At 41.1% G+C, this 55,358-nt stretch overlaps 1 protein-coding gene and 2 long non-coding RNA genes across 4 annotated transcripts; 2 read left to right on the plus strand and 1 right to left on the minus strand.

Moving 5' to 3' along the window:
• The first annotated feature begins 14,078 nt into the window (after window positions 1–14,078).
• On the plus strand, window positions 14,079–41,972 carry LOC148803760 (uncharacterized). Of its 2 annotated transcripts, none has more exons than XR_016080062.1 (3): window positions 14,079–15,734; window positions 16,764–16,961; window positions 40,865–41,972. It is a non-coding gene; the product is annotated as an uncharacterized LOC148803760 (long non-coding RNA). The 2 variants fall into 2 exon arrangements; XR_016080061.1 differs by lacking the exon at window positions 40,865–41,972 and adding an exon at window positions 35,091–36,092.
• LOC104611661 (uncharacterized) lies at window positions 38,236–40,087 on the minus strand. The gene has a single exon (XM_010278829.3). It carries the CDS (start codon window positions 39,825–39,827, stop codon window positions 38,868–38,870), a length of 960 nt encoding a protein of 319 aa, XP_010277131.1. The 5' UTR covers window positions 39,828–40,087; the 3' UTR covers window positions 38,236–38,867.
• A 2,358-nt stretch (window positions 41,973–44,330) lies between the features above and the next one.
• On the plus strand, window positions 44,331–46,521 carry LOC148803761 (uncharacterized). Its single transcript, XR_016081373.1, has 2 exons — window positions 44,331–45,811; window positions 45,879–46,521. It is a non-coding gene; the product is annotated as an uncharacterized LOC148803761 (long non-coding RNA).
• The last annotated feature ends 8,837 nt before the right edge of the window (window positions 46,522–55,358 follow it).

The raw sequence follows: 55,358 nt of genomic DNA on the forward strand, positions 1-55,358 counted from the left end.
AGGATCGATGCCTTTATATAGTTGAATAGCCGTGATCCTTACGAAAAGGCTCTGGGATCCCCGGGTTGCATAGATAAGATCTTTTTCTCTTTCGAAGGAGAGCAATGTGTCAGTTGATAAGGTTTATCACTTTCCTCCGATTCGGACGGGGTGAGGATGAGCCCTATTATTAGGCATCGTGATCTCGGGTGATTCAGAATCCGTTGGGGAAGCTTTTGGAGTCGAATACGTGGCGTTTCGGCTCTATGGTCCTTAACTGGCACCTCGGTTCTTTGGCTTTGAACTGGAACCTCGATTCTTTGGCCCTGAACTGAATTAGGTGCCGAGGTGCCTTTATGGCGAAGTGCTCAAGGCCCCAAGCTCTTGAGCTGCTGGTAAGGCTCCCTTGTTGAGTTGTCACCCTAGTGGCTGATCGCATCCACGTGTACCTCGGTTGCTAGATCGGGCCAAATTACCCCTCATCAACCACCATAATTGACAATGAACAGGTACTTGCCTCTATCCATTTTCTACATCATGGAAACAGAAAAATCATCCATGTATATATAGAAGTATTTACATACCAAAACCCATTAAAGAGAAGTATTCACATATTAGAAAATTTAGCCATTTGAAAGTTAATTTAACACTTAAATACATCAAAACCCATTAAAGACAAGTATCAGAAAATTTAGCCATTTGAAAGCTAAATTATCACTTAAACACATCAAAACCCATTAAAGAGAAGTATTAACATATTAGAAAAATAAGTTGTTTGAAAACTAAATTATCACTTAAGCATTGGCGGTTCAAAGGCTACATGGTGTGGTGTAGGTATATAGTGTCCGCTCAGACCTACATTGGTGGTTCCATCAAGCTGGCCAATCACCAATTTAGCGTCACCAATCACCTTTATCTTCTTTGTGCCAGCTTCTATTGCTTTGATTAGACCTAGGACTAGGGCTTTATATTCAACTATGTTGTGAAAGAAAGGGAAATGGAGTTTGAAGGAGTAGGCGGACATTTGTCCGTCAGGTGAGGTTAGGGTAACCCTAGCACTGGCCGAGATGCTAGTGCTACAACCGTCGAAGATCAGGACCCACTCACTAATTTTGGCCACAACAATCATGGGTATGTCTCTGAGTACTTCATTTGATAGAGGGAAGTCACCACTTGAGGGGAACGTGACCAACAGAACTGCTGTTGCTTGACACTTGATAGCCCTTGGCTGGGGTGTACTCTATTCTATACTCACTGAGCTGCATCATCCACTTGATAGGTCTACCAGAGAGGGAGGTCTGTCCATGAAGAACTTGATGGGGTCGTTCCGTGCGATGAGCCTGACTTTTTGGCCTAGGATGTAGTGCCTAAACTTTTGTGTAGCGAAAACCAGCACTAGACACTGTTGTGCCATGTGGGAGTAATTTTTCTCGGCTGGTTTGAGAGTCCTACTGGCATAGTATATTGGGAGTTCCACTTTGTCATCGTCCTCCTGCACCAATAAGCATCCTATGGCCTCTGAGTCTATTGCGATGTATATCCTAAATTATCACCCTTCCTTGGTCGGTGACATGGTTGGGGCCCTAGCAAGGGTTGCTTTCAGTTGTTCAAAGGTCTGCCTATGCTCCTAGGTCCACTTAAACTTGACAGACTTCTTGACTAACTTCATTAGTGGCAGTGCTGCATCCACGAGGCCAAGGATGAACCTCCTTAGGTATGAAACCTTTCCTAAGAAAGTTTTTAGTTGAGACTCGTTGGTTGAAGGCGGGAGATCTAAGATGGCTTTGACCTTGCTCTCATCCGGGTCCTATCTGGTCCACTCTGTAGCCTAAGAACTTGCCTGATTGCACTCCAAATGCACATTTTAATGGGTTTAACCTTAGCTTGAAATCCCTACATCGGGTGAAGACTTTCCTTAAGACTTCGGAGTGGTCCTCTTTCTTCTTAGCTTTGACTACTACGTCATCCACATAGCATTTGATTTCTTTGTGTATCAAGTTGTGGAAGACATTGGTCATCGCTCTCTGGTATGTTGCCCCAACATTCTTTAGGCCGAAAGGCATCATCTTGTAGTAAAAATTCCCTATCAGTGTCCTAAAGGCTGTGTGGGGTGCGTCAACAGGATCTATAAATATTTGGTTGTACTCACTGTAGGCGTCTAGGAAAGAGAAGAGCTCATGTCCCACAATCAAATCTATCAACACCTCCATATTGGATAGAGGGAACTCATCCTTTGGGCATGCCTTATTTAAGTCTCTAAAGTCAACACAACACATGCGATAAGGTGAGGTTAGTATGCGATAAGGTATACTATTGCTAAGGGACTAGGTGGGGAACATTAACCTGAGTTATCCAGTCTTCTTCTTTACTAGTACTATATTGGCTAGCCACTAGGGGTGTGCTATAGGTTTGATGAAACCTACTTTCAGGAGCCGCTCTACTTCATCTTTGATCTTTAAGGTTATTTCCGACTTGAAAATCCTCTGTGGGTGCTTCACTGGCCGGAACTTGGGGTCTATGCATAGGGAGTGTCTAATGAGGTCTAGATCTAATCCCGACATTTGGTTGTATGACCAGGCGAGCACATCCTAAAACTCTATGAAGGTACACAGATTAAGCTAGTTTACAGTGTTTAGAGCTATAAGATAAGGAGAGATCTTTACCTCTCAGTAGTGTGATACGTTTTCCTTTGTCTTCATCTGCTAGTTTGGCTGATATGTATAGCGGTCTTTTTTTTGTTCCTTCGCCCGCTAAGTTGATTTCTTTTAATGGCTCTTCTACCGTGTCAACGGAATCCGTCATGCACCTAGGAGGTGCTCTGACTTCACCGCAGTATTCTAAAATGCCCTCTTTCAACTCCTGTCATCACTCGCGTTACTATTTGTCTCATAGTTTTTGGGTTTTTCTATTTGGTATAATTGTGGTTAAATGTCGCACCTTTGTGTCATGCTCAGAGATTAGTTCATTGTCCGCTGGCACTACTACAGCAACATCGGTTTGCGAGGATGGTGCGATGAAATAATGCTGATTGAAACATTACTTTGAGTTTTTTGTTAGATGATTATGATGACTTTCTTGGCAAAAAAAGATAGCATGTATATGTATTAGTAGAGAATTACAAAGATATACTTTGGAGGAAATTGTAGTTCATAATGTATTTTCTTGGATGATGATATTGCAAGCAATCAGAAATCGAGGAAAAACTAAAGGGGATCATACATCAGGGGTGGATTTTTTGGAAGAGAAGCATTCGGCAATGGTTATAAATCGCAATAAGGTTACCTTTTCATTCTTAGTAGATAGGATAAATCATAATTTATAAAGTCATACCTCAAGAATGGCCTTCTTGGTCATGGGTGGTTCACTATCCTCATAATCCATGGTGATGGTTAAGTAGTCCTTTCCATTGCTTCCCGTCATCCGGACGCATCTGCTTCTCTTCTTTCATTCAGCGGTCTCCACAGGCTTGCTCTCTGTGGGGTTAGGCAGCTTCATCCCCTCGGCCTTGGCTATTCTCGTCTCCCCTTCGTTTGCCAGCTCTGTGAAGTAGATAGCATCTTGTAGGTGCGTTTCTGATTTATCAAAGGGGGCCCTGGTGGTTGGGATCCTAATTGATCATCCTTGATGTTTGGCTTTGACACGTTGGTAATATGTCAAAGGGACGAGGGCCAAGGCATGTATTAGTGGGTGCCCCAAGAGGGCATGGTAATAGGTCCTCCCTGGGGTCACTTGGAACTCCTATGTGATGCTAAATGGGCCAATCACTATTTGCAGTTTGATGGACCCCTCTGTTACCGATGCGTTCCCATTGAAGTTTGTTACCTCTAATGGCAATCCTTTGATGTCTTCCTTCCGTACGTTCATCAGCTCCAACGTGTGGATGGAGATGAGGTTGACAGAGCTTCCTGGGTCAACCATCAACCTTCTCATTTCAAAACCGCCTATTTTCACCAAGATGTATAGTGATCTGTTGTGGTGGGGTTTAGTAGCCAACATTTCATCCATTGTGAACTCTACACTATTGTGGTCATGACTGTAGGGCTGTAGTGGATGCCTGAAGACTTTCGCTAGTGCTCTGATGGCCAGTTTCTGCGTTATCGTGTTGGCCCCCTGCTTGGTGAAGAATTGCTGTAGCTCCTAGCTCAGCTCCAGCTTTTCTATTAGGGCATCGGACTGGTATTGGTTGGCTGCTCCTACCACATTGATGCTGCCTCCCTGGGTACGGGCTGGGAGGGGACCAGTTTCTACATGTGTTGGGTCTCTTTTGACGAACTGATCCAACTTTTCTTTTTGTACAAATAATCTTCTCAAAGTGAAACAATCCATCAGGTTATGGTGCAACGATTGGTGGAAGTTGCACCATCTCCCGCCGTGCTTGTCCTTCTCCGGACTCATGCTAGTGGTGGTGGTAGGTTGATGTCCCTATCCTCGACTAACTTATTCATTATCATGATCACCTCCTCCCTTGTGCAGGAAAAGGGGGGAGGGACACTTCTTTTTCCTAGGGCATTATTGCATTGGTACGGCCCCTGTCTAACTCCTCCGTTGTTTCTGGGCTTCTTGTTAACTGCACATGCCTCATTCCTGTTGTATGGGGAGGTGTCCTTGACAATGTGTTGTCCTCTCCGCACACCTCCAGAGTTGGCTAAAGGTTTCAACCTCAACGTTCTCAATGCTGATTCTGTAAGTGGGGCGCATGACTTGTACGCACTGTTCAACAAAACTCTTCTCCATAGCGTGTTCGTCAAAGATGAAGTGTGTTAGCTTTCGGAACCTCATAATGTAGGCTAAGAGGTCCTCTCCCGGTCCTTGCTCCACATTTCTCAGATCAACCATCATTAGTTTCCTCTCCAAGGTGAACCATTTCGATAGGAACTTTTTGGCCAACTCACTGGTGTGTCCAATAGCGCGTCGTTAAACACTTTGGAACACTAGTTTAAACATTTATAATTTTTATTCCAATTCTCAAACAACTACTAACGTAGTAAATGGGTGAGAACGGGTCGTATCCACAGGGAAGCAAGAGAAAAATAATTACGTACTTAGATCCGGGAGAAAGAACACAAAGGGGAGTTGCAAAAATATAAAATTAATTAATTAAAAAAATGGAATTCATTAAAACCAAATTCGAACATTACTGTGAATAACAAGTGCATAAAAATAAGTAAATAACAGAAACAAATAAATAGAAGGAACGAAATAAAAATGTCTGAGAATCTAATCAAAGGTGTTAGTCTCTGGATCTCTCCTTCGACCCTTGAACTTCTCGAGCTAGGCCTTCCGTCATACCTGGCCGAATTCTAGATCTGTAGAAAAGAAATAAAGTACAAATTAAATCTAATAAAAGTAAAATTTGCAAGAAGGAAAAATAAACTAGAAATTAAAGAACATAAAGTAATTCTAAAGCTGAAGAAAAAATGGTTGGAATTCAAATCCAGAGGTGGCAATAGTGGTGTTGGCGAACTGCAAGTAGGAACCCCTCCTCTTGCTTGGGTGTCCTCCTCTTCCTCTACCCTTGAACTTCTCAAGATCAGCCTTCATTTTTACCTGGGGCAGAATCCAACCCCAGCCTTCTCAAGATCAGCCTTCATCTTGGGTCCTTTTTATAGAGAAGGGTGGATACAATTGTGATTAGAGAGAAAAAGGGGGCGGCAGTTGGGCTTTAGCAAAAATATGGGTGCCCTAGGATTTAGAATGAAGGGTTAGGATGGTTCTAGGGTGATCCTAAGGCTGAGAAAAAATGAGAAAGTACCCAATATTATGTAAGGCTGAGATTTAATGGCTAAAGGCTGAATGGTGAAGATTAGAAGTTAGGTGGCTCCTAGGGTTAGAATGCTAAAAAGAGAGTGCCCTAGAATGGATGGTGGAGATTAGAAGGGATGGAAAGTGAGGATTTAGCAGTTAGGGGCGGCTAGGGTTTGTTAAGAGTGAAAAGAATCGGTTAAAAGGCGCCCTAGGGTTTTCTAAGGCTTGGGGAGCATTGTAATACAGTAGGAGGGGCGCCAAACTGGGTTTAGCTGCTAGGAGGCACCCTCCTAGTTTTAATTTTTCACAAAAAGACCCCTCTCTCAGCTGGACCTCACAGCAGCTTCCAAAAATCTGCATTTCAGCCATGAAAACTTCCTAGTTTTCCCCAGAATTTGTACAGAGACCCTCAAAGGTCACAACAATGAATTTAACTAGAAAAGGGCATACTTTGACTATTCTAAGGCTGAAAATACCCCTAAAATGATGCCCTTAAGGCATCAAAATGCAGAGTTATCACTCACCCCATGAATGAATGCTTCCCGGGGTAAGACTTATGAACCAGGTGTATGCTAGGCCGGTCAAAGACTTTGAGAACTCACGTACTTTGAGGTCCCCGTCAAGAATGAAGGAACCGAAGGTGTCTTCGAACTTTCCGATGTGCTCCTAAGGGCTACCCCGCTGCCCATCGTACTACGACCATTGCTGAGGAGGAGTATACCCAACAAGGTAGGGCTTGTACAGAATATGATTAGAATACTTTTGTAGGATAGCCGAATCCTGGGATTGGTTATGGCTTTCAACTACTAACCCCTGGACGTATTCCCTCAACTCGTCTCAACTGAGGGGGGTTTCTGCTATTGGGTCAGTGCAGGGGAAGGCATGAGACTGGTGGACAAGTTGGTGGCCTATCTTGGTTGGGGTTGGGTTGGTCCTATTGGGCTGTTCTGGGATGGTGGGGATTTGGTTAGAAGCGTGGTGGCTAGGGTTGGGGACACCGGTAAGATTGGCAGCAGGGGTTTGTTCGGCTTAGGCTGAATGATTGAGTAGGATATGGAAGGCACTCCTTGTTTCCTCCTGGCTCTGCTCAAGCTTCCTGATTCTGCTCTTGAAGAGCACCTCGTACTCGTATACTTTGTTCGAGAGTATCTCGATGTTAGCCTGGATAGGGGTTTCCATCTCGGGTTGGTTTTCTACTCCTGGATTGGTGTTCTCTAGGATGTTGTTCTACTCTTCGGGGATGGAGGTAAGGTTGATTCTTCGTAAGGCCATTCTCTGTGATCAAAGATGAACCAGAGATTCTACTGTAGGTAGGGTAACGCTTGGATGGGAAACAGTCTCTTTGAAAGACAGAGAGAGGCCAGGAAGAAGGGAGATTGGCTTTCGAGTTAAGGGTTCTAGGGTGAGGAGTCAAAGCAAAAGGGTGCTCAAGTGCTAGAAGTTGAATGAATTTCAATACGAGGGGGATCTCTATTTATGGGGGAGATCCCGAGATCCTAAAAGGTGGAGATAAAAGTGCTTGTCTCCTATCGATAAAGGGAATATTGGATTTGTTGTCAATCATTAAGTGTGCCACTAGGGTTTCGCCACGTGTCTCATGAGGATCTTCTGAGGATCGACTTTCCTTCCACTTAGGATCCCTCATTACTCACGTTTGCTACTATCTTTCGTGTGCTTCATTTAATTGATGTGGTGCTTAGTGACATCACTGCTTGGTGGGCGGTGTCTTGTTAGCCCTACGTGGCGTTCTGCCATGTCTTTTGATGGGTTGTGGGTTTATTGTGGATTTGGGCACGCGTAGGCCTCGCCATGGGCTCAGCCCGAGTTTCTCTTGGCTCGGGTCGCGAATGGGTTTGTAGGCGTGCGGTGAACCATGGGTTTATCGCAGTTATGCGATGCACTCTTTGAGTTCATCGTAGAACCTGTGGTGCGTTGCGGGTTCATCGCAACAGGAAAGTTAACCTAGGTTATTCGCATGCAATCTCGTGGTGTTAATTTAGTGTTTGATATTCTCCGAGGGTCTGAGTGGACACTATATACCTACAGGTGGGTCAGGCATTAAACCAAAGAACTAGTTTCAAAATTAGTTGTTTGAAAGCTAAATTATCACTTAAGCGTTGGTGGTTCAAAGGCCATTGGTGGTTCAAGCATTAAACCGAAGAACTGGTTTTATTCCCAAGAGGCCAAGTATGCTAGCACTACAACCTTGGTGATTGAGGCATTAAACACCTGGTACTGTGTAACACTGTGAACCCATGTGTTTCTTTGAGCTACACACGTGTGGAATCCATGTGCGCATTGTAGCAAATACATGGGTTGCCACATGTAATAACCCTATGAAACACTGATGAGCTGGTCGGTCCCTATAAGCCTAGCCTCTTTACTCGAACCAAAAAGGGAGGGTTGAAAGGATCAATGATAGCTACCCATGTCTGCGAAATATTCCCCCCAACACTGAACGATAGAACCAAACGCGTCAGAAAAAGGATCTACAAGAATCTCTATACATACCTTACTGTTCGAGAATTATGGGAAGAAATATATATGATTTTTGGCTTCCGTTGATCCCACTACAAGAAAAATATAAAAAGAAAATCCATGTAAGATAAAGAAAAGAGACAAAACTCATATTTAACCAAGCTGGTTTTAGGGTTTAGCACCATTGAAACTTGTTTTAGGGTTAAAATAACATCACATAAACTAGTTTTAGGGTTTCTCACCATCAAACCACCAGACGAAAGTTGCAGCGATGTCCGTTGCAGGTGACGATGAACTTCTCTACTCCAGTAGGTGATGATAATGTTCTTTGCTTGGGGTTTTCCTCTATGCATCTTGTTTTAAGTATGTGGGCAAAATAGTAATTTACTATTTGGCACTTGTCCGTAACATAGGAGCAAAATGGACTTTTCATACGCCTCCATTATGATTTAATGACTATGGCAATTGTCATGAACAATAGGGGTACTTTATAACAATACTAAAACAATAGGGGTAGTGTTAGTCAATCTCCTAAACCATAGGGGTAGTTTAAGAATTTTGCCCTAAAATTTAAATGCCTCATCAATTTTTGAAACAATAAAGGGGTGTTGGCCAATATATATGTATAACTATTTTTCAAAAGAAAAACAACTGCTATATTGACAAAAAACAATATATTTTGATGACGCGGCAATCATTTTATTGTAGAAAATAAAATCATACATATTGACACAGATACCCCCTAATTGATTTAAGAAAATTCTATAGTGCATTTTGAATATTGCTTAAACAAAATTTAAATTTGAATAAACCAATGATAAAGAAGCACATCATAGTGGCATCTTTAATGTTGTTATAGTGTTTAGGGTAAAATATAAAAACCTCCCCTGTAGTTTTGAAAAATCTTGTAGTTACCTCCCTTCCATCGTTGTCGCAGTTCATTATCAAGAAAAAAACATTATTATCTCTATAATAGAGACTTTGAAGTTACAAAATTTCTAGTTTTTCCCTTTCAGATTTCACTCAATCATAATGAGTTTACAAAATTAAATTATTTTACTCTTTAATCAAACCTAAGGAATTTTTTTAGTTAAAAACTAAAAGTTTTTTTGGAGTATTTTAGTAAATCTCTATCTAAATTGATAGTCATAAAGGGTAAAATGGGTATTTTTAAAATATTAATGCATTAGGCCAACATTTTCTGGTTAGGATAATGATGGAAGAGATGTAACTACAAGAGTTTTTTTAAAACTAAATGGAAGGTTTTTGTTAAAATGAAACTTCATGGGAGGTTTTTGTATTTTACCCTAATGTTTAATGGTAAGTACACTTTGTGATACATGAATCATGCATTGTGTAAGGTGAACCAATAAAAATGTATATAGAATATGTGACATGTTTAATGTGATTGGTTGAAGTTTTGATTTAAGTGTAGCAAATATTCGAAATGTTGATTTGTCCATTTATCACCCAAATTGAAAACTGTTAGTCTAAATATTCCCCAACTACCTATTTGGCATAGCGTGTGTTTTGTTCCGTGTGCGTTTCGTGATAGGAATTTATCAAAATGCTGCCATGTCATCACTAAATCAGAATTTTTTCCATTATATTCATCCATACGCATTGATATTCACAAAAGTGGGTTTTGATTTATGTGCGCACCAACCGTTGGGGTAAGCTTCATTTTAACACTTCCTCCAATGGTTGAGTATTCATTGTTCCACTGATGTGGCGCCTAGTGGTGCCTAGTTGTCCATAAATAGTTTATCAAGTACTTTTTTCAGTTTTAAAGACAAATCAAGTACAAACATTTATTTAATAAATGGAAGCTATACCAAACACAACATCTTTTAAGTTAGGTATTTTTGAAAATCCATTGGCATACAAGCAGCTAGCTCCTTAGTCTCTTTACTTAATTGTGCCTCAGCACTTGATATTTTGTATTCATTATCATAGTCACATTGGAATAAATTTCTATAGCCACAGGGACTGGATCTACTACCCACAAGCTATTCTCACATCCCTATACATAGGACATTACAACTGTGCATTAGAAATATCTTCCTTGTTGTTCATGGGAGATGTTTCCAATACACATACATGAAAGTAGTGTATTGGAAAGGGGATATTGTACTTACTATCAATCATTAAGTGCACTACTAGGGTTTTGCCATGTGTCTCATAGGGATCTTCTTGAGGGTCGGCTTTCCTTTAACTTAGGAGCCCTCATTACTCACATGTGCTACCACCTCTCGTGTGCCTTACTTAATCAACGTGGCACTACTAACGTCACTACCTAGCGTGTGATGCCTTGTTAGTCCTACATGGTCTTTTGTCGCGTCCCTTAACAAGCCATGGGTTTATCGCAGGTCTGAGCATGTGCAGTCTTCGCTGCGAGTTTAGCCCAGGTTTCCCTTGGCTCGGGCTGCGAGTAGGCTCGTCGAGGGCGTGCGATGAACCGCAGGTTTATCGTGGTTCTACGATGCATGCTATGGGTTCATCACAATAGGAAACTTGGCGGTAGGTTGTTTGTATGCAGCTACATGGTATCAATTCAGTGGTTAATGTTCTCTGAGGGTCTAAGTGGACACTATATACCTACAATGGGTAACAAATCCAAAGTCATAACCACAAGGTCCAGAACCCTAATTGGTAGGGTTAGCTCCACCTATCCACATACCTAGTCAAGTTATCTTGGACAAATGTTAGTGTGTAAAAGTCTTATGCTATGGGAATTGGTGATGCGCAATCTGTTCGCTCCCTCGTGTCTGATAACTGGGCTCGAACTAGGATCTGATTTGGCAATGCGAAACTATGCTTCCAAGCTAAGAAACTGTAAGTCTGAGCTGAAAAGAGCTATGAACAAAGAAAGATTAGAATGCCTAGGTAGGTTTTACCCAAGAGAACACTGCGATGCTTAAGTCAAAATGGGGATTTCATGAGAGTGTGTGTGAGAGCTTGAGTGCTTCAGTGTGCATACCTTTCAGAGTGGTTCTGCGGTCTTTTTATAGCTATCTAGGGTTCAGGTGCCATCAAGCAACGTCTTTGAGGCTTTTGCAGAGCTGTTTTCGCAGTTTGAGGCATATTGGACCATCAGTTGCTTGAATCTTCTCGGGATTAGTCTTTATGCTATGCTGGCTAACAATGTAACCTAGGAACTTACCTAAGGTCACACCGAAGGTGCACTTGTTTGGGTTTAATTTTCAAATATGTTTTATCAAAACATTGAACACAAGATTTAAATCGGAAACCAAATTCTTTGAAAAAAGTGTCTTTATAACCATATCGTCTACGTAAAACTCTACTTTATCACCAATTAAATAAAAAAAATAGAATTGACTAGATGCTGAAAGGTCGCCCTAGCATTTTTTAAACCAAAAGGCATGACTTTGTGACAGTATAGGCCTGTTTCAATAATAAAAGCGATCTTCTCTTGGCCTTCCGGATCCATCAAGATCTGGTTATAGCCTGAGTAGGCATCCATAAAACATAGTAGCTCGAATCCTGAGGTCGCATCCACTAGGCGATCTATGCTAGGTAAGAGAAAGCTGTCCTTTGGGCAAGCTCGATTCAGGTCTGTAAAGTCTATGCACATTTGCCACTTGTCGTTCACCTTCTTTACCAGGACTGGATTTGCTATCCAACTCGGGTATTGAACTTCTTTTATGAAGTCTACTGCTAGTAGCTTCCCCACTTCCTCATCCACTATGTTCCGCCTTTCCAGGGAAAGGTTTCTCTTCCTCTGCCAGGCGGGTCTAACTGTAGGGTCAATGTTGAGCTTATGAGTTATTAAACTAGGGTCTATGCCAGGCATTTCAGCTATTGACCAGGCGAAAACATCTAAATTATTTAACAAGAAGCTTACCAGTTCAGATCATAAGGGTTCTTTTAGGCGAGCTTCGATCAGGAGCGTTTTCTCAAGTTCAGTTCTAGAGACTTGTATTGCAACGGTTTCTACAGTCGGGCGAGGTCTTTCTTCTATTTTTTCTGGCAGTGGCTCCAAGTCGATCTCTGTGGCAATCTTGCCCTTTTCTTTCAGGGATGCTACATAACATTTTCTAGATTCTAGTTGGTCTCTGCATAGCACCCCTATACCTGTGTCTGTTGGAAACTTTAGCGCGAGGTGATATGTTGATACAACTTCTCGTAGTGCGTGCAGGATAGGTCATCCCAAGATTGCGTTGTAAGGCGATGAGGAGGCAACCACTAGGAAATCATGTTCAAATCGCACCGTGTGGGGTGGCAAGCCTGCCTCAATCGACACTTTTACCCTGCTAATCGGGCGAACTACCTCACCACTGAATCCCACTAGTGTTATGTCAGCGTGGCTGCAGATTAGTTTTACTAAGTTCCATTCTCTTGAAGGATTCTACGAACAAAATGTTTGTCGAGATGCATGAATCCACTAAAATCCTCTTCACTCTAAAGTCATTTATCAGTAGATTTACTACTAGGGCGTTGTCGTGGGGGTACTGGACCCCCCCGCATATTATCCTCTATGAAATAAATTACCTCCTCCTTCCGAGGGCGCTTGCACGGTTGGTAATCCTATTGCTCTAATTCTCTTACTGCATTCTTTCTCGTTGATGTGGTACAACCTGCTACTATCGAGCCTCCGGTGATTACATTTATGGTCCCTCAGACCTGCATCTCTTGTGATTGCTGGTTTTGGGAAGCTGGCTCCTATTGTTTGCTGCTCTAGGGTGCCTCCCTGCTAGTTCCTACTTCGGGTTACCGTTCATCTTTGATAAAGCATCTCAGATAGCCTCTTTTGACGAAGTCTTCAATTTCATTCTTCAAATTCCAACAGTGCTCAGTATCATGTCCGACATCTTTGTGAAAATGGCAATATTTATTTGGGTTCTAGTAGTAGGATCCCCCCTCATCTTGGATGGCCATTTCACGTAATCGTTGGACTGGATTTGCATCAAGATCTCCTTCCTCTTAGTATTCAATGGAGTAAACATTCGGGTGTACGCCGGCGGCGTTGCTGATCGTCGGTCTGATCCTCTAACTGGCGACCTACTCTTGCGGTGTGGCAAGCTGTTGCGCCTTCTCCTTGGCGATCTACTCCTCTTTGGTGACTTACTCCTTCGCTTGGTTCTACTTGTACTCACTTTTTCTTCAGTGCGATTTCTCTTTCCTATCGTGTTAGACTCGGTCCCCACTGCTTCCTTTGCCTTGATGAAGCAGTGTGCTACGTCAAGAAATTTTTCCATGGAGGAGCATGCTGGCGTCATTTACTCAAGGAGGAGCATGAGGGCTTGGAAGCTGTTTGCATGCTCCATTGGGTCTGTCTTACTCCTATAGGACTCTAAGATTGGAGCCCGAAAGTTCTTTGGTCACGGGGCTTTTAGGATTTTTGGGGACAGTGGGGTCTTACATGTCAGGCTGGGTGGTTCTGAAAGAGAAATTATTCTGCTGGTTCCGACGTTGTTTTCCCCATGTTGAACCTCACTGCTTGCACGGACGAGCTGAACCTTTCTTCCTGCACGGTGCGTACGCTTCTTCTGCTTCTTCTTAGTGCATTTGATTGAACTGGTGACATCCGTCCCAGCGGGTACCTCAGCTCTGCTCTTTGCTGGGACCTGATCATTTCGAGCTGTAGCATCGACATGATCTCGGGGATCAACTCTGTATAGGACCTGAACCTGGCTACGGACTCGTGGGCGAGGTGGGTCTTCACGGTTCAGGCTGTTGCATTGAGGAGGCAACTGTTGGCTATTCTTGGGTGCTTCTTGGTTATTGCATGGTATTTGCTGGTCGTTGGTCGGTACTCATTGGTTGTTAAGTGGTTATTGCTGACTGTCACGCGACACCTGTTGACCATCCCGTGGCATTTACTGACTGTTCCATGGCATTTCCTGGTTGTTGTGTGGTATTTGTTGCTGCAGGTGCTGTTGTCCAGAAATGAAGGCGAACCTGTTCTCCCAGGACCTGATTTGTTCAGTCATGGTCTGCACACATCTCACTAAGTCATTGAATTATTGTACATTGACTGCCGCGGGGGCTGCTGCCGGGTCGATAGGCAAGGGAGGGGAGGGCACATTCATGTTGTCTTGAGCTTCAATGGGAGGTAAAGGGACATCAATATGGCCTATCATGATGGTGGGGATCTGGCCGTTGATGTTATTATTAGCAGAAGGATTGTTCGAAGATGCTATTGAGGAAATTTTGGGAAAGAATGAAAGAATGAAAGAATGAAAGAAACACAAGCCTTATGCTGTGTACCCCACAGATGGCGCCAATTGGTGATGCGCAATTTTCTCACTCCCTCATGTCTGATGACTAGGCTCAAACTAGGATCTGATCTGGCAATGCCGAGCTATGCTTCTAAGCTGAAAACTGTAAGTCCGAGTTGAAAAGAGCTGTGAACAAAGAAAGGTTTTAGAGTGCCTATGATCTGGCCGTTGATGTTATTATTAGCAGAATTTTGGGAAATTCTGGCTTCAATGGGAGGTAAAGGGACAACCAATGCTCTCTCTCTCTCTCTCTCTCTCTTCAGTGTTTGATTTCCTTCTACCATTTTACTTCGATTAAGATATAACCTATTTTTTCTTGAAAAAACAGAGCTCTTTTCTTCTCTTCAACTCTCCATCTCTTACTCTATGTTATGTCCCCTGTCTACTACATGGATATTACTGTTATTCTAATACAATGATTTCCACCAAATGTTTCCAAACACCACTATCGTTCCTTCGATTAAAATTGTGATTTTCATAAATTATTTCCAAATGCACTCAACTCATTCTGATAATTAATTACTTTCAGAATTTATCCAACTATATAGAACAAACAGATGCCCTTCAATTGTAACAGATACAATGTTCAAAGCCAGAAACCAATAAACGAATACCAACTTTGGCAAGCCAGTAGTGTTGAAGCCCACCTTTAAATCTCCTCTAAACCTGAAAAACTGCAATCACCCACCATATGCTCGACCAAATTCCCTGTCAAACACCTTCGCTTGGAAAAGCTTCATCCAAGCCCATCTCACCAGTCGTGATCCCTGCCCTCTAATTTGGAGCCTATGGGCACTTGAAATCACTACAGGAAGAAAAAGAATTTATGAATCATGATACTACAGGACAAAGTGGGTTAAAGTGTCTTCTCACAAATGCCATTTCATGGATAGCAATGGTCCGTTGTTATGTGAAAAATTATGAATTCAATGAGAGTTTGGAACTTTTTAGAGGGACAATTGATTTATGGAGCTAAATAGTTTTATTTTCAACTCTGATTTATGTCATGTTTTCTCTCAATAATTTTCTCATAAACCAAATGATGGAAATTGAAGACTTGACACTTTCTCATCTCATTCCATCAATCCCATCCCATTCCACCCAAATCATCCCATAAGGCAAACAGAGCCTAAAGATTTTCCTACCTTTTCCTTTCTTTCCCTGCATTTTCCTTCAAACCAAACGTAGCCTATTAAGTTAACTCTTCGCTCTCATCACGCTTGGACACACACTCTCCGCTGCTCAATTCCACTGAACTCCACCGATCGACTATTCTGATCTGCTAACCAGGTATGTTACTTTGTTTTTCATTTATTTTTTCTCCACTTATTTGAAACTTTACTGTTATTTCACCTATTTATTCGTTTAGGTGGGGTAGAAACTAGTTCATTTTTTTGGTTTCGATCAACCCTAATATGTTGTCATTTGTCGCTTTATCGAGCAAACAGTGTGAATCACTTCGAGTTAAGAATTTGCCCAACTCGGGTCAGGTCATTTTAGCGGGCGGGTTTAAATAGTACATATTTTTGTTGTCTATAGAACCCGGTTCGATGTCTAATTGAACCCGCATGATTTCATTGCTTCTAAGTTCTAACTTGTTTACCACATACCATTAAATACCACCAATCGTTATAGACCAAAACAGGGGAGGATTTTTACCTTGGAGCATTAAATTCAACTAACCATTCAAGTCCAGAAGGATCAGCTTTGCCAAAAAATTGGTTACAGGAGTTGTTCTGGCGACCTAGCACTCCTACCTCATTGTAAATAGGGCCTTGTTCATCATTATAGACCAAAACAGGGGAGTTTTTTGGAGGGATTTTTAGACTGCACTCCACCTCAGAATTCTGATTTAAACTGCAGTAAAACCTTTTTTTTTACCTCAAAACGTTAAAGACAACCGGCCATTCAAGTTCAAAAGGGTCTGCTTTGCTAGAAATATTAGTTGTAACGACCTACCACTCCTTTCAAGCATTTCTACCGCCCCTAATATGTTGTCGTCACCCTGTCGAGTGAACGACGGGATAGTGTGCGTGTTTCTAACAGAATCCGGTTCAGTTGTGCTGCCGGTTTGCTTTCCAACTGAACCTGGTTTTATTTAATAATTATTGTTTTGGTAAATTACTTAAACTATTCTCTTCTAGTTTGAAAATTGACTAATTTGACTAATTTTCAAAAATACTCAACTTACCCTTGTGATACGGCAATCGACGAACTCATTTTCATTCTCTTCTAGTTTTCTTCTTCGTTCTCTGATCCTTTGGTAAATCCCTCGATTTCGATTGTTCTTTGTTTTATATTATTTCTATTCGCTTTTAGGTTTCGGTTTTCGGAGGCATAGAGAATTCTAGGGAAGGTTGCGATGGAGCAAAGAAGAATGAAGAAAGCCCTAATTCTGTAACAGAAGATGAGCCCGAATCAAATTTGTCTCCATCTCGGCAGACTTCAAGGACGCCGTTCACGAACCTCAGCCAGGTCGATGTAGACCTCGCACTCTCTAGGACCCTACAAGAACAGGTACGGTCGACTCTTATTTATTTATTTTATCTACATCAGGATCCGATTTTTTTTTTTTTTTTGGGTGGGGGTTTATTTATATTCATCGCCTCTCTTCATTCTTTTAGTGGTTTAATTGCAAATTATCTTTCAATTAATGGTTATTTGTTTTGGTTTGTTGTCGATTGTCTCTGAAACTCATTCTATTTACGGTGGATTGACTTGCATTTTCAATTGACTGGTGGTGGTTGGATATGATATAGGAACGAACATATATGATGCTGAGAATGAATAGTTTAAGAAATATTATTGTTAACAAATATTAAGGGGCATCAAAAGTAACAAATGGTAGGGGTAGCGTTAGCTAATTTTTAAATAGTAAGGGTACACTTAGTCAATTAGGTAAACCGTAAGGGTAGTTTAAGAAATTTTCCCTTACTATTTTTAGGAAAATTTTCCAATTAGTAGCCTATACTTTGGGCCTAGTGCCACTTTGGTCCCCAAATTTTAAAATGCGACAATCCAATACCTGAACTTTCAAAACATGACAATCTATTACTTACTTTTAACTAGTTGTTAACCAGTTATTAAGTGGCATTTGAAAAAGACACAAATGCCCTTCAAGTGTTATTTAATTTTCTTTATTAACCATCTAAACGTTGACAAAAAGTTAATAGTCCTAAATCCTTGCCTTTTCCATTCAAGAAAGTTGGGGTCACGTTGAAGTGGGCATTTTGGTGACCCCAACTTTCTTGAATAAAAGAGGCAAGGATTTGAGACTGTTAATTTTTTGTCAATGTTTGGATGGCTAATAAAGAAAATTAAATTACACTTGAAGGGCGTTTGTGTCTTTTTCAAATGCCACTTAACAGTTGGTTAACGACTGAATTGTCACATTTTAAAAGTTTGGATACTGAATTGTTGCATTTTAAAGTTCGGGGACCAAAGTAGCACTATGCCCAAATACAGGGTACTAATCGAGAATTTTTCCTTGTTTTTATAATTAATGTTGAATATTAATTACTAATTAATATTTATCAATTAAATCGATTTGGGTTATAAATTACTAATTATTAATTAATTATTGTTATTATAAATAATAATCAATATCAATAATTACTAATTAGTAATTAATAATTAATGTATTAATTAAATAAATTTGGTTTACTAATTACTTAAATATTAATAACGATTATTATAATTAATAATAATGAAAAATATGGAAAAGCCACAATAATTATGAAAATGAACATTAACTACAAATTAATTCTGAATAATATTTTGGAATTAATGAAATAATACTGAAAAAGTAGTTTTAATTAATTTTTAGTAATTATTGAAAATAAACTGGGAATTATTAAAAATTTTGATTAACATTTTATGCGGAAATTATTGAAAATAACTGAAAATTTTTGAATAATTATTGAAAATGCAAAAAGTTACTATAAATTATCCAAAAATTGCTGTAAATTAATGTAAAAATACTGAAAATAATAAAAATATAATACAATTTTAAAAATGAATTGAAAACTATTAAAAAACACTGAAAAGGCATAAAGAAGTAAAACTTACTAGTAAAATTATTGATATCAGTAATTTACTGATATTAATGAAAATTTTCAATATTAATTTTTAATTTTTGTACGGAATGAATTAAATATTACTATTATTATCTAAAGTTGACAATAATTGTTTTAGAAAATTATTTCAATTACAATAATTAAAATATCAATTAATCCTAACATTTTCACTAATTAATTATTCATAAATACAGAAATTTTTCAAAATTACTTTATTCATATCAATTGATGTAGCACGATCCGGACACTCCTAGCTGACTGCTGACTGGCTCCTTGTTGGCAACGAACGACACTTGAAAGGGTGAAAGGAAGGATTCCCGGGGGTTTACCCGGTGGGAATACTCCGATGCTTAAGTTAGTATTGTGTATGGGAAGTGAAGAGAAAACAAAGGCTAAGAGTGGAGGTCACGCTTTATCACTATATTCGAGCGATTAGAGGTTTTTTTCTCAGAAGAAGTTTCTCCTCTGCCCTGAGGGCTTTAATAGAGGCGCTTTTGTGAGATTGGACATAACTGCCACTGGGCCCCTGCCACAGCCATTACCTGCCAGGGCTGCGCAGGTGGCCGTGGTGATGTACTCCTTGCTCGGGTAAGTGACACGTCTCCAAAGTGACAGGCACGCCTCCGCCTGCTGAGAGACCTGGGTGTAGACTACTGAAAGGACAGGGACTGCGCCGTCAGTAAGGGACTTGGCGCAGTCTGATTGGTATGGCCTGTTGGATAGAAGCTTCCTGAGGAATGCTCGTGCGGCCCATTCGCAAGTTACTTTTCAGCGAGCTCGGAATACATCAGGAGTGCCTTTAGTAGAATTGGTCCTCGGGATGACTTGTCTGCTTGGGAGCTCGGGCGAGCTGGTTTTCTTAGCTTGCGAGCTAAAATTGCCTCGGAATATCCCTTTGGAGGTAGTTCGGGGAACCCGGAGCTCGCGTCATGGCGAGCTCCTCCTTTTGCGCGCTACGATGTAGCGAGCTGCTTTATGGGCCCGTTACTTAGTTGTACTGGACCGCAATGCTGGGTTGTCGCTTATGTCGAGTCAGTGTCCACGTGTCGCCGATTCATAGATCGGGTCAAATCATCCTTCATCAATTGCCCCCCACTCCTCGGGCTAAGAGTATCGCCTTAGCGCGGGGAGTTTATGAAGCGCAATGGACTGGTTTGACCGAAATTCAAACTTGATTGACTATCCCCATTAAATGCATTTGCGGGAATCAAGAGATCTTCTGACTTCTCTGACTTTTCGGATTCCGAAAACGTGCTGAGGTGGCCTTTAATTCCGAATGTTGTGTGGTTGCGACTACCTTAATCGTGGAAGATGTGCCGCCAATCGCCTTCGGTTTTTAGAAGGCGTGCGGTCAGGGCGCCCGCGGACCATTGGATCTGCTTTGATCCGGGCCGTCGGTTTGAAAGGATGGGGGCTATAAATAGGGGGCCCCTCGGGCCCTATCTCCTTCCATGCCATCTTGCTGTCTTTGGACTCTGAGGTCGCGTACTTCGCCTAGTCTACTCGAGTTCCTCAGTCTGCTCCGTTCCGTCTACTCTGGTGAGTCCCAATCACCGTCAGCCATGTCTGGGTACCCACGCCATACCTATCACAGGGGCGATAGCCAGGATGATGATGCTCCCTCGAGCTCGGGGGGAGTCTGAGAGCAGATCCCGGAGGCTCGGGAGGCCTCTAGCGACATGGCATCCACTTCTAAGGGGAGGGAGCCTGATACCTTTGGCCCTTCCTTAATGACAACGGAGAGACTCAGGTTTCTGATCCGCTACTTTCGCCTTCTAGGGGACCTGGTTTACAGCCTCCCTACTGGCAACTTCCCCTGGGAGCATGATCCCAATGATATAGTAATCTTCCAAGAACAGCTCGAGGCTGGCTTGTGTCTCCCCCTGCATCCCTTGATAGTGGAGGTGCTAAATCACTTCAACGTCACTATTGACTAGCTTCATCCCAACGCTGTTCGAAACATGGTTGGGACTATATCCCTGTGTCACGAGTACTGCCTTCCTTTGGACCTTGATATTTTTGTCTCTATCCTTTGTATAAAAAACGCTGCTCCTGGGGTTCCTCCGGAGAGGCGCTTTTATTACCTCTCTCCCTGTCGCGGCTATAAGCTCTTATACGAGCTGCCGAATAAGATTCCCGCTTGGAAGCGGGACTACTTTGTGGTCCATAACCCCAAGGGGTGGCCCTTTCCCACTGCTTGGAGGGGCGCTATCTAGGACCCCGGGGCCGAGCTGGACCCTGAGATTCGGAAAATGATGCTGTCCTGGGCGTCGGTAGGCTTCCTTTGCTCGGACTACTTGGCCGAGGAGAAGCTCGTGCAGGCAGGCTTGAGCCTGGGTAGGTTGGTCTTTTAGGTCGCGTAGTGCCTTGTGACTATTGTGTACACATGCATTTTGTTTCTTGTTGGACTAATATCTTGTGGTCTTTTGGCAGCCATCATGTCTAGTGCCGATTCGCGCCGCCTTCTCTCGGGCAGCTAGAGACGCTAGGTGAAGAGGACGCACCCCGACCGGACCCCTCCTTCGGGAAGCACTGAGTTCGGGTCTGCCGAGCTGGTCCTATCCTCTCCTCCGCCTAAGATTCCGATGCCCCCTCCTGAGGGGGCTAGTGGGATTAACCCTGGGGGAAACGAGCTCCCTCAGCCAGGGGAGGCCCCCTTTAACCCCCTTCAGCCCCGTCCTTACCCCCGGTTCCCAGTGGGAAACTGGGAAGGGGTGAATGATTATCTGGTAGCTCGTCGGAGGAGTCGAAAGGCGATTACTAATGACGAGATTGCTCAGTGGGGAAATATGGAGCCCGGGGATCTCTCCGCGTTCGCCTCTACCCATTGCATGGTGGTAAGTGGCCTTTTTTCCCCCTCTCTCTTGTTTGCCCTTTTCCACTATCTTCTGATCTTCTTTTTCATCGATAGGTAAATTCTGCCATCCATGCCATGGCTCTCCAGACGCGCATCCATCGCGTTGACACCCTCGACCAGCGGGCTACCAATCAGAAGCTCCAGGTCGAGCTTGACCGGATCCGGGGCGAGCTCCATCACACCCGCAAGGAGAGCGAGTCTCAGGAGCTGCTCGTTCACGACCAGGAGGCTCAGATCGCTCGGCTTACTGAAGAGAGTGCGCGTTATAGGGAGGAATCGTTGAGGATGGCGGGGGAGAGGGAGCTTCTCAGGCAGCAGGTGCGGGACTTGGAGTCCACTCTTCTGAATCGGACCTGAAACTTTGATAAGATGGTGGAGGCTGAACGAGAGAAAGCGGTCTGGGATTTTAAATACTCCTAGGAATTTCATGACCTCCAGGCAGAGTATGGTTCGGGTTCGTACTGCTCAGGGTTTAAGCTTTGTCGGTGGCTGGTTCGGAAGAAGTTCTTCGGGCTCAACCTCGACGACATTACTATGAAAGGTCTGTCCCCTGAGACAGCAGACCAAGCAGATGAAGAGGAGCCTGACTCTCCAGAGGATGAGGAGGCGGATCCTTGAGGTGGCGTTTCTTTGGGCTTCTGTGGCTTCCGGGTGCCATAAACCCGGTCTTTCACAAGTTTTCGGTTGGGCGGTTGTGCCCTGTGATGATCAAACCTTTCCCGAGCTGTTTAGCTCAGTTACTGCACTTGTTATTTTCCTTTACTGCTCTTTCTTCTCTTCCTTTTTTTTTTTTGACAATGAAAGTTTCTTCCTTCTTCTGAGTATGATGAACTCCCTTTATTTTTGCTAAAGCGATCTCATCATTTGAGTTATTAAAGTTACATACCCGAAGTAGGCCTCTTCGGTAGGCGTTATCCCGATTTGTCACGTTTAAGGCCTCTGTGGTATACCGCGAAGTGATTACTACGTATGTCCGAACTAAGCATTGGTTGGTTATTCCTCAGTTCGACCAATGTATCGATGCTTCGTAGGGTTTGAACCCGAGCTGCTTACGCCTTTGATATTTCATACTTTGCCTTCGCCACTGAAGTGGCTATCTTTCTTCACGCTAAGGTCTTTGTTAGCTTGGTGTTTTGGCCCTTAGGCTTTGGGAGTGACTCGTGGCCCACTCTCGGAGTTTGCCCATGCCATAGAGGCGACTGGGTCCTCTTGTGGCCCTCAGGCTTAGGGAGGGACCCGTAGTCCGCTCCTGGATTTCTCCCAGGCCAAAGTGGCAACTGGGGTCTTCTTGTGCCGAGGTCATGTTAACTCGGTGTTTTGGCCCTTAGGCTTTGGGAGTAGCTCATGGCCTACTCGATTCTTACAGATAATATTGCATCAGGTTGACAATATTCCATGCTCGAGGTACTTGTTTCCCTTCGAGGGTCTCGAACTCGTATGTTCCTTCCCCGAGCACTCGTTTCACTCGGTAAGGACCTTTCCAGTTGGACCCGAGCTTGCCAGCGCCGGGCTTAGGCACCATAACTTTACGAAGGGCCAGGTCGCCAACGTGGAGGTTTCGCCTCTTGACCCTAGCGTTATAGTACCGAGCTACTCTCTGCTGGTAGGCTACGGTCCTAATGTACGCGAGGTCTCTTACTTCGTCGAGTAGGTCGAGGTTGGTACATAGCTCATCTTCGTTTGTTTGATCACTGTATGCTTCTAGGCGCAACGTAGGTACTTCGATCTCTGCGGGGATCACTGCCTCGGTGCCGTAGGTGAGATTGAAGGGTGTTTCTCTCGTGGCGGTCTTCTCCGTGGTCCGGTAGGCCCATAGGACACTGGGTAGTTCATCTGCCCACAATCCTTTAGCTCGGTCCAACCGTGCCTTTAGTCCGCGGAGGATGGCTTTGTTTGTGACTTCTGCCTGACCGTTTGCTTGAGGGTGCGCGACTGAAGTAAAGTTCTGTTGGATCCCCATGTCTCGGCACCAGTCTTGAAATTTGATGTCCTCGAACTGTTTGCCATTGTCGGAAATCAATACCCGATGTAATCCGAAGCGGCATACGATGTTCTTCCAAAAGAAGTTTTGGACATTTTGGGTTGTTATCGTTACGAGGGGTTCGGCTTTTACCCACTTGGTAAAATAGTCCACTGCTACCACTAAGAACTTCCTTCCACCCGTTGTTGGCGGGAATGGCCCGAGTAGATCGATGCCCCACTGTGCAGAGGGCCACGGACTGGTGAGGTATTTGAGGTCGGCAGCGGGTTGGTGGTAAATATTGGCATGTCTCTGGCATTTGTCACATTTTCTAACGAGTTCAATGGCATCTGCCTTCATTGTTGGCCAATAATACCCTTGTCGAAGCACTTTCTGGGCAAGAGCCCTGCCCCCTAAGTGTTCGCCGCACAGACCCTCATGAGTGTCGCGGAGTACGAGCTCGGCTTCGGTAGGTCGCAAGCAACGCAGGTAGGGGCGCATGTAGGATCTCCTGTATAGCCGCTCGTCTATCATGACGTATTTAGCTGCTTGGCGTTGCACCCTTCTGGCTGCATTGCGCTCTGCAGGGAGGGTCCCATGTAACAAGAAGCTCATGAGTGGGTCAATCCAGCTTGGCTCTGCTTGAACGACGGGAGCGACCTCCTCTGCCCCCCCCAAGAATGCTAGGCCGAGACAGGTCCTCTATGTACACGGTTTTCATGGTGATGTCGCTAGTGCTGGTTAACTTGGACAGGGCATCGGCCTCGGCGTTCTCCGACCTAGGGATCTGTCTGATGAAGTGTGACTGGAAGTTGAGTAGGGCCTCTCTGACTTTGGCTAAGTAGGCGACCATGGTCGGCTCGTGAGCTTCATATTCACCTGTGACCTGGTTGACCATGAGTTGGGAGTCGCTGTAGATAACGATGTGCTTGGCTTTTACTTCTCTGGCTAAGGCTAGTCCGGCTATCAATGCCTCGTATTCTGCTTCATTGTTAGATGCCTCGAACTCGAAGCATAGCGCGTATTCAAGTTTCGTGCCGCTTGGGTCGTGCAGAACTATTCCGGCACCGCTGCCCTATTGGTTCGAGCCATCTACGTGAAGGATCAAGGGCTCCTCATCCCAGCTCGCGGTTGGCCGAGCTAGGAGAGGTGCCACATTGGCTACTACTTCACGGGGTTCGGACTCGACCGACCCGGGAGCTTCGGGCTCACCCGAGGTGGGAGCCTCGCGCTCAACCGGCCTAGGAACTTCGGAGCTGAATGTGCATTCGGCTATGAAATTTGCTAAGGCTTGGGCCTTAATGGCAGTTCACGGCTTGTACTGGAGGTCGTACTTTCTGAGCTCAATGGCCCACTTCATCAACCGACCGGAGACCTCGAGCTTAAGCAACACTTGCCTCAGAGGTTTGTTAGTAAGGACGATAACAGTATGAGCTTGGAAGTACGGGCGGAGCTTCCGAGCTGCAATTATCAATGCGTATGCTAGCTTTTCCATCTCCGGGTATCTCGTTTCTGATCCCTGCAATACTTTACTAACATAATAGATGGGTCGTTGGACCCGACCTACTTTCTTTATTAGTACCGAACTGACCACCTCGTCGCTTGCCGAGAGGTAGAGTTCTAAAACATCGCCCTCATCGGGCCGGGTTAAGGTCGGCACGCTAGTAAGGTATTCCTTGAGCTCGTCGAATGCGAGTTGGCAATCTTGGGTCCATTTGAACCCTTTGCTCTTTATTGCCTTAAAGAACGGCAGACAACAGTCCACCGATTTAGACATGAAACGGCTTAGGGCGGCTATGCGGCCATTCAACCTTTGAACCTCCTTCAGCTTCCGGGGTGGTTTCATGTTTAAGATGGCTTTAACCTTATCCAGTTTGGCTTCAATGCCGCGCCGGTTAACGATGTATCCTAGGAACTTACCCGAGGTTACACCAAACACACACTTGTTTGGATTCAATCTCATATTAAACTTACGCAAAATTTCAAAAACAGAATGCAACTCTTGTATTAATGCATGTGAGAATTGAGTTTTGACGACCATGTTGTCTACATAGCATTCTACTTTTCTGTCGATTAACGGCGCGAACAATTTATTTACAAGCCTTTGAAAGGTTGCCCCTGCATTTTTCAACCCGAAGGGCATAACCTTGTAACAGTATAGGCCGAACTCTGTGATGAAGGTAGTCTTTTCTTCGTCCGCCGGGTCCATCTTGATCTGGTTATAGCCCGAGTAGGCGTCCAAGAAACTTAGCAACTCATGCCCTGAAGTCGCGTCCACCAAATGGTCGATTTTGGGGAGCGGGAAGCAGTCTTTCGGGCAAGCCCGGTTCAGGTCGGTGTAGTCGACGCACATGCGCCACTTGCCGTTGGCCTTCTTTACCAGGACGGGGTTGGCTACCCAACTCGGGTAGTGGACTTCTCTTATGAAGTCCGCTGCGAGGAGCTTCTCGACTTCCTCGTCGACCGCTTTCCACCATTCCGGGGCTAGGTTGCGTTTCTTCTGTCTAACGGGCCTAACTACAGGATCAGTGTTAAGCTTGTGAGTTATGAGTTTGGGGTCTATACCGGGCATTTCTGCTGTGAACCATGCAAAAATATCTAAATTTTGAAGTAAAAAACTTACCAGTTCGGATCGTAGGGGCTCCTGGACGGAAGTGCCGATCTAGAGCGTCCGAGCTGGGTCTGCTGTTGAGGTCGGGACCGCGACTGTTTCTTCCATGGGCGCAGCTCGTTCTTCGCCTTGCTCCGTGGGTCGTTCCAGTTCAAGGTCATCGGCCACCTTGGTTTTCCCCTTTAGGGCGGCAACGTAGCACTTGCGGGACTCGAGTTGGTTGCCCCGCGCTACTCCCACACCGAAGTCTATTGGGAACTTCATAGCCAAGTGGTAAGTGGAGACCACCGCCCATAGGACATGGGTGATCGGTCGACCTACTATGGCATTGTAGGGAGAGGGGGTCGCGACCACCAGGAAGTTGTGTTCGAATCTGACCACACAAGGCCATGTGCCGATCTCTACAGGTACTGTTATTTTCCCAAGGGGCTAGACTTCTTCTCCGCTGAAGCCTACCAAAGGAGTGTCTGCGGGCTTCAGGTCGCTTCTCTGCAACTAGAGCTGGTCAAATGCAGCTTTGAAGAGTATGTTAGCCGAGCTGCCTGAGTTTACGAGTATGCGCCTAATCTCGAAGTCGTTGATTCTCAGCTTTATTACGAGCGCGTCGTCGTGGGGGTAATGGATCCCTCGCGCATCGTCTTCTGTGAAGAAAATTGGCTCTTCCGTTCTCGGCTGCTTTGGGGGGTTCAGCTCCTCCCGGGTGACCTCGCGAATCGACGTCCGAGCTGCTGTTGAGGTGCAACCCGCAACGATTGAACCTCCCACTATCATGTGGATGGTCCCCCGAACTGGCCTCTCCTCTGGAGGCTGCCTCTGTGGTTGTTCGGTCGGCCTACTGCTGGATTCGGGAGTGTCTTTACTGTGCTCCCCTTGCCGACCTGTTCTATTACTATTATTATTTTGTACAAAGTTTCTCAAATATCCGCGACGGATGAGCTCCTCTATCTCATCACAGAGGTTTTTACAACTCTCGGTACTGTGACCGTGGTCTTTGTGAAAACTGCAATACAGACTCTTATTTCTTTCATTGGGATTCCCCCTCAGATGGGGTGGCCACTTCACGTACGGGGCATCCTTGATCGCCATCAGGATTTCGGCCCGCTTTGTGTTCAGTGGGGTGTAATCAGATCGTTCTCGTGCAGGAGCTCGGAACAACTGACCCGGATTTGCACCCCGAGCTGTTTCCTTTTTTCTTCGGGTATCCTCTTGACTGGAAGGCTCTCCTTCTCTCTTTCTTTTTTCGGGTGCGCCCTCACCCTTCTGGTTGATCTCCTCTTCAGTGGCTATGAACTTATCCGCAAGCTTTAGAAACTCGGTTATGGTCGCGGGTTGGTTGACGACCATGTGCCACTTGAACTCTCTGTGCTTCACGCCCTTCTTGGCTGCTGCAAGGCGTACGGCGGGGTCCAGGCATGGTATCTGCATACAAGCGTCGTTGAACCGCTTGATATAGCTTCGGATGGACTCTCCCTCTCTTTGTGCTATGTTGAAGATGCTTTATTCAGTTCGCGGGCACCGTTTACTGGTGACAAAGTGGGACGTGAAGGCTTGTGCGAACTGCGCCCAACTTCTTATCGACCCAGGTGCCAAGTTCCGGTACCACGTGTGGGCTGCTCCCCTGAAAGTAGTGGAGAAGGCCACGCACATGCACGACTCACTGGCTCGCGCCAGGTGCATCTGTGACTGAAAGGCATCTACATGATCATTCGGGTCGAACGACCTGTCATACTTGTCAAGAGGGGGGAGCTTGAAATCCTTGGGCATCGGGACTTCCAAGAGTTCGGAAGACAGGGGGGACGGAACCGAGAGGAGGGGAGCCTTGGCTTCGGCCGAGCCTACCTCTTCTTTGCTCATGAGCTTGGGAAAATCGTGGGTGACAGATCGGCGAGCTCAGCGGCGGCGTCTCTGCTTCTTGGTGGGCTCGGCGTTCGTGCTGCTCACCTATCCAGAATGGTTTGCGCCGGGAGTAGCCCGGTCTGCTGGTGATGGCTGCGGACAGAAGGGGCCTGCTTGGAGTCTGTTGCCAGGATCTCGAACCGGTTTTCAAGGATCGGGGTTTCGAACTTCGACTGTCGAGGTGACGTTGACCTGCCGAGCCAGGGCCCTCCCGACTTGTCCACCCGCGGCGAGATCGGGGTAGCCGGTCTCTCCCGTCTACCGTGGGGGGAGGCCTGGTTTTTTGGGAGATTTTGGGGGGCCTCTCCTCGGCCGGAGTGCTCGCTCTGGCGGCGAGATTTGGCTTACTGCGAGGCTAGGTGTTGAGGCTAGAGCTGAGGCTGTTGAAGCTGAGGTTGGGGCAGCTGGGGGAACTGCTGCTGAAACTGGTACTAGGAGACCTGGTGCAGCACGTGCTGTTGATAGAGCTGAAGTTGTTGGAACTGTTGCATTTGAACCTGCATGGCCCTCATGCACTGCATCAGGTCCTCCAACTGGTTCGGGCTGGCCGCTGGGGGCACGACCGAAGGTTCGGTGAACGTCGTTCCGACTGTAGCAAGGAGTGGGGCGATGATAGGTGCCATTGTGAGGGGCACGTTCAAGCTGGGGATTCCGTCCGCTGAGAGGGGGACGGTGAACTGTCCGATACAGACAGTAGGAAGTTGGGGTTGTTCCCTGGAGTTACCCATTTCCGTGCTTCGTTCGACGTTGCTAGAGGAAGCCATGAGCGTTGGATTGTTTCAAGGAAGAAGAAGGAACTGAAAGAGTTTAGAGGGAAAGGCCTTTTGAAGCGTTTCCCACAAACGGTGCCAAATGATGTAGCGTGATCCGGGCACTCCTAGCTGACTACTGACTGGCTCCTTGTTGGCAACGAACGGCACCTGAAAGGGTGAAAGGAAGGATTCCCGGGGGTTTACCCGGTGGGAATACTCCGATGCTTAAGTTAGTATTGTGTATGGGAAGTAAAGAGAAAACGAAGGTTAAGAGTGGAGGTCACGCTTTATCACTATATTCGAGCGATTAGAGGTTTTTTTCTCAGAAGAAGTTTCTCCTCTGCCTTGAGGGCCTTTATAGAGGCGCTTTTGTGAGATCAGGCATAATCGCCACTGGGCCTCTACCACAGCCGTTACCTGCCAAGGCTGTGCAAGTGGCCGTTGTGATGTACTCCTTGCCCGAGTAAGGAGTGGAGGTCACGCTTTATCACTATATTTGAGCGATTAGAGGTTTTTCTCTTAGAAGAAGTTTCTCCTCTGCCTTGAGGGCCTTTATAGAGGCGCTTTTGTGAGATTGGATATAACCGCCACTGGGCCTCTGCCACAGCTGTTACCTGCCAAGGCTGTGCAGGTGGCCGTTGTGATGTACTCCTTGCCCGAGTAAGTGACACGTCTCCAAAGTGACAGGCACTCCTCCGCCTGCTGAGAGACCTGGGTGTAGACTACCGAAAGGACAGGGACTGCGCCGTCAGTAAGGGACTTGGCGCAGTCTGATTGGTACGGCCTGTTGGATAGAAGCTTCCTGAGGAATGCTCGTGCGGCTCATTCGCGAGCTACTTTTCAGCAAGCTTGGAATACTTCAGGAGTGCCCTTAGTAGAATTGGTCCTCGGGATGACTTGTCTGCTTGGGAGCTCGGGCGAGCTGGTTTTCTTAGCTTGCGAGCTAAAGTTGCCTTGGAATATCCCTTTGGAGGTAGTTCGGGGAACCTGGAGCTTGCGTCATGGCAAGCTCCTCCTTTTGCGTGCTACGATGTAGCAAGCTGCTTTATGGGCCCGTTACTTCGTTGTACTGGACCATAATGCTGAGTTGTCGCTTACGTCGAGTCAGTGTCCACGTGTCGCCGTTTCATAGATTGGGTCAAATCATCCTTCATCATCAGTGATCTTTAATATATTTTTTTCAAATTTCTTAATAAAAATTTTTAAATTTGGTAATTTAAGTTAGTGAATTAAATTATAAAATTTTCAATTATTCAAATAAATAGAATTTAAATAGTGAAGATTTTGAATATTATGTTATATTTATTTCATGATTATTGTATTTATTATATTTTTGTTATAAATTTATTTTCAATAATTGTGCATTCTCAATAATTATTGGAGACTAAACTATTGTTATTTATTGGAGATTAGACTATTAATTTAGTTGAAATTAAGAGTATTCATGGATCGGGCTGGGGAGTTGGTCACTCGGAACCGATCGACCATTAGTTAAAACCAGCCAACTCTAGTTGTATCAATTTGGATTGGTTTTCGATTTAGTCGGTTCGTTTAAAAGATTTAAACTTAAAAATTAAATTTAAGTTTAAAAAAGTATGGTGTTATTATTAAAAAATTTAAATTTATAATATAAAATATTTTAGACTAAGATTCTCACTTCTCCATGTTAAAAATTATATTTAAAAAATTATATATATGGTTGGGTCGGTTCGATTTTGGTTTCTTTACAAATGGCCAAATGAAAACTGACCCAACCTGGTCAGGTTGGGGAGCTGCTAAACCAAAGCCAACCGAAAATACTAGAAAACCAACTCAGGTCGAATTGGTTTGAGTTGTTCAGTTTCATCGGTTTCATCGGTTTGATGAAGAACCCTAATTGAAATTAATTATTATTATTTTTGTATTGCAAAAAATTATTAAAAAATAGTATATAATATATAAATAATTATTAATCTTTAAAAAATTAAAATATAAAACAATGGTATATTCTTATGTGTTTCTATTATTATAAAACAATGGTTTAGCTGAAATTAATTATATATATATATATATATATTTAATGGCTTGATTATGGGGTATTAATGAGATCAATATAAGCGAACAATATTAAGAATAAAAAATATGATTGCTTTGATGAATGGTATGATTGAGATTATAATCTGTGTTGGTGTGTTTTCCCAAAATCCTTAAGACTTGAGAGTTTATAAGAGTTGAGAATATGGTTTCTTCACCATTCAATATATACTAGAAGCTCCTGGGCAGAGGCGGTTCAAAAAGCTTCTCTTTAACACATTAAAGAAGGCAACTTCATTTCTGTGTTATAGAGGTGCTTTGTTATGCCTTTATTTGGAATTTCTTTTTAATTTTTCATACTTTAATCATTATCATGACGACTTCCCAAGTGTAATGCACATAAACACTTACTAGTGTAGAGTAAATGTTAAAAATCCAACCAATAGAGTTTCGGTTTCTCTTCTCCTTGCAACCTCATTAGACCCAAGGGATAAAAATGGTAAAAGTTAAAAATTAGCAACTTATCTGAAAAAATAGATGAGGCAAAAGGAATAGGGATACATTTTAATAAAAAAAATATGAATAAGTGCACTTGTCCAAAAAAAATGACCTAAAAAACCAACTGGACCTTAATCGAACTCAAGTAGGATGTGACGTGAATGCCACATACATCGCATTCCGTTACAACTCACCTAAATTTAATCCTTGATTTACGGAGATTATAAACAATTAATTAACTATTTATAATATACTATAATTAAAATTGGCGATGTATCTAACGGAGGATCCGTTTGATTAGCAGTCGGAATGGAACCGTGATTTGACACGGTTGGTTGGTTTGATAAATTTGGTTAATTTCACAGCGATACAGGCAGAGTCGGGTTGTTTTAGGGTTAATAAACCCGAGAATAAGCATTATTGTCATTCATCCTTTTTTTTTTTTTCTTTTTTATATGTATAGCAGTTTTTTAGTTTTCTTTTTCCTTTTCTTTCCTCGATTTGTTTTATGGTGTGGGGTGTAAGTTGATAGGAAAGATTGAGGGGGAAGTTGATGAAATGATATGTTGGGGTTGAAGTGGACATGGTCAGAAATCGGTGACAATAGAACATAGTTGAGCGTCCATTCTATACTTGGTTGTATTCCCCGCAACCTTTGATTTTCTCCACATGGTACATGTGAATCAAAAAAGTCTCTGTCTATCAAATACAAAGTTTCGCTCCCTATATTGAGGACTCACATGCCTCAGGTCTGATAGGGGTGATCAACTCCCACATCCACATGCTATGTTTATGAACTTTCTTCCAACAAATTTCATTTTAGCAGTTAACCGGTAGCTCACATGGTGATTTATTTAGGCCATGTTTGGGATGGGATCATATCATTAAGCATTTATTGGTATTTGGGAAATAAATCTGAAATAAGTGTTTATTTTAAAAATAAGGGCTTATTTTTTAAACTCAAATTTTCAATTTTTTTTTAAGTGTTTATATAATAAGCACTTATTTAATTTTTTTTTTCTTCCAAAATTATCAGTAGTTGAATTTTAAAATACTACTTATAAAACTATCCCTAGTTAAATTTTATAAAAGTACTTTTATAAAAGTACTTCTGTAAAAGTGCTTTTATAAATGTACTTTAATAAAAGTGTTTTCATAAAAGTACTTCCATAGAAATGCTTTGATAAAAGTACTTTCTTAAAAGCACTTTCATAAAATTTAAAAGAAAATGAAGGACAAATTAGTCACAAATGCTTATTTAAGTGCTTATCAGAGAAAAAGACTATCAAACGCCCAATATGAAATAAGTGTTTTTTCTTTTTAAATAATCACTTGAAAAAATTGGGTGCCAAATGAAAAAAATGCTTATCCGAATAAGCACTTATTCGATAAACACTCCCAAACATGGCCTTAGTGTCCCTTTATCTATATGTAAGTGCGGGCTCAAATTTGTCTAACTGCTCAACCCATAAAATCCTGAATGGACAATTTAGTAATTTTACATTCATCATCAATTACATTAGTAGGTCAATAGGGGTGATCATTTTGGGTGCAACTTTTAATAGTAGAGCTGGTATTTCAGTTCGTTGGTTATGTGTTTCCCTTCCATTTACCTTGTGTGATAATCAAAAGTTCTATGGTGATGCACATTTCAAATTTGCATACTGATTTAGTTTACTTTTCTTGTGAAGCGTGAAGGGGTCTAATATCTAGCTATGGATCTGCTATTCACAAAAAAATGCTATCAATACTACATTAGATCCGTTCATTTGGAGCATCTCCTCTATTTTGAGCTTTGTCACTTTCGTTCAAATCCAATATCTGCCGTTAATGGACTGCCAATTATGCATATTACCGGATGATATATATGAATTAATATCTTGAAAATGACAAAATTACTCTTCAAAACATTGTTCATTATCTTCTTCCACAAAAATAAGACATTATTCACGCGTATCATGTTCTGCTCATCATGAACTGTAACCACTTCTTCCTCAAGAGGATCCTGTTAGTTACGGCCTCGAGGTTGTTCTTCAATCCTCCACCACTTGAGTGGCTTCATCCTCCCAACTTGATTGAAGAGAACCCGAATTCTATACTTCAATAGAAGCATAATCTCTAGCCAAGGAAAGTTCATCGTCTCCTCGCTCACATCCCCAATCTAGCGGCAGAAGGAAAGCAAGCAAGGCCCGAAATCCTTCCATCCACCACTTTACTCAGAAGCCCCTCATCCTTGGCAATAACATCATCATCGTCCCTTGGTGGTTGTGCATTTGGCATCGTAGTCTTCGGAAGAGGGAAAATCGAAGAACCCAAGCTACTTAATCCTCCACCCAAGCGGCTTCATTCTTCCAACCGTACTGGTACTGTTGAACCACCTTGTTCGTAAAGAAGGGAATGGTCACGATTTGTTTCATCTTGCGCCAGTGCTCTACCTAGATAGTGAACACCATGTCTTGGCCCTCCTCCATGAAGATATCGAAGACCACATTCTGGGTTCGTGAACTGAACTCAACCCCTTCAGTGTGTAGGAAGATGTCATCGAACTTCTTGGCTAAGTCGGTCAAATTGCAGTGGCTTAGGTTATCCCCAAATTGGAGCCAGTTACCAAAGACTGGGACGAGCAGGAGACCTTGAAGGAGCTTGAAGCGCTTCTTGCATAGTTTAGAGATGGTGATAGCTAGGACGATGACAAAGAAGAGGGCTACGAGGGCTTTTTTCAAAGAGGAGGCGATCCATCGTTGCAAAGGTGTCTAATGTTTAGGAAGAAGTGGTTGTGAGGTGTCGGAGTTGGGGTGGGTCGACTTTTATAGGTGAGAGGACCAGAATTGAGTGGCTGTAATGGTGACGGGAAAACGTTAGGTGCATTTTCCGAGCTTGTGGAGATGGTGGACATGGTTGATGCCTTGATGGAGTCAGATTTATCGATAGTTGTTGAGTGGTAGGGAGAAAAAAAAACGAGGAAAATTAATTCTGGTGATGATTGATAAAGAAAATTAGATGACAGGGTATTTGTGTATATGCCACTGAATGATTAACAATTTTATACTAAATTGACATGTTTTAAAAGTTAAGGTATTGGATTGACACATTTTAAAATTTAGAGACTAAAGTGACACTAAATCCAAAGTACAAGGTAGTAATCCGGAATTTTTCCTAATTCATATAGAGATGTTCTCCATCATTCCGAATCCTCTACCCACAAACCATTACCACATTCATACTAGTTCAACTTCTATCATGCCAGCAGCCCCTTACAACCTTACATTGAAAATATCTCCCATAAAATAAATCTTATGAAATAAATCACATAAGAACAAAGATATTCCCAACGTTGTAAAGGTTGTTGGAATGGACTTTGCCTTACCTACAAACCATTACCACTTAGCATGCTCAGTTCATACCCACTACCATCGTTGCCGTGTATTGTGAAATCTCAAATGGATGTGGGGAACAGTTTGTCCGGCCCAGGGAATATTTGTCGATTATAAACCGCCCTTCCTAACCCTGAAGTTCATTATTTCTTTTGGTAACACTAGCGTTTAGTATTTGATGGTATCTGCCCACCGTAAGTATTAAGTGTTTCTACTTATCAGAAAAATAAAAAGAGTATTAAGTTTGTTCACATTCAAAATTGGTCGGATTTCCTGCACTCGGATGGGTTTGTGCAGGGTGCACTTCCGATCAAAATCGAACACATGTTTATTTAAGCACCCTATGAAAATACATGTTTACTTAAGCACCCAATGCATATGTGCTGAAAATACATGTTTACTTAAATTATCTGTACTTTTACTGTTTAATTATTATTTTAAATTATTTTTATTATTTCTGACAATTGATTAATTTTAATTTTACCTTGTTGTTAGTATCTATTAATCTTCCATCAAAATCTATACACACGTGACATTAATACCCTTCATCCCTCTGGCTAACCCTTCTCTTTTCTCTATTTTTACCCTCCCTCTTCTCTACCATCGTAGCAAGGCGTCAATATGAATTTGGGTCCGCCACCGCCTCCGTCCTCTCTATCACCATCCTCTTCCGAGTGGGAAAGAAATTGCAATTAAACAGATCAACCGGAAGTCGCCATTATTAGCTGAGTACATCAAGCGGAAAACTCACAGATAAATCAAATGTTTTCTCTTTTGGAGTCATGTTGCTGTAATTGATTACTGGGCGTCGACCATTGCTTACACGGGCTTTAGAAGATGGAAACTATGACACTTATGTTGATCCATGGTTAAAAACAGATTATGACCAGAAAGAGATGGCACGTATCGACCCTTTTGATACTGATGGTGCAACAATGGGAGAAGAAAACTAAAACAGGGGTGGCGTGATATGGAGATTAAAGACTCCTTTCTAGGATCTTGGTCTAAACGTATAACCCCCGTGAGAGAAGCTCCCTTGATTGCCCACGTGGTATGGTATGAAAAGCCAGCGGCGGGAGAAAAAATGGATAAGAGTTGGGGTTCTTTTTTATTGAGTTTTTTGAGCATTCAGGGAAGAGAATTCAAATCAAAAGAAACTGCACCATTTTCGGTGGTTTAGTTCAGAAGCCACCACTGCCTCCGCCATTTTTGAAATAAATAAAGCCCGAGAAATTAGTACAATACATTATTGCTGTTTTGAGTATCATGCATTGTTGAAACAGAGACAGAAAATAGAGATTCAGGCAGAGACGGAGATAGAAGTGGAGATGGAGATAAAACACGTTGACAGAGGTGGAGATAGAAACAGAAACGAAAATAGAGACAGAAACCGAAACAGAGAAAAATAAAAGAGATGGAGGCAGAGATGGAGGTGGAGACAGAAAATGGAGACGAAGATGAAGATGGAGCCTATCTTTCTGAAAATTTTTATCAGTTGGATTTTATTTTGAAATTTTGAAAGATGCTAAATGGCAAATTTGATATTCTATTTTTTCCATTAACACTTAATAAGGATGTCAATTGTCATAAACAGTAGGGGTGATGCAACACAATAATTAAGCAGTAAGGGTAGACTTAGTCAATTAACTAAACCATAAGAGTAGTTTAAAAAAAAGTGAAAAAAAAAAAAAACTCAGTTAAAATGAAAGAAGAGCCTCAACCAAAGAGACTAAAAAGATGCCATTAACGATTTTGAAATTATTTTGTTCATTCACCATTTCTTCTTCTTTGGATGCCATTAACACAGACCCTCTCGTTTTTGTTTACCCCTCCCTTTCCTCACATTCCTCGCCTATAGCTTTCAAACCTTACAAGATGACAGAATTTTTGGAACATTTGTTTCATGTCTAACCTCATTCTACCTGAGTGAATCTTCCCTTGACGTATCCCAATCTAAGACCAGCAGAAATCTACTTTGGGTCATTAAGCTAGACAAAAATTCCATTTCAAAGGTTTCAGAACTGACCACTGGAATCGGTTGCTTCCAGATCATAAATCATGGAATATCAGCAGACTTTTCAAGGTTTGAAAAGAAAGAATTTCCTGCAATGGTTAATGGCGTTTGTAGGGTTTAGTGTCTCCTTTCGTTTGGAGTCCCGACTCTTCACTACTCAAACTGGATTCCTTCCTCATTTCTTTCACTTTTTCTTATTATTTTTAGTATCAAAAGTTGTATGTTAAGACGTACCATTTAGTTTTCTATCCATGCAACTGGGGTCCCCACATGTGAACCATGATAGTATGATGTGCTTGATTTTGATTGGAAGTACATCCCTGCATACACCTATCCGAGTGCAATAAATCCGGTGGATTGATTAATTGGTTTTGTTTATATTGAAAATTACAATATAAATTTTTTAAATTATTCTCATGATTTAGTTAATTAATTAATTCTATCCTTACTGATTATATATTATTTTAAAGTATTCCTATTATTTCTGATACTTGACATCGTCCTTAAACATTAACAAAGAATAATAAAATGTTAAATTTATCCTCTATTATTCTTTAAATTTTCAAAATAAAATCCATCTAATCTCTGATTTCAGTGCATAGAAACCATTGAAACTTACCTCAAAATTTCACTCAAGTTTTCCCTCATAGACTCTTTCAGTCTCCACCACCCCCTATTCTTTCTCCACAATCACTGTTGAAACTAAACCAGAGCAGCCACCAATCCCCACCGTTGCAGTAAAGGCAGCAGTTGCCGGAGAGAACAGAGATGATGGTGTCAACGGGGTGTTCACAAAAGTCCCAATTCCTTTTGGGTCTTGAGGAGCACAAAGTGGAATAGGGCCTCAGGTCCAAAGGTTCGATGGATAATCTCCTTCTCTCCGTGATCTTGAATGAGAAGTCCCATGGCATGTTAGGAAGACAACCCTTGTAGCTTCATAGGCGTCCATTGGTGTCCAACCCCTAAACCTTTTTCCAACAATTGTTCCGAATCCGTTGCAGTAGTAGTTACTAGTTGGTTCTCTCTAACGCCCCCGTTTTAGAAAAATCTTGCGTCTTTGTCGTCATCCCCTCCTTGTTCACTCCTTGTTTTAATGCCAGTGAAATCTCGATCTAATTGTTCTGAATCACCACTTGCACATCCATTTGATCAATAGGACAAAATACTCATTCTAAACATCAACTAGGAAAGACACAACCGATTACTGACCGATTATTAAACGAAACAAACATAAATGACTACTGTGGTGAGATAAATGGAAGATGTAGTAGTAATGGAGCTTACCTATCAAGATTTCTGCCTTAAACGATGCAACAAATTAAAAGATTTCGATCACTCTTTGTTTCGGATTGCTTGAGAGGAATGAACTTCCATGTGTGAGTTGATGACGATTTCAAATAATGGTGGCTATAGTCGGTTGTATTTGGCCAACAAAGAAGTTAGAGAACAAGGAAGGGTTTATGTTTGGTTGAGGATCGAAGAACGATGAAAAGAAAGATAGATAGAGAGAGGGAGATGGAGAGTCGGAGACGGAGTCGGAGTCAGAGTCAGAGACAGACGAATATGCAGTCAGTCAGAATTAGAGACAGACGAATATGCAGTGAGAGTTGGAATTGGAGTTGGAGATGGAGACTGAGATAGAGACAGAGTCGGGAGACAGAGATTGAGATAGAGTGAAATCATAAAAGGGCATTTTAGGTTTTAGACAATTATCAAAAAAGTTTAAACATAATTTAAGACAATATCTAAACAATAAGGATAGAATTAATCAATTTCCTACAAAATACTTTAACAAATTTGACCTTATACAGAAAATATCTGAATCTGTATTCTTACCTTGCAAGGTTTAGAACAGAGACTGCAAAAACAGTACTGTAACTGTGTAACATCCTCCTAAGTCCCTAAGTCCTATCTATCAATCTCTATAATAAAAGACAAATGATCAAATAATTTCTTCAAAGATTACCATCATTTTCCTTTCTATTCTTAACATTTTGTTACATTCCCTTCCCTTTTCCTTGTCTCTGTCCTCTGTTTTCCTTCTGAGTCTTTGGCAGCCACCGAAACCCCATAAAGCATCACGCTTTGATCACGAACCGTCAGGCGTCAGCAGTCCACCCCACCTCAACACGGTCAGGACCACATACATCCATGACCGATGTCCCTTTGATTTGCAGATAGTCTCCACTTGTCCACTCTCGCTCCAAATTATTTATCCATTAAATTGGAAAAGCAACGAGGCATTACAAATATATGCACACACTTTTAAGTAGTACACTAGTCTTGATAGATGATTAAATCAATTTAGAATAGAAAAAGAAAAAATAAAAAGACAAAAGTGAAAATGAGCACGAGAGAATTGCCATTATGCCTTACGCTCCCCCCCGTGGCACTTCTGCAATCAAGAGCTCCTTCAGCCACTCAAATGTGCGACGGTGAGAAATGGCCTGCTTCTTCTTGTGATGCGGCTGACGATGTACAAGAGTTGTATCGATAATCTCTTTCTCGCTCACACTCAATTCCCAACTGCTACTCTTGGCCTTGCTCATAACTACCTCAACTGTACTAACTGAACACTTACAGCTACTCAATCCATCCAAAAATCTCTGTCTCTGCCTCGTTGTTTTCTCTACTCTGACCTCATTGGGACTGTCTCCGCTCCTGTTACCACTGCTCCTCGTACTATCACTACTTGAACTGTTATCGCTTTTGTTTCTATTTCGACGTTTGAGGTCTTGTAACTCAATCTCCGGTGCCCGTACTACACCCACTCGGAAAAGCCTCCATACGGTCGATCTCCGGTCCCGACCACCAATATTTACAGACCGAGCACCAGAACTAGAATACCAAATTTGAGGTTTTGGGCTTGGGTGGGTATGAAAATGGCTGTGCACCCTTGGCTTGTATCTGCTGGCGGGGACTGAGCTGCCGCCCGACAAGTTGTGACTTGTATAGCTATTGCTCCTGCTCACGCTAGACGAAGAACTATGCTCCAAGGACTCTGATATCGAATCGAAACTACTGATCTTCCGGGTATCTTGACGAAATCCGGCCAATCCGCTGTCGGAGCTGACAGAGAGTCGTAAAGGAAGAATCTGGCCTCGAAAGAATAGGTCGTCGGCTGCACACATTTCTGATTCTGTCGAAAGAGAAGCAGCCAATGAACCGAACTCGAAGTCTTCTTCGGTTTCATCAAGAGCTATAATCTCATGATTTGCATGCTTCTCTCCTTTGATTTCCATGCGCGGTAGATCACAGAGTGACAAAACTTCTGCTGCTTCCTCGTCGGAATTCAAACCCCCCCATTTTAGGTCACTGCCATTTCTCCCCATATCTACAACTGAAGACCGAGTTCCCTCAACAATAATACAAACCCAATTGCCTTCTCTTCCAGTAAATATGTAAATAAAGTAAGGAAAGATTGGAATTTATAGAAAGAGGAGAAGATATTTCATATTAATTTGAATATCTCCAGTGATGTGGGTTGTGGGGTGCTTTTAAAATGAAAGATGGAGACCTGCTGTGTAGCTGTAGACTGTAGTCGACCCAAATTTCTACTTTTTTGTCTTGTTTGGAAGGTCGTGACTCGTGGAATTAGAAATTTAGATTATTACTAATAACCAGTATCGATCAGCCCAGAAATAAGAAACGGTAGTTGCCGCTGGCCGCCAAGCCTGCTGATATTAGGACTCTGGATCTCCTGCCCTCGATAACTCTGCCCACACACTATCTCGTGAATTGGAAATATCTCCCCCTGCATAATACTATGCTGAGGTTTAGATATTCTCCATGTGTGGCTGAGATAAGCGTGGGCAGGAGATCCGGACTCTGCTATGTACGATTTTTCGTTTACCTTTTAGTTTTAAGTACTTTCAATATTTTGAAATTCTTTGCGTTCGGTTTTCATTCTTTCTTTTTATTTTTCGTGATCAACTTCAAAATTTCAAATGTCTGGTCACGTACACAGCCTGTTAAGAAAGACGCTTTATTTTTATTTTTTATTTTTCTATCAATGAATGGCGAGGTCTCGGTGTGTGTAAATTGTTTTTTTTTTTTTTTGAAAAAGGGTGTGTTGTTAAATTGTTAATTGTTAAACACGTCTTCTATTTTCAAAGAAGGATGTGTATACAACTTGTCAAAGGGCTTACAATGTGATTTGGTGGTTCTTTTTTTCAAATACATGATGCATGATATATGCATGTGGTGAATAAGAATAACAATAGCTAAGGACCCACATCCCTGTTACTATGTGATTAGATCAAACTATTAATAATATAATAGATCGTAATTGATGATTTTCTTTTGTCTTTCAAAATGGATGCGTAGCAAACATCCAAACATATGACCTTCTTTTGGCATTGTTGATTAGCAATGTCAAGACTCAAGACGGCCGACACTATGTGCTTCCAAATTCCAACAGAGGAGACAAAGGCTACCATATTGGATGCATTCAACTATCCAAAGGAGATGTGCTGCTAGTCCTTCCTGCCCCACCATTTACTACAAAAAAAAAGCAGACACGGTTGAAGCCGCACCGACAAGGCGACAATGCAACGATGGAAGCAAATTAGGAACAGAGGTGAAGCAGGGTTTTTGTTCAAACTTCTTGAGTTTCTACTTCAGAATTTCTAAATCAAAACATGGGAAAAACTTGTGTCGGAAGTTCTTATCTTCCATTCGGACCAATGAAACAATGAATTTCCATTTAACTTGTATAACTCTTCACCAAGTTCTTCTCATTGTAGACGACCCAGAGTGTACTGTAATGTTACAACCTATACTTTGGCTTCCAGAGGTCTGTTTGGTGACAAGTTTTCTGGCTCCTCACCTCCCAATTGGCTTGGTGAAGCTTTGTCAAGTCCCTTGTGTTTGTCTACTGGGTAGTGGTCCTGTTGTGTGTCTGTTGTATTATTTGTTTTTTTTCTCTTTTCTCAGTAAGGAGATTTGTAAAATCATTAGGCAAAGTTTTGGGGAGTGCGACAATTGCCTAAAAAAATTTTAAAATCAAAAGAAAAGGCTAGACAATAGGTTAGAAACGTGTTTGAGGAAAAATAACCTCTTGTTTTCCCTCAAAATTTGGACTATTGCACTCTTATCAGAAAGAAAAATACACAGGGCATCATCTATTTCCATTCGAGGACGGGAGAATGTTGGGATGGTTTCTTTGAAAATGATCCAAGCTGGAGCAACTGAGGCTTCATCCTCACCAAAGTAGTACAGATGAAGATCATTCATGCACGAAATGTTCCATTTCCTTTTAACTTGTCCAACTCTTAACTAATTTCTCATTGTAGTAGACCCAGAGTGTATAGTAGGTCCTGTAATGTTGTACTTGTAGCCTATGCTTTGGCATCCAGAGGTCCGTTTGTTGACAAGTTATCTGGCTTTTCTCCTCCTGATTGTCTTGGTGAGGCTTTATCGCTTGAGTCGAGTCCATTGTGCTTGTCTGTTGGGTAGTGGTCCTGTTTTGTGTTTGTTGTATTGTTCTGCCTTTCCTCTTTTCCTAATAAAGAGATTCGTAAAATCATTCGCCAATGTTTAGTGGGGAGAATGGCATTTGCTTTTGCTTAAAGAAAAGGCTAGACAAAAGGTTAGAAACATATTTTTTGCAAAATAACCTCTTGTTTTCCTCCAAAATTTGAACTATTACACTCTAATGAGAGAAAAAAAAAAAAAGCATCCTCTATTAAATATGGAGGATGTGATAATAAATACACCCTCTATTAAACATGAAAAATACACTGTGAAAACTCAACGTATGAAATGTAAACAAACTTCAAAGTGATTGGTCAAAAATTTTGCCCCTCATGAACTAAGGTCGCTTTTGCCAAATTTGGATTCGCCTTTGTTCATTAATTCAACTAAATGTTTGATTATATTACGTTTATTGAAGATCCCAATGAATATGGAGGTTGGACCAAAACAAGTTACATGGTCTATAAAACAAACAAACAAAACAAATAAATAAATAAAACAGATTATGGAAAAACCTCTTTTAACTTGCCTTTCATATTATTCTTTCTTTCCCCTTTAAGAAAAGTCTGTTTCAATTTGATAAATTAAAGTGAATCTCAGTTTTCTTTTTTATTAGGTATTCGAGCTCATACCTTTGCAGTGCCTTTTAGAAAAAAAACTAGACTCTACTTTTGAGAAGGAAATTTGACTTTTTCTCAAAAATGATATACTGATTGATATACATGTAAGGTCAGGTAATTTTCTGAAAAATGATATATTCCAGGCTCGGAGGCCACTCTGGTCACCGGCTCTTTCAAGAATGAAGACTTAGCCTTGTGTTTGGTTTAAAGGAAAAAGTAGGGAAAGGAATGAAAAGGTAGAAAAATTTTTACAAACCTTTGATAAATATTTTGACAAAGCCTGACCGAATCTAGTAGGTACAACAAATTAAATATGTTAAATGAGCATTTTATAAATATTTTAACAATTACTAAAAGTGGGTATTAATCTTTTTCAATGATAGGCTGGGGATATTTTAAAAGACAGGTGTCAAAAAAACTTCTAAGTGCTCATTGACCGAGCTTTCAACGTTATGGTTACATGATCTCAACTGGCTTAAAGCGTGGAAATCAATCATATTTTATGTATTTCGTTGAACACTAATGACTTCGAGTGTTTTTTGACAATCATAAAAACCTTTCCTAAGTTTTGGCTAAAACAAAAACCTCCCCTGTATTTATCAATAAATTGATAGTCGCGCCTCCCTTTGTCATCTGTTCAATAAAGGAGACAAATAAGCTACAAAATTGCTTCCACTATACATTATTATTCATTTTTATTCTAAATAATTTAAATTTTATATTTATTCTTCTAGGGATGGGTTCACTCATTGATCGATGCAATGTTGCTTACTTTACATCAAAATTGTTTGAACACAAGGGGTGGTTCAACAATGGTTTTAAAAAACAACCTGGAAATGAAACCGTTCTGGTCATCAGTTTTTGGGTTGATAATACGATCGTCTGTTTCGAATGGACAATCTATTTTAATAATAATAATTAAAAATAAAAAAATGGCTAAAAATTGTTCAACGGGTCAATGGTTCGACCGCCCTAGTCAACAAGTCATTGATCGATTCAATAGTTTTTGGCTAGGGATCGGGTTTCGAGTAAAATGGAACCGGTTGCTTGGACCAAGGTTCAAAATATCGATACACCTGATATGCCGATATGGGCGTATCAGGCAAACCAATACTCCTTTTGGTGTTTTTTTTTTTTCACCAACTGGTTTAGGGGAGCCGGTTTAGGTCTTCACTACAGCCTGAACCGGTCAGACCATTGATACACCCACTGTAGGGGGGTATCAGTGGGGTGTCGAAATGATACGTATCGGCCAATACTGATCAATACGTATCGATACTATGAACCTTGGCCTGGACAATTCTTGGGCTGAACGGTCTGATCATTTGGGTCAACAATGGTTCAAAAACCATGGGTTCAGTCATTGTTGAATGGTCTGACCATCCGAGTCCGCTTGATTGTGTTCTCTTTGAACTTCTTGGTGTAACCAATCTATGCTTGTGATCTCCTATGGGTGAACATTGCATGATTTCCCAAATTTAAGAAGTTTCAGGAATGGAAAGTGAAACAAGGAGAGGAATAATAAAAGGGTAAAGTTATTTTGGGTTCTACACCTCAAAAGATAAGGTAAAAGTGGCATTTAAAAAAAAAAAAAATGCAAAGCATCAACATTTTGAGTAAGACCAAGTAACTAGCTATTTATTCAAAACTAGAAAGGAGGTTTTTGTTTTAATCAACTATTCCTATTGACAAACTGTATCCTTTTACATATTGACACGTAGGTAAATACAGAAAGAAAAAATGAAAAATCAAATTTATCCTTTACTATTCATCAAAATTTCAAAATAAAACCTAAGTGACTGTGTAGATTGATTCATTCGCGAATTCCGGTGTTAAATCCCGTCCAGATACCACCGTTGCTGTTCTTCCTCACCGTAAATTTGTACAGACCTCGGCTCTCAGCTTTGTGCAAAGTACCCATCCTCTCCCACCGCCACCAGCTTTCACATTCATCGCCTCTGCCATGACAAATAGCAGCTTTCACATTTGTGCTCTGTCTCTCTCTCTGAAAAGCTTCTACTCTTATATTGTCCGTTGAACCAACTTCCGGATTTAGTTTCTTCTGCTTCTTCATATTTTCTTCTACTCGAAAAGCTTATTTATCAGCCATCCATCTTTATTACTTCTTTAACTGACTCAAGAAGCAATCTGCACCAGAGCTCTCTTACCAATCTACTCCAGAGCTCACACGCCCTGTGGGAGGAGCAGATCCCACCTCGTTCATGAGCCAGGCTCGGGCTTGGCTTTTGGCAAAATTTGAATGGCAGTCGGGCCCAAACCCGACCTGTGAAGAGGTCCTTGTGCGGCTGGATTATGGTATTATGTTGTAGTCTCGTCTGCTCTCCCCGCTGGTTTCTTCCCTAACAACTCTTCGCCTCTTCTATTCCCTTTTACCCTCTGTTCTCCCCGCCGGTCACCGTCAACCTCTACCACCATTAGCCTGCGTTGTCGTCTTCCAAAACGAGCTACGCCCAAGTCGTCCTTGCAAGTTGCAACCAACTGGCGCCTCTCTCTCTCGGTATCTCCCGTTCTGCTGGTTTTCTTCTACCATCAGAGAGAAGCCATAGAGAAGATATCTTTAGCCAAGTTCCCGATACCTCAGCTTCATTTTTTATGTTATTTGACAAGTTTCTCTTAGCTTGAGCCACATTAATTGCAACCCAATGTCTTTTCTCCCACTCTTCTAACCAAGTACAACTGCTTTTGATTCTACATTACGCCTGAAAGTAGATATTACAGGGTTTGAGATTTTGCTGAAGAAGGTAAGTCGACGAGACTAGTCGGACCTAATTCAATTCATTTATACCTCCACACTCCAGTACTCCACCTACAGCCTCTTGACGAAGAGGAAAGATGTCAGGCTTCACCAAAATGTTGATTCAGCAGCGGCGTCTCCGTCACCTATCAAACATTGCCTCGTATATCCGCTTTGCTCATTCGAAGCCCCCAAAACCTCCACCCCCTCCGACAACGCCCAAACCCCCTCAAAAGCCCGTTTCGTTTACCTTTCACGATGAAACGTGGGAAGATCCCTACAGCTGAATGTCAAACCTGAGCGGTGAAGTGGCCATGTGCCATATGGACGTTTACATGGAGCAGGAAGAGAAGTATACAAAAGCTGTCGTGTCCGGCTCTGATCGCCTCCAACGTAAACTTCAGTCCGAAATGGCCAGTCGCATGACACCCGACCTCTCCTCTCCGCCCGTCCGGTGGGGTCCCTGGTGAGTAACTCCTTCATCACCTTAATCACATTAGCTTCAATTCATTTTCTGCTTGTATTTGTTTCAGAGACTGAATGGTTATATATTATGCCATGCTGAGACGCAAGAAGCAATCTGCTCCAGAGCTCTCTTACCGATGTCAAAAAACAAAGGACCCAATATTTGTAACAAAGGCCTGAGCACACTCGGACAGTAAGACAATATGACCACAGGCTTCTGCGACTTCTGCTCTCCTCCTCGCTTTAGCCTCTCATCCTACCTTTGCCTATTGAATACATAACCATACATGTACCTTCTTGGGCTATTAATTAGCATTACTGCTACTGCTCGACCTTCTAAATGCCCTATTATCTACAGACTTTGGAGATACCACTTTCTCTTCTGCTTCAACTCTCTCCGGAGAAGATACATTTCCCAATTGAGTAGTCTCCCGCCTTCGGAACCGAAAAAAAAAAGATACCGTCGTGGATGCTCGAGCGGTTTTGGTGCTGGGACACAGTGTAATGGATAACGTAGTTATCCGAAGGTTGAGTTCAAGAGATCAGCATCATCTGGAGATTAGGATTAGATTCATTGTGTAATCGCTCCTGTTATCTCTCTGTTATTTTTATCTCTGTATCATGCTTATCTCTCTGTTGTACTTATCTGTATGTTCACTATATAATTGATTTCATGGGTATCCAATTCTCATTGTATTGGAACCCTTTACCTCATATTCTTTCTTCAGTTCGTTCACACAGAATCAGGAAATGAACTGAAAGCAATTTCTTCATCCCTTCCATTCTTTCTCCCTTCTTCCGTTCATAATTTCTCTCTGATGTCGGCCTTGGCTTCATATTCTGATTAAATAAGGCAAAAACGTATATATTCAAATAAAAAATGTTCTTCCGCTGCTCTGATTGATCGGCGTCAATAAAGTGAAGCTTTATGATGCAGATCCTCGGGTGCTTCATGCATTCGTGAATTCCAGTGTTGAATTCGTTGTTGGACTCGGAATGGAACAGAAGGTTCATTTTCCTTGAGAGGCTCAGCCTCCCACCAAACTTTTGTCGTTCAAAAGTTACAGTGGTTGCCGTATACCAAAATCATTGCCGCCGCTGCAACTTCCAACAGTGGTGGTGAATAATAAGGGTATTTTAGAAATTTTAAAACTTTTATGAATAACTTAAGACAATATATAAACAGTAAAAATACAAATACAGTTTGTCAATTTCATGAACAATAAGGATAGTTTAAGAAATTTAATATAAGGGAGGTTTTTATATTTTACCTTTAACTTCTAAACATGACTTAGGTTTGAACTGAAATGCAAAGGCTTTTGCCTTCACAACAATTAATCATCATTATTAATGTTGGACTAGATACAATGGATGCTTGTGTGTTGCTTCCAAACATCATAGGGGAATGAAGTGCATGCATCGTGCATCTCGTTACACATAAAATCCCGACTATCAATCGTAGATCTGACTACTTGGAAATGAAGCCTCATGTTGCTCTGCTTCCCAGTGCTAGCATGGCCATTTGACCCCCTCCCTTCCTCTATCTCCTTGCAGAATCATCCCACCTCAACCACTTCCTGTCCACCCACCCCAAAATTCAGTCCCTTCAATTCTACATCCTTCCCTTGGACCCTGTTGCTACCAACAACACCACCTACCCATTCTTTCATCAATTTCAGGCCATCCGGCGCTCTGCCCACCTCCTCTCTCCCCTCCTCATTTCATCTCCTCCTCTTTCTACTCTCGTCACTGACATCCTACTAGCCTCTGGAGAGAGTGAAGGACAGGGGACCGGTGATCAAAGATTGGGTAGACCAGAGTTCTCACTTTAGTTCCGTGAAGGCAAAAGTAAAGAAAAAGGTTGGTTTGTAATAAAGTTCCCGGGCTCCCAGTTTTGATGTTTTGAATTTTCTATGACAAAAGGTATTCTAGAAATTTTTAAAAAATATATCAATCAGGTGATATCATATGTGAATGATTTATGTAGAAGAATTAATGGTAGGGGAGGTTTTAGATAATTGTCAGAAATAAGGATACTTTAAAATAATATATGAACAGTAAGGGTGAATTAATCAATTACTAAATCATGAGAGTAATTAAGAAATTTGCCCTAAATGAATTTACTAACTTATACATTGCACCTCCTCTCAACCATGAAAGCTTCCTCAGAAATATTCCATAAAGGTTGTCCTTACTAATTTCTGCATTCCCTGCAGCAAACAAGTGTTTCAGTTGTTCCATAGATGCGCTCGATTGGCAAAGGTGTTTTGTTAACTCCAAACTGTAGTCTTCAGCAGAATCCCTTAATCGATTGACCAACTAATGAAGTAAGCATGCAAGAAAACATTGGATGGTGATCTGATCCAAGTTGCCTTTCGATATATGCCCAATTAGGTGGACTTTACCTCGTTGATCAGATGTAATGTGGGCTAGGCTGGTGGCAGGCCGGTATGGCCCAACACAACAGGGGTTGTGCCTTACATGGCACGGTCACTACAGTTCTGACTTGAGTCGGGCCAAGGCACGGGACAGGAATCTGCGGGCTGTGTTGGACCTAGGTTGTGGAGGGGACTGGCCTCCAAGGCACGACACTGCATGACATGCAGGCTAGCACAGCATGGCCCTAGATGCCGGCCTGACATGCGTATGACACACGGGAATATAACCATTGGAGGGGGTTATATTGACCTTTTCTTTTTTGATATTTTGACTAAAATACCCCCAATAGTTATAAATCGCCACTAGGAGATATTCACCATAACAACTCATGTACTCTCTACAATATACATACTCTCATGCTCTCTTAATTTTTTCGATTTTATTTTTTTATTCCAATTTTCAAGTTTCAATAAGGAGGAGCTTGCTTCAAGTTTCTCAACTCTGCAAACCAAATACTACAATTAGGGAACCTAGGAGGCTTAGAAAGCTTCATTGGTTAAAATCAAGGATATTGATGGTTTTTCTAAATCTTAATATTCATTACAATGGCTGGTTCTTCCCAAAATCCTTTTTCTTTTGTTGATGAAGCCTAGTCTCAATATAACAACACCAAAAATATCAGTGTCTGTAATAGTAATGTTGCTCCAGATATGGCTTCTCTAATTGGTGCTACTATTTGTAATGCTAAGTCTCACTTTGGTAAGAGAAGGACTAGTGATGCTTGGAGTATGTTTGCAATTGGGGAAATCCTTGGAAAGGGAAGAAGAGCAGTTTACAAAAAATGCAGACATGATTTCAGATGCCATAATAGTGGTGGCATTGGCCATTTGTCCACACATGACATCTCACTTGAGATAGGGAGATGACAACTCAAACTAAATGTAGATTTCTCATGGTGTATTTGGTAATTTCCAATATTTCTAAGAAAAATGAGGCAAGAATTAGCAAAATGAATTGTACATGCTGAGCATCCCTTTATGTTTTCTTAAGACCCCAGGTTAGAAAAATTTTTGCAACATGTTGTTAATCCTCAATTTAGGAAATTTTCCAGGAATACAACTAGAAATGCAGCTTCAAAAAATTCAGATATATAAACAAGATTTAATTTCAACTCTTTTTAATGTAGATTCTAAAAATTCTCTACATGTGATATATGGACATCCAAATATAACATTAATTATATTTGTATCATTGCACATTTTATTGAACAAGATTAGAATTTGTAAAAAAGAATTTTAAGTTTGACTAGAATAGAATGGCCACATACAAGCACTGCAATTTTTGGAAGTATTTTAAATACTTTATATGAATATATAATTGAAAATAAAAATCTTTCTATTACTTTTGATAATGATAATAATAATGATTCTTAATAAATATATTAAAAATCAATTAAAACCAATTTTTAATGGAAAATCATTTCATATTAGGTGTGTATGTCACATATTAAATTTGTGTACAAGATGCATTAGAATTTATTTCACCCCATATTAATAAAGTTAGAAACCGTATTATGTAAATTAGAATGTTAGGGGTTAGAAAACAAGAATTTAAAAATTTATGATATCAATATTAAAAAAAATATAAACAATTTGTATTAGATGTATAACCTAGGTGGAATTCAACATATTCTATGTTAGAAATGTGTTTATCATATAAAGATGTTTTAACAAGTTTTAATTTATAATGAAGAAATGCCAAATGATTACATAACTGATGAAGATTAGGAAATTGCAATTCATATAAAAGATGTTTTACAAACTATTTATGATGCAATTAGTTTATTTTCAAGAGCTTGTTGTCCTACCTCATGTGTATTAGTTAATTAATTATTTATAATTAATGATATTTTTTCAAAACATAGAAATATTTTACAATTTCAAGAAATTGTTGAAATTATGGAAATAAAAATTAAAAAATATTGGAAAAATATTTCTCCTTTATATTGTTTAGGTACAATTTTTGACTCTAGAGTTAAAAAATTAGGTTTAAATGTTTTACTTGATCTTTATTATATAAATATGATAACTCAAAAAGATAAAGTTAATACTTTATTATTTCAAATATATGAAATATATAATCTCAAAGTTTAGTAGGAATAGGAGAAGTTCAACACCCACACCACGTGAAAGTGGTAGTGAAAATAAAATTTGGTCAATAATAAGCAAGGTAGAGAACAACCAACTGCCACCTCTCCATCAAGTTTATCATTTAGCAAAGTTCAATTTTATTTGCAACAATCAAGTATGCTTGACTACCTTAGCTCAAAGGAAGTAAACAAAGTTGATATTTTAGCCCGGAGAGAGAAATTGGAAAAAAATTATCTAATTCTTTCAGTCATAGCACGTGATATATATTAACCCCTTCGGTGTTAATAATTGCATCGGAATCTTGTTTTTCTATAGGTAATTGGGTTCTGGATGGGAAGAGGAGCAACTTGAATAATCAATATTTGGAGATGTGCATTTCCTTAAAGAATTGGCTAAATGCAAAAGATAGGCTACAAGACAAAAGAGGACATGACACCTCAACTAATAGTTCACTAGATGCAGATGATGGACATGAAACTTGAAACAGTGTTGAATCCAATATTTTTTATACTCTTGTAATTTTTTATTTTCAATTTTATTTGATAACTATTTGTAATATTTTCCAATAATCCAATCCCATTATGATTTTTATCTTCAATTTTATCATTTTATCAGTTCAAATCCATTGTATTACTTTTAATGTATTTTTTTTTTATTTTTTGTACACATTAAATTTGAAATGAAATAAAATTTTCACAAATTTTTCCAACTTATTGTCTATTATTCATGTTAATTTTCTGCTATTATATTTAGACTCTAAAATTGGAAAAGAAAAAAAAAAAAAAGAAAAGGCCCAGTCTATGCTATTCCCATAATCCTATGAAGGATGCAGGACCATTCTATCATTCATGTAAATGGTACTCATGCTGATGAATGATCTCGTGTAGGGTGTCAATGGGTCCACCTGATCATCAAAGGCAAAGGTCTTCCGCAAATGACTTTACAACATTCTAAGGTGGGACCTAGTGAAACTGCTAAGCACAAGCAATCTTATTGAGAATGGGCATCTATGTAAAGTCCTAACAATGGATATTGAAAAAGAGGGGAATTGAATGTGATGCCCCAAGCTTCTAGGTAGGGATGGCAATTTCTACCCTACCTCGTGGGTACCCACTCCTGTCGTCCTCGAGGCAGGGTTTTTTATTAAAACGATGGGTTTTGGGGTGGGTATGGATTTTGGGATTCTACGTGCAACCTGTACGGATATGGATAGGGTATGGTATTAGGATAAACCCGACTCCCATATTGTTGGGAAACATATAAACTTTATGTACTAGGTGTTGAATTTAATAATATTTTAAATTTTATGTGAAGGATAATTGCTAGCTTATTTGTTTATTACATGTCTTAATCAAATAATTAAAAATCTTGATGTTTATTTGTGTTATTTTACTTTTTATTACTTCTATATGATAAGAAATAATAGGAAATTAGATGTATGTTTTAAACCCAATCCACCCTACCCTTGAATGCGGCGAGGGTAGGGTCAAGGAGGGTTTTGTACTTTTATGTGCGGGGATTCTCAAAATCCAACCCACTATGGGTTTTGAGCAGGTATGGGTAGAGAGTTTTAGGGAGGTAGGTAGGGTCTAGAATTTACAAAACCCTCCCCGAACCCAGGACTAGAAAGATTGTAGCTTCCATATGACAATGACAATGATTAAGAGGAAGTGATTCAGTAGGAAGAGATTTGAGTTTCTAAACTAATGGGAGCATAGACCACCCTCGTTGGAGCGCCACATGGATACTAACATGGATTCATGGATGACACCTAGATGAGCTATTCAGCTTGGTCGACATGGATACTGATTCCAAGAACCTCGATCGAAAATGACCTCAAGACATGCCATGCATCCCACAAAGTGAGAAGAACAATGACACTCTCTTATGAGTAAGGATTTAATATCAATACGATACGTTCGATACAAGTGTATCGTATCGGTATCGGTATCGACCCTACAAATCAACGTCTTTATCTTTGCACATTAGTGGTAAAAAATGCAACTAGAGTGGTTTAAACCCAAATCACCCAGAGCTAAAGCCTTATCTGCACTCTTAATCCACTAGACCACATTTCATGCTATGACAACAAGAGAAATAGAATATTATTTTACAAATTCTAGTGTCCACATTTAATGCGGACAAATAACATACATTTGTGTCCAACTCAATAAAAAATAATATTCAAAACTAATATTTTGTAAACTACTAGAATAAATAATTTCTTAAATCCATATTTATATCAAAAAGTGGTTTTTAATCTCAAGAAATTTATACAAATAAACTATTTTAATTTGAATTAAATAAAAGTATATATATTTTTTACAAATATAAAAAATTTATTTATAAAATACTCAAAAATATAATATAAATTGAATTTGTCAAATCCATTATTCTGCATTTATATAAAAAATGATATTTTATCCAAAAATTTATGAAAAAAATGTTAATAATGGAATAATTATTTTAATAGTTAAAAATTATGAATTTGCATATGATGTATATCTTAAAAAATTTATCATATTTGATATATTTTAAGCTAATATTATATATTTTTATAAATTTTTAGTTGATATTTTAATTACATTTTATAATAACATGTTTATTGTTTACAAAAATACAAATATTGTTAACTAAACATTTGAGAATTAATTCTTAGTTGACTTTTGGTTAATATTAAAAATTAAAAATAAAAAATAATCAATATAATAATTCATGTATAATAATTGCATATGTTTTGTGCCTTGAAATTGAGTAGAAAATAACATAATAATAGCTTTATGCATGTATTAATTTGTAAAAAATATATATAATATGTTCTAGTATTCTTAATTGATACATTATCAATAAAGTTTTATGATTTAATGCATCCCATTGTAGTATATGTCTTTAGTATTAACTGTAGTATATGTCTTTATGTATACCTTTAGAATATACATTTTTTATATATTTATACATTAATTATGAATATTTTAATCTTAAATATAATATTATTCACATATTTATAGAATTTATATGTATTTTCTTCCGAGTGATCCAATATGATACTGAATACTTTAACCCTTACTTATGATTATCAGTATTTAAGGCATACCACTGGAGGTATTTTCTTTCATTCTGCTCGGCTATGACCAATTTATCTTCACTAGGTTGACTTAGGCATCTATAGAAACCTTGTTTTTCTTTGTTGTTGAGAGTTGTGCCAATGAAGAGTAGACAAGGAAAATGGGTGGGGAGAGGTAAAATTTTTGTCAGACCCTTTATATTTTCATGAGGGGTTTTAATTGGTCAAAACTCTTGATTGTAGTCGAAACTCTTGATTGGTCAAAATTCTTTTTACATCATCTCTTTTCCGCATCATACTTTCTATATCATCTCTTTTCCGCATCATAGATTTTCCCTCATATATATAATCAAATCAGGTTTAATTGATTTACAAATAGGGCCGGCAGTCCCTCTTATATATAGTCAAATCAGATTTAATTGATTTACTTCATGGGCCGGCCCGGCTTTATCTAGGCGGGCTTGAGCATGCGTTTTAGCCCACGGACTTTACCTCGTAAACTTTAAACCCTAAATTCCACCAGAACTAGGTCATCTCTCCTTTTTCATCTTCTATCATCTCTCTGACAGTGAACAGCACCGTTTTCATCTTCTATTTCTTCAGGTCGGACTTCTCGGGCCTGAAAAACTTCTCTTAACATTGGTTTCATCGATTGATGAACAGCCTTAATTTTCATTCTATGTTACGAGAGAAATATGAAATATTCTGTTGATAAACAGCAATCTTGAAGCTCTATAATACTTGTCATGCGTCGCGTCGTCTATGGATAGGGTCAGGGTGCCTACACAGTCTGAAAACCAGGAGGTGAGGGTACTATGTAGGAAGTAGGATAAACCCTGACAATGGTTTGGGACTGGACCAAATCAGCTGGTAGCTATAGGTTGTGAATCAATATTACCAACTGGAATAAGAAGATAATCAGAGGTAAACAATTGTGCCAGAATCCAAGTATCTCAGTAAGTACAAAAGTCCCCGACGGATGGCGCCTTCTCTAGCTCCTCTTGATTGGAGTGTGGATGCATGGGCTCTTGAAGGGTATTTGAGATCAGAATAGCCAAGCCAAACAAGTGATCTTTTTGGGATTATGGAGGTGGCAGTGCCACTGGCCTTTTTTACCTGAGAGCGCTTGGTGTTCGCTGATTCAATTCATTTGGTCGCCCATAAACCTTTTTTATTTTTAACAGTTAGTGTTGTTGAGCTTATATATGAAGGCGTATGTACGATGAGCCTAAGCTGCCAGAAGTATGCAATACTGTTCCGGAAAGCGGCGAGACAACAATCAACAGACACGAGACCAAGGGGAAATAAGATGAAAGATCATCACCGATGCATTAACTAAATCAATACGCAGAGCTTAACTAGTTATTTATTATTGTACATTTTACCAAATAGCAGAGAGCCGAGGCAAATACAATCGTAGAATTTGGTCCACCCCCCATACCACCTCTCTCTCTCTCTCTCTCTCTCTCTCTCATTCGTTCGTTCATTCATGGAACGCCTTGGTTACCATTAATGATATTGACATCATGGATTGCTGCCACCTTGCGTTCGGAGAGACCACTGCCAGAAAGGGTGGGAGCATCGGTAGCGCCTGCACCCCGTCCCGGCTTCGGTTCTTGGTGGCCCTCCGTACCATAGCCTCGCCGTTTGTAGTCCTCCAAGTCTGAATAATTCACGTAAGGGCTGCTTTCCACAGGCAGCTCCTCTCCTCCTGGGGACTTGTCCTTCTCTTCTTCTGCGCTTTCCGTCTTGCGCACTGTCTGCTCTTCGCTCCTCGACATTCTCTCTCTCTCTCTCTCTCCTTCTCTCTCAAATATAGATTGCGGAAAGGTATAATATTGATACCTGGAAGATCTTTTCCATTGAATCTTATATCTATAATTCTTTATAGAAGTACTCTTTCATCTCTTACAATAGTGCCACGAGTTCTACACTTGTCGACCCAGAAATCCTAT

This window comes from Nelumbo nucifera, chromosome 1, assembly GCF_055504915.1.
Source record: "Nelumbo nucifera cultivar China Antique chromosome 1, China Antique-T2T, whole genome shotgun sequence".
NCBI classification, from domain to species: domain Eukaryota; kingdom Viridiplantae; phylum Streptophyta; class Magnoliopsida; order Proteales; family Nelumbonaceae; genus Nelumbo; species Nelumbo nucifera.

Coding starts and splice junctions, on each gene's coding strand:
- LOC104611661 (XM_010278829.3), bottom strand. CDS start 39,827: ATGGGGAGAAATGGCAGTGACCTAAAATGGGGGGGTTTGAATTCCGAC.